The sequence below is a fragment of the Lissotriton vulgaris genome, chromosome 4_1 (genome assembly GCF_964263255.1).
Source record: "Lissotriton vulgaris chromosome 4_1, aLisVul1.2, whole genome shotgun sequence".
Lineage (NCBI taxonomy): Eukaryota > Metazoa > Chordata > Amphibia > Caudata > Salamandridae > Lissotriton > Lissotriton vulgaris.
The window spans coordinates 77,065,546-77,137,634 of record NC_141691.1 but is presented as its reverse complement, the minus strand read 5'-3'; positions in this window follow the sequence as shown (position 1 = coordinate 77,137,634).

Below are 72,089 nucleotides of genomic sequence, written 5' to 3'. Positions count from 1 at the left end.
GTCCCACAGAGGGAAGGCTCTGTGGTCAGTGCAACACGCTTGAAGCTCAGAGGGGACAGGCTCTATGGTGAGTGAAACATGTGTGAGGCTAAAAGGACAGGCTGTGTGGTGAGTGCAACACACGTGAGGCTCATAGAAGACAGGTCAGAGCTCGGTGCATATGAAAATGACCTTCGTTCCTCATAACAATATTCATAATGACTGTATGCATAGAATTTGAAATAGTTTTGGAGATACTTTTATTTTTTGAACATATAAATTATGTTAATTTTTTAAGACTGAGGCTTTGTGCCTAACAATAGTTTTAAGATTATTATTATTAGAATTTAAGAATCCTCTTTTTTCCTTTTAGAACCTCGGAATATAGACAGTGCATAAACATGACTATCGTGAGTCTTTTTTCCATATTTACTACCGAGATATACGCAATGAACGTTGCGATTATGGCAGGTTCATTACAATGATCCACTTGATTAGGCAACATCTACCAAAAAGATATAGATACATTATTAATGCATTGAATATCACCTTTGGCTCACGCCTCTTAAGGACCTATATATTTTTCATCTTTCTATGAGCCATTATTAGTCTGTTTCTTTATAATTTATTGCAGTTAACATAATATGGATTTTTCCCTATAAACCCCATTAATATTAGACAACCGGAAGATTGAATAATTATGATGTCGCTATATTATTCTATAGCACACATAGCTTCTCCGTTTTTCATATAGCGATTGGTAGGTGAGAAACATTGCCTAAAAAGTCCTCTTTTTTTTCGTCGCCTCTTTAGTGATACCATGTGTTTAAATTTTCACTAGAAAACTTTCATTAATGATACCGTTGTTTATGCCGCTTTCATTATTTGTATAATGTGCTTAGCTTTGAAAAACTATACCTTTAAATAAAATAAAAATACTATTGAAGAACTGAACTCGTCACACATGATCGCTTTTGCCTAGCCATTTAAAGCGACCGCATTGTAGTAGGAAGTTCAAAATTTGCAAACATACGTGACAAGAATTTTCAATTCTATTAAGGACAAGGAGGCGAGGATTATGCTTATTCTCATTTCTTTATTAGAAATGCCCAGCAGCCAATAACAAGTAAAAACCCACAATACCCATGAACACTTGGGAACAACCATAGAGTCTGTCATATAAAAGGCCATGTAGAACGTCACACTTCCTCTTTCTTTGGTGAGAAAAAATTGTTCAAGTAACCAGAAAAACAACATGGAAAGTCAATCACGGAAAACACCATCTCCAAACCAGGACTGCCAAGGAAAGTCCAAAATGCCAATGCCAGAGGAAGACAGGAACTACAATCCGCAGAAGAGCAGGCAGGAGAATCCAGATAGCTAGGAAGAGTCGTCACTTGGGGTCAGATCCTGAAAAGAGACACAGAGCCGTAATACACATTCTGTGTAACATGAGCATACAAGAATGGTGGGTAGAAAGACAAGGCAAATGCTTCATTTCAACAGTAAGAAACTTTTGAACATGTGTACAGTAACAATAATGCATACAACAACGGGTGGGATAATCCTCGCCTCCTTGTACTAAATAGAATTGGAAATTCTTGTCACGTATGTTTGCAAATTTTGAATTCTATTTCAGGACAGGAGGCTCCGATTATGCTTGTTTAAAGCAGATCCACCACGACAGAAGCAACATTATCAATAGGCTTAAAATAAAAGGTTTTAAAAACAGAATCAGAGGACCAATCAGCGGCCTTCATAATATCACACAAAGTGACACCCTTCGAGAAAGCTTTAGAAGTCATAGCCCCTCGAGCAGAATGTGCCCCAAACACAGATACATCAATTCCAGCTTCCGCCATTAGCCAACGTACCCACCGAGCCAAAGAAGCCGGGGTAACGGGGCGAAAAGGTTTCTGCAAAGCAATCAACAACTGACCTTGCATATCAGAACAAAAAGAAGAAGTACTTACATCGTAATCCTTGAGACATCGGACGACACATAGGTTGGGACGAACGGGGAAAGACGGATAAGAAATGAACGCAGTATTGGTCTTGGTTCGCCGAGAAAGGTGAAATGTGACTCCCTCAGGAGTAAAACTGCGCCCGGCCAGATCTAAAGCACGGACATCAGACACCCGCTTGCAGGAAACCAGACACAACAACATAGTCAGTTTGGCTGACAGCTGTTTACGGGTTAATAAAGAATTAACCGGCCATGCTTCCAGAAAGCGCAACACAACCGACACGTCCCATAAAGAAACATACTTAGGACGCGGAGGATTCGCAAGGCGGATACCCTTGAGCAACTTAGCAACTAAAGGATGTTCACCCACCGGTTTACCATCCACATGGAGGTAGCCCGCAGAGATAGCAGAACGGAAATTGTTCACCGTGCGATATGCCAAACCAGACGAGGCAAGCGAGGCCAAAAAAAAACCATCACAGAAACATCTGCCAATGTTGGATCAACTTTCCGTTGAACACACCAGTCACACCAATGCCGCCAAGAGCCCCAGTAGCGTTTGTGGGTACCAGGAGACCAGGCGTCACTGATGAATCTGGAAGCGTCTACAGAAAGGCCCGGGACCGACCAGCGTTCCCCGAAATCCGCCACGCCAGTAGCAGAAGAGTGCCTGACAGATTCAGGGTATGCAGATTCTGAAAAGGATCTAGCAGGAGATGCCACTTCTGAGGAAGAAGCAACGGCATCGCACAAGCCATCTCCAGGAGCACCGGTAACCACAGCTGAGCTCTCCACAAGGGAGCAATCAAGATCAACTCCGCTTGGTAGCGCTTCGTGTAAGCTAGAACCCTATCATGAACGGGGGAAAGGCATAACACAGAGAAGCCGGCCACGGCTGGAGAAAGGCATCTGTGGCTAGGGCTTCTGGATCCGGCCTCCAGCTGAAGAACAGAGGGAGCTGGGTGTTGAGGCGGGAAGCAAACAGATCTATCTGGCATTGTCCCCAAGACCGGAGAATGCGGCGGAACACTCGGGGAAGGAGTCTCCAATCGCTGAAGTCCCTCAGATGTCTCGAGTTCCAATCCGCAACGAGATTGTTGCGGCTGGGGAGATACTCTGCAATAACAGTGATCTTCTGTTGCAGACAAAAGTGCTAAAAATCTTTGGCAATCTCCGCCAGTAACTTCGACCGAGTGCCCCCCAGTTTGTTGATATAACGGACTGCTGATACGTTGTCCATGCGGAGGAGTATACAGCAGTTGGACCGAAGGGGAGACAGGCAAAGAATCACAAAGGGGCCCGCCAGGAGCTCCAGACAATTGATGTGGAGGGAGAGTTCCTGGGGAGACCACCGACCCCCCGTCGAGATTGGACCGCACCGTGGCCCCCAGCCCCAACGGCTGGCATCTGATTCGATCACTACCTCCGGCGAAGAGCCGAACAGGGCTCGACCATTCCAAGCCTCAATATGATCCAGCCACCATTGCATCTCCGACCTCGCCTCCTCCGAGAGAGGAATTTGATCCAAATATCGGAGGCCGTTTTGGAGATGGCGAATTTTTAGGCGCTGCAAAGCCCTGTAATGCAGAGGGGCCAGGAAGATCACCTGAAGGGAAGAAGCCAAAAGACCGACAACTTGTGCTAACGATCTCAATGACACAGTCGGTCTCGCAATAACTGAAGTAAATCCTCTCTTTATATACCGAATCTTCTGATTGGGTAATAGAAGTTGACATGTAAGAGAGTTGACCCGGAAACCCAAAAAGTCTATCACCTGAGTCGGGTGCAACACAGATTTCTGAACGTTCACCAGAAAGCCCAGGGACTGTAAGAGGTCTATGGACCACTCCAGATGAGACATCAGTTTGAGCGGACAATCCGCCAGAAGGAGGATGTCGTCCAGGTAAATGATTAAACGAACACCCCGACTGCAAAGAGACTCCACGACCAGCCTCAACAGCTTCGTGAAGCACCAAGGTGCCGACGAGAGGCTGAACGGGAGAACCTGATACTTGTACCAAGTCCCCTGCCAGTGGAAATGGAGAAAGCGGCGATGCGGACGGTAGATGGGAATGGACAAGTAAGCGTCCTTGAGATCGAGACGAACCATCCAGGCTTTCTCCTGCAAAAGATCCCGCAACAGATGGATCGTGTCTGTAGACCACTCCTCCGTTGAACTCCTTGAGATTGAGCACTAACCAGAAGCCCCCTCCCTTTTTCTCCATGAGAAAAACCGTGCTGACGAAGCCTTTTGGGTGACGCATAGTTTGAACAATCGCCCCCTTCAAGAGAAGTGACTTTAGCTCTTCGGAAATGAACTACTGATCCCTTTGGGAGAAACAAAGAGGAGAGGGAGGGTGGGACTGATGCTGGGGCTGGTAAAACTCTATCTTGTACCCTTGACACCGTCTCCAGCACCCAAGCATCGTTGGAGATCAACCGCCAATTGTCTAGGAATAAACGTATTCTGCCCCCAGAACCACACTGCAAGCAGGAATCAGGCTCACCTGAAGTTGCGGAATCCTGATATCCGCCGGAGTTTCCACCTGAACGTCCTTTCTTGTACTGTCCTTGGCCTTTCCTTGAGGGGTAGAAATTGGACTTTTGGGAGTATCCGGAATCTTGATTACCTCCCCTATGGGACTGAAACCCTCCCTGGTTGGGTTGTTGGGAACCAAGGCCGAACAAGCGTCCCCTATTTCGTCCGGCCTTGCTGAAAACTGGACGGAAAGCGCGAGCAAAGCGCTGCTCAAAATACCAATGAAGACACAGTAAAATCGCATAAGGTAAGAAAAATGCACTTAACTGGCTGCGGAGCAGCAAAGAAAGAGGAAGTGTGACGTTCTACATGGCCTTTTATATGACAGACTCTATGGTTGTTCCCAAGTGTTCATGGGTATTGTGGTTTTTTACTTGTTATTGGCTGCTGGCCATTTCTAATAAAGAAATGAGAATAAGCATAATCGGAGCCTCCTGTCCTGAAATAGAATTGATACTTCCACTACATGACGTAAGACGCTGGCGGACATCTTTTGCCCCGCGCAAGGCAAAATCGGCTAAAGAAATAACGAAGGTAAGCTCCTTATGGAAGGGATCTGTAGCCTCATCTAGACGCATTAACAAGTTGGGTTATATCCGTTCTCTATATGGATTTCTGATCCTCGGGCCTTTTCTTTACAGACTCATATATCCCGAGCTTTTATATATACCTGTCTCACGAGAACGGCATTTCCTGGTCTCATCAGTTTCATTTGCGAGTTACAGCTGCCCTTGTAAATATATAAGGTAAATCGAGGACATTTGTTTGTCATTTGTTGTCATTTGTTGTGCATATATATATATATTTTTTAATATTACAATATATGTCTCTCGTTTGTTTTCACTAGGATGAACATTATGAACCACAATTGATAGATTATATCCTCACTACTGGAGTAATATTTTGAGCCCTTAAAGGTACTCATACACACCTTATACTGGGCAGTGTGTGGTTGACACGTTTCCTTTGTTTTGCAACCGTTTTATGCTTAGTATGTTTTCTCGTAGGTCTTGACGATAAACCACTAATTAAGTGTGGTTTTCCAGTTACGAATATCGAGAGTAAATCTATTGTTGGATCATCTTTATTATAGTAAGATCTCCCTTATTATAGACTTCTAAGAGCATACCAGTTAATACAGCGTGTAATAGAATGTGCTGCTGTCTCTTAGTATATGAATTATAAGTCGCTTAATGTGGCCTGTTTTACTATGGGTTACCTAGGTAGTTTTCTCCACTGACTTACTATGGGTTACCTACATTATAAGTTGAGGGCAGCCACATTTTATTACAAGTTCAAATTAGGGAGTGTTTTAGAGCTCCAGCAATATCATGCCCCCCCTCCAGCAATATCATGTCCCCACAAAATTATGCTTCTATAAAATAGACCTTTATAACAATGCAATTCAGATTTGCAATTTACAGTCTTGAGCCCAAACATCAATTTTATTGCTTAATTACATGATTGCATGTTTTATAAGATTTGCACTTTGATTCTATCTAAGGACTGGATCCTTGTGAACAATCCACCTAAATCAGTGCATTTGGCGCATCATATATCTAGAAGTGACAACACTGAGAGAAGGATTAATATAATGTAAGTCTTTCTTTCTAAAATGATTGATCCATATCAATAGCAGGGGCTCCTTGAATACATGCTCATACTTGTGTGTACATTAATATCTTTGGGAAGAGGGCGAATTTATGCTCCCTTCCTTGTAAGACATATTCCTTTGTAGGTCTACCAGTATACTATGAATGGGGTATACTTATGAAATGATTATCTCCTCTTCTTTTGTTAGGAATTACCATCATGGAACTATTGACTTTTGGCAGGCTCTCTATTAGTATTATTAACTATAATATGAGTACTCAGATGTAAAACATCTTTCTAAATGGAAACTTGATTTAATATTAAGGGAAGCTGATAATATGTGAAAGGTTTTATGATTAATGTGATGTTGAAATATATTATGTAATGTAAATCGATTAATATTATGTTATTTGATTATGTAATTATGTATATTGATATTGCATTTTATTTATTGTTTATTTCAGGTATTTGTGTGGCTCCTGAAGAAGGCGTTGTAAACGCCGAAACGCGGGTCGAGTTTTTATGCCACTATTTGTTTAGATATAACTATAAGTGTATTTACTTGTGTCTGACTTACTGATAAGACTGAGGTTTTTAACACTGTGTTTGTTTTTTGTAATTGTGTGTTATGTTTCTTGCATAACAACAATTTTTTAATATGTTACTATTAAAATGAATATGTTTTTATAATTGGTTGCTTCGTTTGCTTTTCCTTTTTTACTTGTTTCTGTTAGCAATTGCCTAGGAAATTTTGCACACATACAGAACCCCGGTGCATGACACGTGTCCCTCACAGAGAACAGGTATGTTCTTACATAAGAAGCAGATACAGAGCATGCTCTGGGATGGGTGCAACATGTGTGAGGCTCACACATGTTGCACCCAGTCTGCACTCAGTGTAACATGTTTGAGGGCCATAGAAGGCAGGTCTGCACTCGGTGCAACACATGTGACTCACAGAGGACAGGTATGTACTTACATGAGAGGCAGCTAGAGAGCAGACTCTGAGGTGGCTGCAACACGGCAACACAAGTGAGGCACTCCGAGGGTACGCTTGCTGGCTGCACGCTTTATTGCACTCATTTATGAACCTTTTCTTTGTTTATCTTACTATCTTTGTCCTGACACCTCTGATGCCAATAAGACAAATGGGATTTATAATTATTGATGTTAGGGGATAGTGCTAGAATGGTGGTACTACATGACATTTTACAATGCTGCACTGTGATTGGTCAAATGTTGCTACTCTGGTTCGCACCATGCTACCTCTCCAGTTCCAAATAGATTTCTATGGTGAAATTGGCCTTATATACCTCTAGATTTGAGGATGAGCCAGATGTTTTTGGGTCTCTCCTAGGGATGCTGCCCGATTCTCCTTCGATTTGCTGCACATTTCCGGACTAGGGCCTGAATTAGAAGTCGGCGGATGGAATTCTGCGTCACAAATGTGATGGATATCCCGTCCGCTGCATTACGATCCGCATGGGATAGAATATGATGGTAATATGGTGGACGGGACATCATTCACGTTTGTGATGGAGTGTGACAAGTGTTCCCCTCTGCTGACTTCTAAATCAGGCCCTTGGTCTGTGTTGTAGATTTTGTGTTATCCTGCATTTGTTTATCTCTGAAAAGCCGGCAGGTCAAGTGGATTTCTATATCCTTTAACTGATTTATTAGACTGCTATATTGTTTTCTTTCTGTATTTGGCTTTAATATTTTAATAAATCTTCATGGTTTTTCTGATTTACAGATCTCAAACTCATTTAATAAGTCCATCCTGTTTATTGTATATGAAATGCTGTTTTGAATCTTGTCTTTAAGGACACTGGCTCATCTATTCTTGAGGACCCTGCATGCTGGACGCTAAGACAGCCATGACTATCATGCAGATTATCTAGGAGAGGGTGCCCACAAAGGAGAGGGACTAGAGGTCAGGCTCCTTTGTTAGTGAAACACAGGATCAACAAATAGAGGTCAGGTTCTGTAGTGAGTATAATACAAAAGACTCACATTGAGGCCAGGTGCTGAAATGAGTAGAAGAGAGGAGCGGTGAATACAGGCCAGATGCTGTCAAGAATGTAATACAGTGCAAGCATTGGCAAAGACTCGGCACCTGCTGAGGTGAAAATCACAGAAATTAGAGGTTGTGGGACGCTAAGGGGGAGCAGTACACAGTGGATATAGCAAGGGAATGCACACACTTATAGGGAGAGTGGAAAGTAAAAGAAACAATGATTCACTAAATGCAAAACTTCAATGGTGGGATGACAAAAGCCAACCACTCAGAGCACAGCAAGACCAAATGCTCCTGGGTGACACAAACACAAGTATCCCCTGGTTTTATCACAAACAGCCATTTTTAGCATCACGCCCTGGACCACGCCGCGGCCGAAACAGAAAAGGAAACACAGTGATGTGGCAGGACCCGATTCAAGCGGATCCACGAATGAACACTAGGAGCATGACAGGGGCCCTAACCGACAACCCATCAACCAGCCGGAAGGGGACCTAGTGATAATTATCACCCGTGGCAACTAACCCCCACACAAAAACAGGTTCTGAATAAAGGACTGGGCTTTGTCCCCACTAATAAACTGGATCTATTCGAACTAAATACCGAAGTACAAGAGTTCATAGGCAAAATCAAATTACAGGTCTTTTTCAAAGGGAAAGAAAAAGTCACGGAAACTGACACAGGCCTGAGACCCAAGTCGACATTTACACCACCAGACACAACTCTACCCATTGAGGTTCTGGCCTTTGATAATGCTGTGATGAGCGAACTGAAGGAAATGGACACAGTGAGTCACCAAGTCTTTCACAACACGAGCCGCCTGGAACAGGAGGCTATCCGTGAACTGGCTAGTAATCAAGACATGACCATTAAGCCCGCCGACAAAGGGGGAGCCATAGTGGTACAGACAACAGAAGCCTATAAAAAAAGAGTGCCGGAGGTTACTATCAGACCAACGCAACTACACCATCCTACCCCAAGACCTAACTGAATCTATTCGGATCACTATCGGGGGTATGGTAGAGGAAGCCCTGGCACATAACTGGCTCTCAAAAAAGGAGGCTGAATTTCTGATACAGAAAGCACCTAGAACACCCTACTTCTACTGTATTCCCAAGATACACAAGAGCCTAGAAAATCCGCCCGGCAGACCAATTGTCTCGGGTATAGGCTCCATTCTGGAACCACTCTCGAAATTTTCAGATGCTTTTCTACGCCCCTTGGTACAAGGGACTGATACTTATCTCAAGGACACCAAATCGGTACTGCAACTTTTACAAGACCTCAGTTTTGACCCAAATAGCCAACTACTGCTGAGTTTGGATGTGGAAAGCCTGTACACAAGCCTCCTTCATGATGAAACCATATCTATAATTGAGGAGGTTTTGTACAGTGCTAACTGGGAGTATCAGACCCCACGAGGTGTTGTAATGGAGTGCATTACTCTGGCACTCACAAAAAAACTTCTTCGAGTTTGATGGGACTCTCTACCTCCAGAGCCACGGCACCAGTATGGGCAGTACGTTTGCGCCGAGTCTGGCGGGACTATATGTCCACCACATGGAAAGCACGAGGATTTTACACACCACCAACCCTTACAAACAACACATCCTCACCTGGAAAAGGTACATTGATGATGTGCTTGTGATTTGGCAAGGTGACCATCAAACGGTAATACAGTTCATGGAATGGCTGAACATGCAGAATCGCTTTCTGAAATTTACTCACTCTGTTTCCAATGAGACACACTAGTATTTCTTGACCTGAATATTTTTCACGAGGATGGCAAGTTACACACTACCACACACTTTAAACCAACCGAAAGGAACTGCCTCCTCAGATTTGACAGCTTTCACCATCGACATCTACGGACAAATTTACCATACGGACAATTCCTGCGACTAAGGCGGAACTGCACCCAGATTAAGGACTACAAAGCACAAGCACATGACTTGAAAAACAAACTGCGGAAAAGACAATATCCAGACATGATTATCAACATCGCCATGAAAAGGGCCAGAAATAATAACAGGGCAGCCTTGTTAGAAAACAAAATCCCTACAGATCAGGGAGCCACCAGACCTATCTGTGTGACTACATACAGCTCCCACTCCAACGAAGTGTCCAAGTTGCTGAACAAACACTGGCGCATTCTAACGAGTGGAACTCTGAATACTGAGAAACCAATGTTCGCCCACAAACGAGGAAAAAACCTCAGAGACATGCTGGTTCACACACGCCCCCAACCACAACAACAACAACAGCTCTCACAACATGGTCTGGGGGGCCATTACCCATGTGGAAACTGTGCAAGCTGCCACCTCACACAAAAAAGCAAACAACTGATCTTCGCCAACGGAACGAAGTGGGAATAACGGAAACTGACTAATTGTAATAGCAGAAATATTATTTACATGATCACCTGCCCATGTAAACTGGAATACATAGGCATGACCACAAGACAAGTGAAGGTGCAAATTGGCGAACACAAGAGCAATATACGTTGCAAAAAGATCACCACAAAGATGGCCACCCACTTTTTGGAACATGAACACTGTGTCAACGACATAAAGTGGACAGTGTAGAACAGCTGCCGTCAGAGCAAGGACTCTTTGAAAAAGAACAAAGATGGGTGTTCCGTCTGGGGACTAGTATCCAAGGCCTGAACGACAACATCCCCTGGGGACAATTAGTATAGGGATTGTCCACTTTCTCAGAAACTTAAAACAGAGCCTATTTGACTTCATGAGTGATTAGTTGAATAAATGTGTAAACACGCTGGACAGAAACAGTGCAATGACACCCCCCTCCAGAGAACACTATCCCACCTGACCACAAGCAGACACACACTAGAGCTTGTTTCTCGAGCATAGTATTAAGCCTTCCGGATACCTTGGGGAAAGGAAATCAACTGAACTAGCCCAACAGCACAAGCACCTACAGTTAACGAGTGCACACAGTGTACTAGCATAATAGTCTAACCTGAGCTTACACGGGCTCGAGGTCATCTTTCATAAACAGGACCTCTAAGTGGCTGTAAAGGTACCGAATGCATCTAGCCATTTTCCGGCAAAGTTAGCACATTAGCAGTAAACTAAATGACTGATTTTAAGGGAATTACTTCAATTCAACTCCTTTGGGTACTGTGCAAACTTCATTTTAAAGGGGGCATGAACAACGGAATTTTTTATGAGGAGATCAGTGCGAACTCTCAATACATGCATGCGTGGGACCAGCTACACGCATGCGCGGTAGCGGAACACTTCAGCACAGAGCCGCGAGCAGAACCGACAACAAGCCCTTAGAAGGTCAGGGAGGAAACGCCAATTAAACACTTAATCAATTATCTCAGCCCCGGAAAAGGTACAAATACCACGTCCTTTGACTCACTTCGGCATAACCACCGGAGCCACGGAGGGCTCGGTCGGGAGGCATTACCTCGCTGATATCGTGAGTACATACAGCAAAGGGCAGCACTGTCTCCACGAAGCTAATGTAAGTAAAAGCAGTCCTCTGAACTTTGCTTTTCTCCCCAGGTGCCAAGTAGCAGAAGGGACCCTGACGTTTGGATTTTTGGCTCATGGGGCATCTCTACCCCTTCAAAACAATGTGTTACCTATACACAGGGTCATGTAGTGTGTCTTTTTTCCTTACAGGGGCACTAAACAAGATGACAAACATCTATGACTACAAATGGTGTTACGATATGAATAACGCTATACGCCAAATCTAGAAAGTGTGTGCTTTATGTTATGTGTCAGTGAGTCTCGTCTGTCCTATTCTTAATTCCACTATAGGCACGATTTTCACCTATAGAATGAGACTATACCGCAATTTTGGTCACCTGTAACCACTGGTCACTTTACCCGCGGTTGTTGGAAAGAAAAGCGGACCACCACAAAAGATCTTTTGTCTTCTTCTCTTAACAGGTCGACTAGCAAGCGGTGTTTTGTTAGGTACATTGTTTTACCTGCACTATAGATCTCACTTTTTAGACACACTCAAAAAAGTTAGAGAAACGTGAGTAAGGTGGGGATTTGTGTACCCCGTCCTGAAGAAGGTGTTTTACACCGAAACATGTCGACGCACAAAGGAAGGAGGTGATGCACATTGTTTTGCGTTGAAAACCTCCCACACTTAATTTTAATAGCACCAGCCCGGGGGCCCATTAAATTTTTTTTGCGACCCCCACGCGCCAGGTACTTTTTAAACTTCACTCACTAAATATTAAAAAAAACAACACACACTCACATTAAAATACCTCATCCACACCACACATAGTCATTACAAGTGCTCCCGCGTATTCGCAGGTTGTAGCACGCCGTACCCCGTAGAGGGGTACGAGGACCCCAATGATGAAGCATTACACCAAGGGGCCTGTTGGTGTGTGAGGGGACCACAAACAACAAGGGTGCTCCCCAGTTTTGGAGGACACACCCAACACCCAAGGAGTGGATTCCTTTTGTTTATTTATACAAACACAAGTATAGCAAGGAAAGCCATTGAATGAAAAGGAGACAATTGAGATAGACAACAGATCCATCCAATCGTTAGCAGAGGGCTGACTCAAAGCCCACTCTGTGTACATGATATATGCTGGAATCAATAGGTCTGCTTAGAGACAATTAAGGTTGTGAGTAGCCGAGAAGTAATATCACAGGAGACAGACAGTGAGGATAGTCTGTACAATGAATGCAAAACAGGGGCAGCACTTGAGGCCAACATCTGTAGTGAGTGCAACATAGCAGAGGTACGCAAGGACCAGTGATTGCAGTAACATAATCACAACAGCAACACAAAGAGGCAGGTCAATGACATGAGTGTAACACAGAAAAAGTATTTGTGGTCAGACCCTGAACTCACAGAAGAAGCACACCATAGGTAGGCCTTGCACCTAGAACAACAGAAGAGAAGCAGACCGCAGGTGGGCCTTGCATCTAGAACAACACTTGTGGTGCACAGATGTCAGTCTTTGTACTGCACCTGGTAGGAGTCAGTCACTGTAGAGAGTGCAACACAATACAGGCCCACAGAGGTCAGTCACTGTAGTGAATGTAATACAGTAGAGCAAACGCAAAGACCAATCGCTGTAGTGAGTGCAATACATCAGGGTTGGGCAGTAAACTTCACTCCTCCGTGGTGTTCGCTGAGTTTTTCTCACTCTGCACTCCGCTTGGAGTATGGAGCTTGGCAAAAACTCTGCATACTGTCGCGTGACAAAGTTTTTCTTGCACGCGGCTCACTAGCATTAAACAAGCGCTAGACCGCCTCCCTGTGAGGCGGTCGCAGCAGTTCGCTACCGCTCTCAGTGAGAAAGTTATTTCTTGCACTTTAAAAGTTGCTGCTCGAGTAGAAAATCTACTCGGGCGGCAGAAAGAAGCAGCATCCTCTGGCATGCCGCATGCTGCCATTATCTTACAGCATGCGGAATCTCGTGAAGTTTTTAGGTTACTTCATGATATTCTGCCCACCCCTACAACACAGTAGAGATAACGCAGAGGCCAGGCTCTGCAGCTGGACTAACATAGAGGCTCAAATCGAACAATCGGTTTCATGCAGGAAAGTCTGAAGCCCATAGAGGCCTGACACCACTGCCAGTATATCTCTGGGTAAGAGCACACTGTTGTCTCTCTACAGCACACCTTACCTCTCCTACTTCTGTAGGAGCTTGGTGGGTGAGACTGTCAGTTAGACTCCTATTTAATTATTCAAAGTAGTCCACAGTTCACCTCTCTGCTGTTGAGTTGAATCAGTGGGTTTACAGCCCATGAATAAACAGTCATTAAATTGCATGCCATGTTTAACAAATAAGGTGAAGCCTCCTGCCTTGAGCACTGTGATGGTCAGCAGGTCAGGAGTTCCAATCTTGACAAAACACATGTAGACTTCAGTGATCCTGAAGGTTAGTAAACTGAGTCCCATAAATCGGTCAGAGTAGCAGCTTTTCTTGACAGCGCATTAGGCGCTATATAAACTACCAGGTATTCTTACAAGCAGACTGCTAAGAGCGGCTGCTGTTCGTCCAGAGCATGTTGCACCAAACACCAGCACAGGTGCAGAAAGACGACTGCCACAAGCCGCCTGCCGGAAGTGGGTCTACAATCCGCGTAACATGGCACAGAGGTACAGAGGAGTGATTCTGCAGTCAGTATAACACAAAACAAGTCAGACGCAAGCCTTGCGCCTTTTCTAGACTTCTGATTGTCACAGGCCTCACCCTCATTCTTGGTCTCGCAGTCTCGGGACTCTCCATTGCTCTCCCCTTCTGTCACAGGCCTCTCACTGCTGCAGGTGCTCTCTCACTGTCAGGGCCCTCTCGCCTACAATTGGCACTTGCCTTACTCTTAATACTTACTTGCTGTCCTCTGGGATCCTCCCGTTCCAGGTCCAGTCTCCTTCCCTGTTCCTGGTCTCTCTCTCCATCTATCTCTCTCTCTCTCTCTCTCTCTCTCTCTCTCTCTCTCTCTCTTCCTGTTGCCCTGGGACGGTCACAGACTTCTTTGCTGCCCAGGGCCTCTCGCAGGCTTAACATCTATCCTTGGCCTCTCACTGCGACAGACCTCCCTCCTGCTCAGGGTCAGTAAGAGTCACAGGCCCCTCACCTGCGCTTAGCCTTTCAATGTCAAAAACCTCTCTCGTGCTCCTGACCTCTCAGGGTCAAAGGACACCCTACCTGACCACTCAGGATCACAGGACCCATTAGCTGCTCCTGACCTCTGAGGATCACAGGACCCCTTTCCTGCTCCTGATCTCTCAGGGTCACAGGACCCCCTTCTTGCTCCTGACCTCTCAGGGTCACAGGACCCCCTTCCTGTTCCTGACCTCTCAGGGTCACGGGACCCCCTTCATGCTCCTGACCTCTCAGGGTCACGGGACCCCCTTCCTGCTCCTGACCTCTCAGGATCACAGGACCCCCTTCATGCTCCTGACCTCTCAGGGTCACGGGACCCCCTTCCTGCTCCTGACCTCTCCGGGTCACAGGGCCCCTTTCCTGCTCCTGACCTCTCAGGATCACAGGACCCATTAGCTGCTCCTGACCTCTGAGGATCACAGGACCCCTTTCCTGCTCCTGATCTCTCAGGGTCACAGGACCCCCTTCTTGCTCCTGACCTCTCAGGGTCACAGGACCCCCTTCCTGTTCCTGACCTCTCAGGGTCACGGGACCCCCTTCATGCTCCTGACCTCTCAGGGTCACGGGACCCCCTTCCTGCTCCTGACCTCTCAGGATCACAGGACCCCCTTCATGCTCCTGACCTCTCAGGGTCACGGGACCCCCTTCCTGCTCCTGACCTCTCCGGGTCACGGGACCCCCTTCCTGCTCCTGACCTCTCCGGGTCACAGGACCCCCTTCCTGCTCCTGACCTCTCCGGGTCACAGGACCCCCTTCCTGCTCCAGGCCTCTGAGGGTCACAGGACCCCCTTCCTGCTCCTGACCTCCCCGGGTCACAGGACCCCCTTCCTGCTCCAGGCCTCTGAGGGTCACAGGACCCCCTTCCTGCTCCTGACCTCCCTGGGTCACAGGACCCCTTTCCTGCTCCTGACCTCTCCCGGTCACAGGACCCCCTTCCTGCTCCTGACCTCTCAGGGTCACAGGACCCCCTTCCTGCTCCTGACCTCTCAGGGTCACAGGAACCCTTTCCTGCTCCTGACCTCTCAGGGTCACAGGACACCCTTCTTGCTCCTGACCTCTGAGGATCACAGGACCCCCTTCTTGCTCCTGACCTCTCAGGGTCACAGGACCCCCTTTCTGCTCCTGACCTCTCAGGGTCACAGGAACCCTTTCCTGCTCCTGACCTCTCAGGGTCACAGGACACCCTTCTTGCTCCTGACCTCTGAGGATCACAGGACCCCCTTCTTGCTCCTGACCTCTCAGGAACACAGGACCCCCTTCCTGCTCCTGACCTCTCAGGGTCACAGGACCCCCTTCTTGCTCCTGACCTCAAGCGTAACAGGACCCCCTTCCTGCTCCTGACCTCAAGGGTCACAGGACCCCCTTCCTGCTCCTGACCTCAAGGGTCACAGGACCCCCTTCCTGCTCCTGACCTCTCAGGGTCACAGGAGCCCCTTCCTGCTCCTGACCTCTGAGGATCACAGGAGCCCCTTCTTGCTCCTGACCTCTGAGGATCACAGGACCCCCTTCTTGTCCTGACCTCTCAGGAACACAGGACCCCCTTCCTGCTCCTGACCTCTCAAGGTCACAGGACCCCCTTCCTGCTCCTGACCTCTCAGGGTCACAGGACACCCTTCTTGCCCCTGACCTCTCAGGGCTACAGGACCCCCTTCCTGCTCCCGACCTCTCAGGAACACTGGAACCCTTCCTGCTCCTGACCTCAAGGGTCACAGGACACCCTTCCTGCTCCTGACCTCTGAGGGTCACAGGACCCCCTTCCTGCTCCTGACCTCTCAGGGTCACAGGACCCCCTTCCTGCTCCTGACCTCTCAGGATCACAGGACCCCCTTCTTGCTCCTGACCTCAAGGGGCACAGGACCCCCTTCCTGCTCCTGACCTCGAGGGTCACAGGACCCCCTTCCTGCTCCTGACCTCAAGGGTCACAGGACCCCCTTCCTACTCCTGACCTCTCAGGGTCACAGGACCCCCTTCCTGCTCCTGACCTCTCAGGGTCACAGGAACCCTTTCCTGCTCCTGACCTCTCAGGGTCACAGGACACCCTTCTTGCTCCTGACCTCTGAGGATCACAGGGCCCCCTTCTTGCTCCTGACCTCTCAGGAACACAAGACCCCCTTCCTGCCCCTGACCTCTCAAGGTCACAGGACCCCCTTCCTGCTCCTGACCTCTCAGGGTCACAGGACACCCTTCTTGCTCCTGACCTCTCAGGGTCACAGGACCCCCTTCTTGCTCCTGACCTCTCAGGAACACAGGACCCCCTTCCTGCTCCTGACCTCTCAAGGTCACAGGACCCCCTTCCTGCTCCTGACTTATCAGGGTCACAGGACACCCTTCTTGCTCCTGACCCCTCAGGGTCACAGGACCCCCTTCCTGCTCCTGACCTCTCAGGAACACAGGAACCCATCCTGCTCCTGACCTCAAGGGTCACAGGACACCCTTCCTGCTCCTGACCTCTGAGGGTCACAGGACCCCCTTCCTGCTCCTGACCTCTCAGTGTCACAGGACCCCCTTCCTGCTCCTGACCTCTCAGGATCACAGGACCCCCTTCTTGCTCCTGACCTCAAGGGTCACAGGACCCCCTTCCTGCTCCTGACCTCAAGGGTCACAGGACCCCCTTCCTGCTCCTGACCTCAAGGGTCACAGGACCCCCTTCCTGCTCCTGACCTCTCAGGGTCACAGGACCCCCTTCCTGCTCCTGACCTCTCAGGGTCACAGGACCCCCTTCCTGCTCCTGACCTCTCAGGGTCACAGGACACCCTTCTTGCTCCTGACCTCTGAGGATCACAGGACCCCCTTCTTGCTCCTGACCTCTCAGGAACACAGGACCCCCTTCCTGCTCCTGACCTCTCAAGGTCACAGGACCCCCTTCCTGCTCCTGACCTCTCAGGGTCACAGGACACCCTTCTTGCTCCTGACCTCTCAGGGTCACAGGACCCCCTTCCTGCTCCTGACCTCTCAGGAACACAGGAACCCTTCCTGCTCCTGACCTCAAGGGTCACAGGACACCCTTCCTGCTCCTGACCTCTGAGGGTCACAGGACCCCCTTCCTGCTCCTGACCTCTCAGGGTCACAGGACCCCCTTCCTGCTCCTGACCTCTCAGGGTCACAGGACACCCTTCTTGCTCCTGACCTCTTAGGATCACAGGACCTCCTTCCTGCTCCTGACCTCTCAGGGTCACAGGACCCCCTTCCTGCTGCTGACCTCTCAGGGTCACAGGACCCCCTTCCTGCTCCTGACCTCTCAGGGTCACAGGACACCCTTCTTGCTCCTGACCTCTTAGGGTCACAGGACCCCCTTCCTGCTCCTGACCTCTCAGGGTCACAGGACACCCTTCTTGCTCCTGACCTCTCAGGGTCACAGGACCCCCTTCCTGCTCCTGACCTCTCAGGGTCACAGGACCCCCTTCCTGCTCCTGACCTCTCAGGGTCACAGGACACCCTTCTTGCTCCTGACCTCTCAGGGTCATAGGACACCCTTCTTCCTCCTGACCTCTGAGGGTCACAGGACCCCCTTCCTGACCTCTCAGGATCACAGGACCCCCTTCCTGCTCCTGATGTCTCAGGATCACAGGACCCCCTTCCTGCTCCTGACCTCAAGGGTCACAGGACCCCCTACCTGCTCCTGACCTCTGAGGGTCACAGGACCCCCTACCTGCTCCTGACCTCTCAGGGTCACAGGACACCCTTCTTGCTCCTGACCTCTCAGGGTCACCCTTCCTGCTCCTGACCTCTGAGGGTCACAGGACCCCCTTCTTGCTCCTGACCTCTCAGGGTCACAGGACCCCCTTCTTGCTCCTGACCTCTCAGGGTCACAGGACCCCCTTCTTGCTCCTGACCTCTCAGGGTCACAGGACCCCCTTCTTGCTCCTGACCTCTCAGGGTCACAGGACACCCTTCTTGCTCCTGACCTCTTAGGGTCATAGGACGCCCTTCCTGCTCCTGAGCTCTCAGGGTCACAGGACCCCCTTCTTGCTCCTGACCTCTGAGGTTCACAGGACCCCCTTCCTGACCTCTCAGGATCACAGGACACCCTTCCTGCTCCTGGCCTCTCAGGGTCACAGAACACCCTTCTTGCTCCTGACCTCTTAGGGTCATAGGACGCCCTTCCTGCTCCTGACCTCTCAGGGTCACAGGAAACCCTTCTTGCTCCAGACCTCCCAGGGTCACAGGACCCCCTTCTTGCTCCAGACCTCTCTGGGTCACAGGAACCCCTTCTTGCTCCTGACATCTCAGGGTCACAGGACCCCCTTCCTGCTCCTGACGTCTCAGGATCACAGGACCCCCTTCCTGCTCCTGACCTCAAGGGCCACAGGACCCCCTACCTGCTCCTGACCTCTGAGGGTCACAGGACCCCCTACCTGCTCCTGACCTCTCAGGGTCACAGGACACCCTTCTTGCTCCTGACCTCTCAGGGTCACCCTTCCTGCTCCTGACCTCTGAGGGTCACAGGACCCCCTTCTTGCTCCTGACCTCTCAGGGTCACAGGACCCCCTTCTTGCTCCTGACCTCTCAGGGTCACAGGACCCCCTTCTTGCTCCTGACCTCTCAGGGTCACAGGACCCCCTTCCTGCTCCTGACCTCTCAGGGTCACAGGACACCCTTCTTGCTCCTGACCTCTTAGGGTCATAGGACGCCCTTCCTGCTCCTGACCTCTCAGGGTCACAGGACCCCCTTCTTGCTCCTGACCTCTGAGGTTCACAGGACCCCCTTCCTGACCTCTCAGGATCACAGGACACCCTTCCTGCTCCTGGCCTCTCAGGGTCACAGAACACCCTTCTTGCTCCTGACCTCTTAGGGTCATAGGACGCCCTTCCTGCTCCTGACCTCTCAGGGTCACAGGAAAACCTTCTTGCTCCAGACCTCTCAGGGTCACAGGACCCCCTTCTTGCTCCAGACCTCTCTGGGTCACAGGAACCCCTTCTTGCTCCTGACATCTCAGGGTCACAGGACCCCCTTCCTGCTCCTGACCTCTCAGGACCACAGGACCCCCTACCTGCTCCTGACCTCTCAGGGTCACAGGACACCCTTCTTGCTCCTGACCTCTTAGGGTCATAGGACGCCCTTCCTGCTCCTGACCTCTTAGGGTCACAGGACCCCCTACCTGCTCCTGACCTCTCAGGGTCACAGGACACACTTCTTGCTCCTGACCTCTTAGGGTCATAAGACGCCCTTCCTGCTCCTGATCTCTCAGGGTCACAGGACACCCTTCTTGCTCCTGACCTCTTAGGGTCATAGGACACCCTTCTTGCTCCAGACCTCTCTGGGTCACAGGAACCCCTTCTTGCTCCTGACCTCTCAGGGTCACAGGACCCCCTTCCTGCTCCTGACCTCTCAGGACCACAGGACCCCATTCCTGCGTCTGACCTCTCAGGGTCACAGGACCCCCTTCCTGCTCCTGACCTCTCAGGGTCACAGGACACCCTTCTTGCTCCTGACCTCTCAGGGTCATAGGACACCCTTCTTGCTCCTGACCTCTGAGGGTCACAGGAACCCCTTCCTGACCTGTCAGGATCACAGGACCCCCTTCCTGCTCCTGACCTCTCAGGGTCACAGGACCCCCTTCCTGCTCCTGACCTCTCAGGGTCACAGGACACCCTTCTTGCTCCTGACCTCTCAGGGTCATAGGACACCCTTCCTGCTCCTGACCTCTGAGGGTCACAGGACCCCCTTCCTGCTCCTGACCTCTCATGATCACAGGACCCCCTTCCTGCTCCTGACCTCAAGGGTCACAGGACACCCTTCTTGCTCCTGACCTCTCAGGGTCACAGGACCCCCTTCCTGCTCCTGACCTCTCAGGAACACAGGAACCCTTCCTGCTCCTGACCTCAAGGGTCACAGGACACCCTTCCTGCTCCTGACCTCTGAGGGTCACAGGACCCCCTTCCTGCTCCTGACCTCTCATGGTCACAGGACCCCCTTCCTGCTCCTTACCTCTCAGGATCACAGGACCCCCTTCTTGCTCCTGACCTCAAGGGTCACATTACCCCCTTCCTGCTCCTGACCTCAAGGGTCACAGGACCCCCTTCCTGCTCCTGACCTCAAGGGTCACAGGACCCCCTTCCTGCTCCTGACCTCTCAGGGTCACAGGAACCCTTTCCTGCTCCTGACCTCTCAAGGTCACAGGACACCCTACTTGCTCCTAACCTCTGAGGATCACAGGACCCCCTTCTTGCTCCTGACCTCTCAGGAACACAGGACCCACTTCCTGCCCCTGACCTCTCAAGGTCACAGGACCCCCTTCCTGCTCCTGACCTCTCAGGGTCACAGGACACCCTTCTTGCTCCTGACCTCTCAGGGTCACAGGACCCCCTTCTTGCTCCTGACCTCTCAGGAACACAGGACCCCCTTCCTGCTCCTGACCTCTCAAGGTCACAGGACCCCCTTCCTGCTCCTGACCTCTCAGGGTCACAGGACACCCTTCTTGCCCCTGACCTCTCAGGGTCACAGGACCCCCTTCCTGCTCCTGACCTCTCAGGAACACAGGAACCCATCCTGCTCCTGACCTCAAGGGTCACAGGACACCCTTCCTGCTCCTGACCTCTGAGGGTCACAGGACCCCCTTCCTGCTCCTGACCTCTCAGGGTCACAGGACCCCCTTCCTGCTCCTGACCTCTCAGGATCACAGGACCCCCGTCTTGCTCCTGACCTCAAGGGTCACAGGACCCCCTTCCTGCTCCTGACCTCAAGGGTCACAGGACCCCCTTCCTGCTCCTGACCTCAAGGGTCACAGGACCCCCTTCCTGCTCCTGACCTCTCAGGGTCACAGGACCCCCTTCCTGCTCCTGACCTCTCAGGGTCACAGGACCCCCTTCCTGCTCCTGACCTCTCAGGGTCACAGGACACCCTTCTTGCTCCTGACCTCTGAGGATCACAGGACCCCCTTCTTGCTCCTGACCTCTCAGGAACACAGGACCCCCTTCCTGCTCCTGACCTCTCAAGGTCACAGGACCCCCTTCCTGCTCCTGGCCTCTCAGGGTCACAGGACACCCTTCTTGCTCCTGACCTCTCAGGGTCACAGGACCCCCTTCCTGCTCCTGACCTCTCAGTGTCACAGGACCCCCTTCCTGCTCCTGACCTCTCAGGGTCACAGGACACCCTTCTTGCTCCTGACCTCTTAGGGTCACAGGACCCCCTTCCTACTCCTGACCTCTCAGGGTCACAGGACACCCTTCTTGCTCCTGACCTCTCAGGGTCACAGGACCCCCTTCCTGCTCCTGACCTCTCAGGGTCACAGGACCCCCTTCCTGCTCCTGACCTCTCAGGGTCACAGGACACCCTTCTTGCTCCTGACCTCTCAGGGTCATAGGACACCCTTCTTCCTCCTGACCTCTGAGGGTCACAGGACCCCCTTCCTGACCTCTCAGGATCACAGGACCCACTTCCTGCTCCTGACGTCTCAGGATCACAGGACCCCCTTCCTGCTCCTGACCTCAAGGGTCACAGGACCCCCTACCTGCTCCTGACCTCTGAGGGTCACAGGACCCCCTTCCTGCTCCTGACCTCTCAGGGTCACAGGACACCCTTCTTGCTCCTGACCTCTCAGGGTCACCCTTCCTGCTCCTGACCTCTGAGGGTCACAGGACCCCCTTCTTACTCCTGACCTCTCAGGGTCACAGGACCCCCTTCTTGCTCCTGACCTCTCAGGGTCACATGACCCCCTTCTTGCTCCTGACCTCTCAGGAACACAGGACCCCCTTCCTGCTCCTGACCTCTCAGGGTCACAGGACCCCCTTCTTGCTCCTGACCTCAAGCGTAACAGGACCCCCTTCCTGCTCCTGACCTCAAGGGTCACAGGACCCCCTTCCTGCTCCTGACCTCAAGGGTCACAGGACCCCCTTCCTGCTCCTGACCTCTCAGGGTCACAGGAGCCCCTTCCTGCTCCTGACCTCTGAGGATCACAGGAGCCCCTTCTTGCTCCTGACCTCTGAGGATCACAGGACCCCCTTCTTGTCCTGACCTCTCAGGAACACAGGACCCCCTTCCTGCTCCTGACCTCTCAAGGTCACAGGACCCCCTTCCTGCTCCTGACCTCTCAGGGTCACAGGACACCCTTCTTGCCCCTGACCTCTCAGGGCTACAGGACCCCCTTCCTGCTCCCGACCTCTCAGGAACACTGGAACCCTTCCTGCTCCTGACCTCAAGGGTCACAGGACACCCTTCCTGCTCCTGACCTCTGAGGGTCACAGGACCCCCTTCCTGCTCCTGACCTCTCAGGGTCACAGGACCCCCTTCCTGCTCCTGACCTCTCAGGATCACAGGACCCCCTTCTTGCTCCTGACCTCAAGGGTCACAGGACCCCCTTCCTGCTCCTGACCTCAAGGGTCACAGGACCCCCTTCCTGCTCCTGACCTCAAGGGTCACAGGACCCCCTTCCTACTCCTGACCTCTCAGGGTCACAGGACCCCCTTCCTGCTCCTGACCTCTCAGGGTCACAGGAACCCTTTCCTGCTCCTGACCTCTCAGGGTCACAGGACACCCTTCTTGCTCCTGACCTCTGAGGATCACAGGACCCCCTTCTTGCTCCTGACCTCTCAGGAACACAAGACCCCCTTCCTGCCCCTGACTTCTCAAGGTCACAGGACCCCCTTCCTGCTCCTGACCTCTCAGGGTCACAGGACACCCTTCTTGCTCCTGACCTCTCAGGGTCACAGGACCCCCTTCTTGCTCCTGACCTCTCAGGAACACAGGACCCCCTTCCTGCTCCTGACCTCTCAAGGTCACAGGACCCCCTTCCTGCTCCTGACTTATCAGGGTCACAGGACACCCTTCTTGCTCCTGACCCCTCAGGGTCACAGGACCCCCTTCCTGCTCCTGACCTCTCAGGAACACAGGAACCCATCCTGCTCCTGACCTCAAGGGTCACAGGACACCCTTCCTGCTCCTGACCTCTGAGGGTCACAGGACCCCCTTCCTGCTCCTGACCTCTCAGTGTCACAGGACCCCCTTCCTGCTCCTGACCTCTCAGGATCACAGGACCCCCTTCTTGCTCCTGACCTCAAGGGTCACAGGACCCCCTTCCTGCTCCTGACCTCAAGGGTCACAGGACCCCCTTCCTGCTCCTGACCTCAAGGGTCACAGGACCCCCTTCCTGCTCCTGACCTCTCAGGGTCACAGGACCCCCTTCCTGCTCCTGACCTCTCAGGGTCACAGGACCCCCTTCCTGCTCCTGACCTCTCAGGGTCACAGGACACCCTTCTTGCTCCTGACCTCTGAGGATCACAGGACCCCCTTCTTGCTCCTGACCTCTCAGGAACACAGGACCCCCTTCCTGCTCCTGACCTCTCAAGGTCACAGGACCCCCTTCCTGCTCCTGACCTCTCAGGGTCACAGGACACCCTTCTTGCTCCTGACCTCTCAGGGTCACAGGACCCCCTTCCTGCTCCTGACCTCTCAGGAACACAGGAACCCTTCCTGCTCCTGACCTCAAGGGTCACAGGACACCCTTCCTGCTCCTGACCTCTGAGGGTCACAGGACCCCCTTCCTGCTCCTGACCTCTCAGGGTCACAGGACCCCCTTCCTGCTCCTGACCTCTCAGGGTCACAGGACACCCTTCTTGCTCCTGACCTCTTAGGATCACAGGACCCCCTTCCTGCTCCTGACCTCTCAGGGTCACAGGACCCCCTTCCTGCTGCTGACCTCTCAGGGTCACAGGACCCCCTTCCTGCTCCTGACCTCTCAGGGTCACAGGACACCCTTCTTGCTCCTGACCTCTTAGGGTCACAGGACCCCCTTCCTGCTCCTGACCTCTCAGGGTCACAGGACACCCTTCTTGCTCCTGACCTCTCAGGGTCACAGGACCCCCTTCCTGCTCCTGACCTCTCAGGGTCACAGGACCCCCTTCCTGCTCCTGACCTCTCAGGGTCACAGGACACCCTTCTTGCTCCTGACCTCTCAGGGTCATAGGACACCCTTCTTCCTCCTGACCTCTGAGGGTCACAGGACCCCCTTCCTGACCTCTCAGGATCACAGGACCCCCTTCCTGCTCCTGATGTCTCAGGATCACAGGACCCCCTTCCTGCTCCTGACCTCAAGGGTCACAGGACCCCCTACCTGCTCCTGACCTCTGAGGGTCACAGGACCCCCTACCTGCTCCTGACCTCTCAGGGTCACAGGACACCCTTCTTGCTCCTGACCTCTCAGGGTCACCCTTCCTGCTCCTGACCTCTGAGGGTCACAGGACCCCCTTCTTGCTCCTGACCTCTCAGGGTCACAGGACCCCCTTCTTGCTCCTGACCTCTCAGGGTCACAGGACCCCCTTCTTGCTCCTGACCTCTCAGGGTCACAGGACCCCCTTCTTGCTCCTGACCTCTCAGGGTCACAGGACACCCTTCTTGCTCCTGACCTCTTAGGGTCATAGGACGCCCTTCCTGCTCCTGAGCTCTCAGGGTCACAGGACCCCCTTCTTGCTCCTGACCTCTGAGGTTCACAGGACCCCCTTCCTGACCTCTCAGGATCACAGGACACCCTTCCTGCTCCTGGCCTCTCAGGGTCACAGAACACCCTTCTTGCTCCTGACCTCTTAGGGTCATAGGACGCCCTTCCTGCTCCTGACCTCTCAGGGTCACAGGAAACCCTTCTTGCTCCAGACCTCCCAGGGTCACAGGACCCCCTTCTTGCTCCAGACCTCTCTGGGTCACAGGAACCCCTTCTTGCTCCTGACATCTCAGGGTCACAGGACCCCCTTCCTGCTCCTGACGTCTCAGGATCACAGGACCCCCTTCCTGCTCCTGACCTCAAGGGCCACAGGACCCCCTACCTGCTCCTGACCTCTGAGGGTCACAGGACCCCCTACCTGCTCCTGACCTCTCAGGGTCACAGGACACCCTTCTTGCTCCTGACCTCTCAGGGTCACCCTTCCTGCTCCTGACCTCTGAGGGTCACAGGACCCCCTTCTTGCTCCTGACCTCTCAGGGTCACAGGACCCCCTTCTTGCTCCTGACCTCTCAGGGTCACAGGACCCCCTTCTTGCTCCTGACCTCTCAGGGTCACAGGACCCCCTTCCTGCTCCTGACCTCTCAGGGTCACAGGACACCCTTCTTGCTCCTGACCTCTTAGGGTCATAGGACGCCCTTCCTGCTCCTGACCTCTCAGGGTCACAGGACCCCCTTCTTGCTCCTGACCTCTGAGGTTCACAGGACCCCCTTCCTGACCTCTCAGGATCACAGGACACCCTTCCTGCTCCTGGCCTCTCAGGGTCACAGAACACCCTTCTTGCTCCTGACCTCTTAGGGTCATAGGACGCCCTTCCTGCTCCTGACCTCTCAGGGTCACAGGAAAACCTTCTTGCTCCAGACCTCTCAGGGTCACAGGACCCCCTTCTTGCTCCAGACCTCTCTGGGTCACAGGAACCCCTTCTTGCTCCTGACATCTCAGGGTCACAGGACCCCCTTCCTGCTCCTGACCTCTCAGGACCACAGGACCCCCTACCTGCTCCTGACCTCTCAGGGTCACAGGACACCCTTCTTGCTCCTGACCTCTTAGGGTCATAGGACGCCCTTCCTGCTCCTGACCTCTTAGGGTCACAGGACCCCCTACCTGCTCCTGACCTCTCAGGGTCACAGGACACACTTCTTGCTCCTGACCTCTTAGGGTCATAAGACGCCCTTCCTGCTCCTGATCTCTCAGGGTCACAGGACACCCTTCTTGCTCCTGACCTCTTAGGGTCATAGGACACCCTTCTTGCTCCAGACCTCTCTGGGTCACAGGAACCCCTTCTTGCTCCTGACCTCTCAGGGTCACAGGACCCCCTTCCTGCTCCTGACCTCTCAGGACCACAGGACCCCATTCCTGCGTCTGACCTCTCAGGGTCACAGGACCCCCTTCCTGCTCCTGACCTCTCAGGGTCACAGGACACCCTTCTTGCTCCTGACCTCTCAGGGTCATAGGACACCCTTCTTGCTCCTGACCTCTGAGGGTCACAGGAACCCCTTCCTGACCTGTCAGGATCACAGGACCCCCTTCCTGCTCCTGACCTCTCAGGGTCACAGGACCCCCTTCCTGCTCCTGACCTCTCAGGGTCACAGGACACCCTTCTTGCTCCTGACCTCTCAGGGTCATAGGACACCCTTCCTGCTCCTGACCTCTGAGGGTCACAGGACCCCCTTCCTGCTCCTGACCTCTCAGGATCACAGGACCCCCTTCCTGCTCCTGACCTCAAGGGTCACAGGACACCCTTCTTGCTCCTGACCTCTCAGGGTCACAGGACCCCCTTCCTGCTCCTGACCTCTCAGGAACACAGGAACCCTTCCTGCTCCTGACCTCAAGGGTCACAGGACACCCTTCCTGCTCCTGACCTCTGAGGGTCACAGGACCCCCTTCCTGCTCCTGACCTCTCATGGTCACAGGACCCCCTTCCTGCTCCTTACCTCTCAGGATCACAGGACCCCCTTCTTGCTCCTGACCTCAAGGGTCACATTACCCCTTCCTGCTCCTGACCTCAAGGGTCACAGGACCCCCTTCCTGCTCCTGACCTCAAGGGTCACAGGACCCCCTTCCTGCTCCTGACCTCTCAGGGTCACAGGAACCCTTTCCTGCTCCTGACCTCTCAAGGTCACAGGACACCCTACTTGCTCCTAACCTCTGAGGATCACAGGACCCCCTTCTTGCTCCTGACCTCTCAGGAACACAGGACCCACTTCCTGCCCCTGACCTCTCAAGGTCACAGGACCCCCTTCCTGCTCCTGACCTCTCAGGGTCACAGGACACCCTTCTTGCTCCTGACCTCTCAGGGTCACAGGACCCCCTTCTTGCTCCTGACCTCTCAGGAACACAGGACCCCCTTCCTGCTCCTGACCTCTCAAGGTCACAGGACCCCCTTCCTGCTCCTGACCTCTCAGGGTCACAGGACACCCTTCTTGCCCCTGACCTCTCAGGGTCACAGGACCCCCTTCCTGCTCCTGACCTCTCAGGAACACAGGAACCCATCCTGCTCCTGACCTCAAGGGTCACAGGACACCCTTCCTGCTCCTGACCTCTGAGGGTCACAGGACCCCCTTCCTGCTCCTGACCTCTCAGGGTCACAGGACCCCCTTCCTGCTCCTGACCTCTCAGGATCACAGGACCCCCGTCTTGCTCCTGACCTCAAGGGTCACAGGACCCCCTTCCTGCTCCTGACCTCAAGGGTCACAGGACCCCCTTCCTGCTCCTGACCTCAAGGGTCACAGGACCCCCTTCCTGCTCCTGACCTCTCAGGGTCACAGGACCCCCTTCCTGCTCCTGACCTCTCAGGGTCACAGGACCCCCTTCCTGCTCCTGACCTCTCAGGGTCACAGGACACCCTTCTTGCTCCTGACCTCTGAGGATCACAGGACCCCCTTCTTGCTCCTGACCTCTCAGGAACACAGGACCCCCTTCCTGCTCCTGACCTCTCAAGGTCACAGGACCCCCTTCCTGCTCCTGGCCTCTCAGGGTCACAGGACACCCTTCTTGCTCCTGACCTCTCAGGGTCACAGGACCCCCTTCCTGCTCCTGACCTCTCAGTGTCACAGGACCCCCTTCCTGCTCCTGACCTCTCAGGGTCACAGGACACCCTTCTTGCTCCTGACCTCTTAGGGTCACAGGACCCCCTTCCTACTCCTGACCTCTCAGGGTCACAGGACACCCTTCTTGCTCCTGACCTCTCAGGGTCACAGGACCCCCTTCCTGCTCCTGACCTCTCAGGGTCACAGGACCCCCTTCCTGCTCCTGACCTCTCAGGGTCACAGGACACCCTTCTTGCTCCTGACCTCTCAGGGTCATAGGACACCCTTCTTCCTCCTGACCTCTGAGGGTCACAGGACCCCCTTCCTGACCTCTCAGGATCACAGGACCCACTTCCTGCTCCTGACGTCTCAGGATCACAGGACCCCCTTCCTGCTCCTGACCTCAAGGGTCACAGGACCCCCTACCTGCTCCTGACCTCTGAGGGTCACAGGACCCCCTTCCTGCTCCTGACCTCTCAGGGTCACAGGACACCCTTCTTGCTCCTGACCTCTCAGGGTCACCCTTCCTGCTCCTGACCTCTGAGGGTCACAGGACCCCCTTCTTACTCCTGACCTCTCAGGGTCACAGGACCCCCTTCTTGCTCCTGACCTCTCAGGGTCACATGACCCCCTTCTTGCTCCTGACCTCTCTGGGTCACAGGACCCCCTTCCTGCTCCTGACCTCTCAGGGTCACAGGACACCCTTCTTGCTCCTGACCTCTGAGGGTCACAGGACCCCCTTCCTGACCTCTCAGGAGCACAGGACACCCTTCCTGCTCCTGGCATCTCAGGGTCACAGAACACCCTTCTTGCTCCTGACCTCTTAGGGTCATAGGACGCCCTTCCTGCTCCTGACCTCTCAGGGTCACAGGAAACCCTTCTTGCTCCAGACCTCTCAGGGTCACAGGACCCCCTTCTTGCTCCAGACCTCTCTGGGTCACAGGAACCCCTTCTTGCTCCTGACATCTCAGGGTCACAGGACCCCCTTCCTGCTCCTGACCTCTCAGGACCACAGGACCCCCTACCTGTTCCTGACCTCTCAGGGTCACAGGACACCCTTCTTGCTCCTGACCTCTTAGGGTCATAGGACGCCCTTCCTGCTACTGACCTCTTAGGGTCACAGGACCCCCTTCCTGCTCCTGACCTCTCAGGGTCACAGGACACCCTTCTTGCTCCTGGCCTCTTAGGGTCATAGGACGCCCTTCCTGCTCCTGACCTCTCAGGGTCACAGGACCCCCTTCTTGCTCCTGACCTCTGAGGTTCACAGGACCCCCTTCCTGACCTCTCAGGATCACAGGACACCCTTCCTGCTCCTGGCCTCTCAGGGTCACAGAACACCCTTCTTGCTCCTGACCTCTTAGGGTCATAGGACGCCCTTCCTGCTCCTGACCTCTCAGGGTCACAGGAAACCCTTCTTGCTCCAGACCTCTCAGGGTCACAGGACCCCCTTCTTGCTCCAGACCTCTCTGGGTCACAGGAACCCCTTCTTGCTCCTGACATCTCAGGGTCACAGGACCCCCTTCCTGCTCCTGACCTCTCAGGACCACAGGACCCCCTACCTGCTCCTGACCTCTCAGGGTCACAGGACACCCTTCTTGCTCCTGACCTCTTAGGGTCATAGGACGCCCTTCCTGCTCCTGACCTCTTAGGGTCACAGGACCCCCTACCTGCTCCTGACCTCTCAGGGTCACAGGACACACTTCTTGCTCCTGACCTCTTAGGGTCATAGGACGCCTTTCCTGCTCCTGATCTCTCAGGGTCACAGGACACCCTTCTTGCTCCTGACCTCTTAGGGTCATAGGACACCCTTCTTGCTCCAGACCTCTCTGGGTCACAGGAACCCCTTCTTGCTCCTGACCTCTCAGGGTCACAGGACCCCCTTCCTGCTCCTGACCTCTCAGGACCACAGGACCCCATTCCTGCGTCTGACCTCTCAGGGTCACAGGACCCCCTTCCTGCTCCTGACCTCTCAGGGTCACAGGACACCCTTCTTGCTCCTGACCTCTCAGGGTCATAGGACACCCTTCTTGCTCCTGACCTCCGAGGGTCACAGGACCCCCTTCCTGACCTGTCAGGATCACAGGACCCCCTTCCTGCTCCTGACCTCTCAGGGTCACAGGACCCCCTTCCTGCTCCTGACCTCTCAGGGTCACAGGACACCCTTCTTGCTCCTGACCTCTCAGGGTCATAGGACACCCTTCCTGCTCCTGACCTCTGAGGGTCACAGGACCCCCTTCCTGCTCCTGACCTCTCAGGATCACAGGACCCCCTTCCTGCTCCTGACCTCAAGGGTCACAGGACACCCTTCTTGCTCCTGACCTCTCAGGGTCACAGGACCCCCTTCCTGCTCCTGACCTCTCAGGAACACAGGAACCCTTCCTGCTCCTGACCTCAAGGGTCACAGGACACCCTTTCTGCTCCTGACCTCTGAGGGTCACAGGACCCCCTTCCTGCTCCTGACCTCTCAGGGTCACAGGACCCCCTTCCTGCTCCTTACCTCTCAGGATCACAGGACCCCCTTCTTGCTCCTGACCTCAAGGGTCACATTACCCCCTTCCTGCTCCTGACCTCAAGGGTCACAGGACCCCCTTCCTGCTCCTGACCTCAAGGGTCACAGGACCCCCTTCCTGCTCCTGACCTCTCAGGGTCACAGGAACCCTTTCCTGCTCCTGACCTCTCAGGGTCACAGGACACCCTACTTGCTCCTAACCTCTGAGGATCACAGGACCCCCTTCTTGCTCCTGACCTCTCAGGAACACAGGACCCCCTTCCTGCCCCTGACCTCTCAAGGTCACAGGACCCCCTTCCTGCTCCTGACCTCTCAGGGTCACAGGACACCCTTCTTGCTCCTGACCTCTCAGGGTCACAGGACCCCCTCCTTGCTCCTGACCTCTCAGGAACACAGGACCCCCTTCCTGCTCCTGACCTCTCAAGGTCACAGGACCCCCTTCCTGCTCCTGACCTCTCAGGGTCACAGGACACCCTTCTTGCCCCTGACCTCTCAGGGTCACAGGACCCCCTTCCTGCTCCTGACCTCTCAGGAACACAGGAACCCATCCTGCTCCTGACCTCAAGGGTCACAGGACACCCTTCCTGCTCCTGACCTCTGAGGGTCACAGGACCCCCTTCCTGCTCCTGACCTCTCAGGGTCACAGGACCCCCTTCCTGCTCCTGACCTCTCAGGATCACAGGACCCCCTTCTTGCTCCTGACCTCAAGGGTCACAGGACCCCCTTCCTGCTCCTGACCTCAAGGGTCACAGGACCCCCTTCCTGCTCCTGACCTCAAGGGTCACAGGACCCCCTTCCTGCTCCTGACCTCTCAGGGTCACAGGACCCCCTTCCTGCTCCTGACCTCTCAGGGTCACAGGACACCCTTCTTGCTCCTGACCTCTGAGGATCACAGGACCCCCTTCTTGCTCCTGACCTCTCAGGAACACAGGACCCCCTTCCTGCTCCTGACCTCTCAAGGTCACAGGACCCCCTTCCTGCTCCTGGCCTCTCAGGGTCACAGGACACCCTTCTTGCTCCTGACCTCTCAGGGTCACAGGACCCCCTTCCTGCTCCTGACCTCTCAGGAACACAGGAACCCTTCCTGCTCCTGACCTCAAGGGTCACAGGACACCCTTCCTGCTCCTGACCTCTGAGGGTCACAGGACCCCCTTCCTGCTCCTGACCTCTCAGGGTCACATGACCCCCTTCCTGCTCCTGACCTCTCAGGGTCACAGGACACCCTTCTTGCTCCTGACCTCTCAGGATCACAGGACCCCCTCCCTGCTCCTGACCTCTCAGGGTCACAGGACCCCCTTCCTGCTCCTGACCTCTCAGTGTCACAGGACCCCCTTCCTGCTCCTGACCTCTCAGGGTCACAGAACACCCTTCTTGCTCCTGACCTCTTAGGGTCACAGGACCCCCTTCCTACTCCTGACCTCTCAGGGTCACAGGACACCCTTCTTGCTCCTGACCTCTCAGGGTCACAGGACCCCCTTCCTGCTCCTGACCTCTCAGGGTCACAGGACCCCCTTCCTGCTCCTGACCTCTCAGGGTCACAGGACACCCTTCTTGCTCCTGACCTCTCAGGGTCATAGGACACCCTTCTTCCTCCTGACCTCTGAGGGTCACAGGACCCCCTTCCTGACCTCTCAGGATCACAGGACCCCCTTCCTGCTCCTGACGTCTCAGGATCACAGGACCCCTTCCTGCTCCTGACCTCAAGGGTCACAGGACCCCCTACCTGCTCCTGACCTCTGAGGGTCACAGGACCCCCTTCCTGCTCCTGACCTCTCAGGGTCACAGGACACCCTTCTTGCTCCTGACCTCTCAGGGTCACCCTTCCTGCTCCTGACCTCTGAGGGTCACAGGACCCCCTTCTTGCTCCTGACCTCTCAGGGTCACAGGACCCCCTTCTTGCTCCTGACCTCTCAGGGTCACATGACCCCCTTCTTGCTCCTGACCTCTCAGGGTCACAGGACCCCCTTCCTGCTCCTGACCTCTCAGGGTCACAGGACACCCTTCTTGCTCCTGACCTCTGAGGGTCACAGGACCCCCTTCCTGACCTCTCAGGATCACAGGACACCCTTCCTGCTCCTGGCATCTCAGGGTCACAGAACACCCTTCTTGCTCCTGACCTCTTAGGGTCATAGGACGCCCTTCCTGCTCCTGACCTCTCAGGGTCACAGGAAACCCTTCTTGCTCCAGACCTCTCAGGGTCACAGGACCCCCTTCTTGCTCCAGACCTCTCTGGGTCACAGGAACCCCTTCTTGCTCCTGACATCTCAGGGTCACAGGACCCCCTTCCTGCTCCTGACCTCTCAGGACCACAGGACCCCCTACCTGTTCCTGACCTCTCAGGGTCACAGGACACCCTTCTTGCTCCTGACCTCTTAGGGTCATAGGACGCCCTTCCTGCTACTGACCTCTTAGGGTCACAGGACCCCCTACCTGCTCCTGACCTCTCAGGGTCACAGGACACCCTTCTTGCTCCTGACCTCTTAGGGTCATAGGACGCCCTTCCTGCTCCTGATCTCTCAGGGTCACAGGACACCCTTCGTGCTCCTGACCTCTTAGGGTCATAGGACACCCTTCTTGCTCCAGACCTCTCTGGGTCACAGGAACCCCTTCTTGCTCCTGACCTCTCAGGGTCACAGGAACCCCTTCCTGCTCCTGACCTCTCAGGACCACAGGATCCCCTTCCTGCGTCTGACCTCTCAGGGTCACAGGACCCCCTTCCTGCTCCTGACCTCTCAGGGTCACAGGACACCCTTCTTGCTCCTTGTTAGACGGACCGGGAGGGTCGGCCGAGATTACGGGGAGAGGTCTCCAGGGAGAGCCGTCTCCAACGACTGTACAGATAAGTAACTTCCCCCCCACAGACGGACACCACACAAGATTGAAGGTTAACGAGACTTTATAGGCAATTCTTAGGTTACGTTGATATGATACAAGGAGGTCTGGACTCAGGGGTCCCCTCGGTTCTGATCTCTGGTTGAGGAAAAAGGGGTAGCGGGACAGTCTTAGTTGCCAATGAGTTAAATAGCTCTCAATCCTCGAGCTCGGTGTGTTTGCTGATCGGGCCGTGGAGGAGCCAAGCCGGTCCCGAGATGGACGAAGGATGATCGACGGGCCGTGGAGAAGCCAAGCAGGTCCCGGGATGGATGACGGATGGTCGACGGGCCGTGGAGAAGCCAAGCAGGTCCCGATGCAGATGCCGGTTACAACGGTCCGCGGCCTCGCCAGCAGATCCGGACGACGATGAAGGATGAAGGTTACGACGGCTGTGGCAGCGCCAACAGGCAGGACGATGGTGCACAGGACAGAGCTACGGCAGCGCCAGTAGTCCGTCCAGGGTGAGTTCCTCTTTACGTCTCTCGACTCCAAGATACAACTGCCTTCCTGCTCTGGAGCTGCCCCAGTTATAGGGCTGGCGTGCTTTGATGTCCGGACCCTCGCACTTGGAGGTCGGGAGGTCCGGGATGAGGGAGTCCAGACACCCAGCGGGGGGGTGGAGCCAGCGCCCGGGGAGGCGATGGGCGAGCGGCACTGGCCGGGGGAGAGCCATCGACACCTCTTTCTCCCATTGACCTGCCAAGTAGCTCGCTCACCTCCTGGGTGGAGGGTGGTGCCGGAATGTCTGAGGCCGGGCTAGGCCCAGGGTTGAGGTCGATCGGGGGCCAGGCGGCCTCGTGACGAAGTGTCCAAGATGGCGGCCCAGGCTGAGCGCATGGGTCGGCAGTGGATCGGGCCCATGAGGTGATCATGTTCGAGGGCAGGTGTCCCTGAGGGGACGTAGGACGTACAATGGTGGTGTGTGGTGCTTGTATGACTGGGCTCGGGCCTGGTCGAGCCGGGGGAGAGCGGCCCGTCATGTGGCCTGTCCAACATGCGTCCCCCCCAGCTGAAGGCGGGGAGAGTTACCCATCCTCTTGGGGACTCTCTTCGTCGAGGCGGAAAAACCGGGACAGGCCATCCGCGTTGGCGTGGTCGGACCCAGGCCGGTGTTCAACCGTGAAGTCCATACCTTGCAAGGAGATGGACCAGCGTAGCAGTTTTGGGTTTTCCCCCCGCATATGCATCAACCACTGCAGGGGTCGGTGGTCAGTCTGTACCCGAAAGTGGGTGCCAAAAAGGTAGGGCCGGAGCTTCTTGAGGGCCCATACCACAGCGAAGGCTTCCCTTTCTATGGTGCTCCAGCGTTGTTCCCGGGGTAGGAGTCTCCGGCTGATGAAGGCCACCGGTTGATCAAGGCCTTCGGTGTTCACTTGGGACAGGACTGCCCCAATGCCCTGGTCGGAGGCGTCCGTCTGGACGATGAACTCCCGGCTGTAGTCTGGGGCCTGGAGCACAGGAGCGGAACACATGGCGGCCTTTAACGGTTCGAATGCCGCTTGACACTCTGGGGTCCAGTTCACTTTCTTGGGCTGATTTTTTGATGTGAGTTCGGTGAGAGGCCCCACGATGGTACCATAGTCTTTCACGAACCTTCGGTAGTAGCCCGTGAGGTCCAGGAAGGCTCGCACCTCAGTTTGAGTGATAGGGGGTTGCCAGTTCTGGATGGCGGCAATCTTCAGCTGTAGAGGGGCCACTAGGCCGCTTCCCACCTGGTGTCCGAGGTAGGTCACCGACCCTTGTCCAATTTGACATTTGCTGGCCTTGATCGTGAGGCCAGCTCGCTGAAGGGCTTGTAGTACTGCTTGGAGGTGGTGGAGGTGCTCGGTCCAATGGTGGCTGTACACAGCGATGTCGTCCAGGTAGGCGGCGCTGAACTCTTCGAGCCCCGCCAGGACCTGGTTGACGAGCCGTTGGAAAGTCGCTGGGGCATCTTTCATGCCGAAGGGCATGACCTTAAAATGATAGTGGCCATCGGGGGTGGAGAAGGCAGAACGTTCTTGTGCTCGGGATGTGAGGCCGATCTGCCAATAACCTGCCGTCAGGTCGAAGATGCTGAGGTAGCGGGCAGCGCCCATTCGGTCGACCAGTTCATCTGCCCGGGGGATGGGGTGTGCGTCCGTTCTGGTGACGTCATTCAGGCCCCGGTAGTCGACACAGAACCGGAGTTCTGGTGTGGTTCCGGGGGCGGCCGCTTTGGGGACCAGTACGACCGGGCTGGCCCATGGACTGTCTGAGGGCTCGATGACCCCGAGCGTGAGCATCTTAGCTACTTCCGCCTGGATGCAGGCCCGTACCCGATCAGGTACGCGGTAGGCCCGGTGGCGGATAGGAGGGTTGTCTCCGGTGTCCACATCGTGCACACACCAGGAAGTGACACCTGGGGTGAGGGAGAACAGACTGGCAAATCGTGATAGGAGGGCTTGGCACTCGTGGCGTTGTTCTCTGGTGAGGGTCTCCGAGAGTCGGACCCCATCCACGGAGCCGTCTTGCTCCTGGGTCCGCAAGAGGTCAGGGAGAGGTTCGGAGTCGTCTTCAACCCCATTGTCTGTGGCCATCAAGAGACTGAGTTCTGTTCGCGCAAAGTGGGGTTTCAGTCTGTTGGTGTGGAGGACTCGGAGCGGATTCCGGGCGGACTCCATATCGATCAGATAGGTGGCAGGACCCTTGCGCTCGATTACCTTGAAGGGTCCCGTCCATTTGTCTTGGAGAGCGCACGGTTCTGTGGGGGACATTACCCAGACCTGTTGCCCCGGCTCGAATTCAATAGATGAGGCGTTCTGGTCATACCATTTCTTCATGTCCTCTTGACTTGTCTCTAGGTTGGCTTTTGCTAGGTCTCTGAACCTTCGGGACTGGTTGCGGAGGGTGAGGAGGTACCGGAAGATATCGGGCGGACTCTTGGCCGGAGGCATTTCCCAGCCTTCTTTGATCAGGCTGAGTGGCCCCCGTACTGGGTGCCCATAGAGCAGCTCGAATGGGCTGAAGCCTAGGGACTTCTGTGGGACCTCCCGGTAGGCGAAGAGGAGGCACGGCAGCAGCACATCCCACTGGCGACGGAGGGGCTCTTCCAATCCCCCGATCATCCCTTTTAGCGTGCGATTGAACCGCTCAACAAGTCCGTTTCCTTGGGGGTGATAGGGGGTCGTGAAGCGGTAGGTGACCCCACACTGTTGCCAGAGGGACTTCATATATTTGGAAATAAAGTTTGTGCCTCTGTCACTGACGACTTCTCGGGGGAACCCCACACGGGAGAAGATCCCCATCAGGGCCCGGCCGACCACTGGGGCTGTCACGGTCCGGAGAGGAATAGCCTCAGGGTAGCGGGTGGCGTGGTCCACTAGTACCAGGATGAAGCGATGGCCTTGTCTTGTACGCGGGTCTAGGGGTCCCACAATGTCTATTCCGACCCTCTCAAATGGGGTCGTGACTACTGGAAAGGGTTGCAGGGGGGCCTTTAATTTGCGGCCGCTCTTCCCACTGGCTTGGCACGTGGGGCAAGATCGGCAATGCTGGTGCACATCGTTTCTCATTTTTGGCCAGAAGAAGTGGGTCACTAGGCGGCTGTAGGTTTTATCTTGTCCCAGGTGCCCTGCCAGGGGGACATCGTGGGCCAGATTTAGCAGGAAGTCTCTAAAGCGGAGGGGCACCACTAGTACTCGGTTGGCCCCTAGCTCGGCGATTCGTTGCTCGCTGTACAATAGGTTATTGTCCCAGTAGACCCAATGAGTTCCGGAGGTATCCCCTGCGCTTTGGGCGAGCGCTTGTTGTCGGAGTCCCTCAAGGGAGGGACAAGTCTCCTGCTCCTGACGAAATTGTTCTTGTGTGGGTCCCCCTTCTTGAGCCCACTGGTCAAGATTAGCAAGGTCGGAAGGTTGGGCAAGTTCGAGGGGGATACCATGGTCGGGGGTCTCGGCGGGGGCGACCGGGGGCGGTGGCGCCGGCCATTCTGGTTCTTCGGGGTGAGGGTTGGCACGGGCGGCCATGGACCGGGTGGTGACGCACGCCCAGTCTGGGACGCCCAACATCCCCAAGTGTTCTTTTCGCTCCACGGCTGCCCACGGGGAGCTTTCCAGGTCATTTCCGAGGAGGCAGTCCACGGGGGCGTCGTCTCGGACCGTTACCTTCAGCATGCCGGAGACCCCTCCCCACTCAAAGGGGACGCAGGCCATCCGACACAGACTCTCTGAGTTGTCGGCGGATCGTACAGGGCAGAGAATGTTCGGTAGATATTGTTCTGGGGTCACCAGATGACATCGGACGGCTGTCACACTGGCCCCGGTGTCTCGAAGGGCTTCGGCCCGTTGTCCATTGATGCTCACCCATTGGCTGTACTTCTGGGTGTTAGCGGGTAGGGGGACCCGCGGGACCATGTCTCTTCCCCCTAAGCACGCGAGAGTCATGGCTGCTGGCTCCCACTCTTGATACTCTTGCTCGTCTGTTTCTTGTTCCTCGGAGATCTGTTCTTCCCCTAGTGCCGCGGCGGCCACCTGGCGGGGTCTTGGATTCTGATACTGCGGGCAGCTTGGGTCGTTTGCATAGTGGCCGACTCGTTGGCATCGGTGACATGTAACATTGGCTCTGTATCCCGGTCGCGCCGGGGTGCTGCCCCGGTTGGCCGGGGGGGTGGTGCTGGTAGTGGGGGCGGCCGGAGTGTTGTCTCTTCCTCGTCCTTGGCCCCCTCCTCCTCCTCTGGGTCGGGGGTGACCATTGTTGTTCCTGTTCTGCTCGTAGGACCCATTCCGGCCCACTCTGGTGATCTCCCACCGGTCAGCTTCGGCTGCGAGCTGCCGGGGATCGGTTAACTTGCTGTCGAGGAGGTGTTGGCGTAGTTCAATGAAGCAATTGTTGGACAGATGCTCCCATACCATCAGATTGAACAGCTGCTCGTAGGTCGTGACGTTGTTCCCTCTGATCCAGCCTTCGAAGGCTCTGCTAAAGTACGTTACATAGTCCACCCAAGTTGTACCTGGAATGCGTGTGCAGTCTCGGAACCGCTGACGGTACATCTCGGGCGTGAGGCCATAGCGGGTGAGGAGGGCCGCTTTCATATGGTCGTAGGAGGTCATCTGGTGGTCTGGGAGCTGTAACAGAGTATCGCGGCCCTCATTAAGGAATTTGCCCCATAGGCCGGCTCCCCAGTCGGCTCTATCGATCCGGTGCGCAGTCATCGCGATTTCATAGGCCTTAAACCATTGCTGGATGTCGTCTTCTCGAAAATATTCTCGGACCACATCCTTGGGGATGTGCACTTTTTTCTCCGTGGTCCCTGGGGTGGACGGTCGGTCAGGCACCCCTAACTCTTTATTCTGTTTGCGCAGGTTGATCTCGGCTAGGTTCCGCTCGTGCTCGTACGTTAGTCTTTTTTCCTCGAGCTCCCTTTGCCTCTGTTTCTCCTCTCTTTCTTCTCGGAGGCGAAGGTGCTCTAAGTTTATTTTTTGCTCGGCCAATTTGAGTTCTATGTCCATCTTGAGTCGGGCCATTTCGAGTTCGTGTAGTCGGGCTTTTTCTCTTTCTTGGATCTCGTCTTGCGAGAGACTGGTTCTTTGCCCCTCAGGGCCCGTGCTGGTATTTTTCGCGGTGCTTTGCTCAGGGGCTTCGACATCCCCGGTCTCTGCCCAAGATTCTAGGGCATGCTTGAAATCGTCCTTGGTACTTAGTCCGGTGGTAGCGATACCTAGTTCGATGCAGAACTGCTTTAGTTCACGATGGCTGTATTCCTCGAGTTTTTCCATTTGGAACTTCTCAGTTGATCCGCTCTCTTTAGTTGACATTGTTGTTCGTTGTGGGGTGAGCTACTCTCTGTACGTTATGCGGTGATTCGGATCGCGCCGCTGGCCACCAATGTTAGACGGACCGGGAGGGTCGGCCGAGATTACGGGGAGAGGTCTCCAGGGAGAGCCGTCTCCAACGACTGTACAGATAAGTAACTTCCCCCCCACAGACGGACACCACACAAGATTGAAGGTTAACGAGACTTTATAGGCAATTCTTAGGTTACGTTGATATGATACAAGGAGGTCTGGACTCAGGGGTCCCCTCGGTTCTGATCTCTGGTTGAGGAAAAAGGGGTAGCGGGACAGTCTTAGTTGCCAATGAGTTAAATAGCTCTCAATCCTCGAGCTCGGTGTGTTTGCTGATCGGGCCGTGGAGGAGCCAAGCCGGTCCCGAGATGGACGAAGGATGATCGACGGGCCGTGGAGAAGCCAAGCAGGTCCCGGGATGGATGACGGATGGTCGACGGGCCGTGGAGAAGCCAAGCAGGTCCCGATGCAGATGCCGGTTACAACGGTCCGCGGCCTCGCCAGCAGATCCGGACGACGATGAAGGATGAAGGTTACGACGGCTGTGGCAGCGCCAACAGGCAGGACGATGGTGCACAGGACAGAGCTACGGCAGCGCCAGTAGTCCGTCCAGGGTGAGTTCCTCTTTACGTCTCTCGACTCCAAGATACAACTGCCTTCCTGCTCTGGAGCTGCCCCAGTTATAGGGCTGGCGTGCTTTGATGTCCGGACCCTCGCACTTGGAGGTCGGGAGGTCCGGGATGAGGGAGTCCAGACACCCAGCGGGGGGGTGGAGCCAGCGCCCGGGGAGGCGATGGGCGAGCGGCACTGGCCGGGGGAGAGCCATCGACACCTCTTTCTCCCATTGACCTGCCAAGTAGCTCGCTCACCTCCTGGGTGGAGGGTGGTGCCGGAATGTCTGAGGCCGGGCTAGGCCCAGGGTTGAGGTCGATCGGGGGCCAGGCGGCCTCGTGACGAAGTGTCCAAGATGGCGGCCCAGGCTGAGCGCATGGGTCGGCAGTGGATCGGGCCCATGAGGTGATCATGTTCGAGGGCAGGTGTCCCTGAGGGGACGTAGGACGTACAATGGTGGTGTGTGGTGCTTGTATGACTGGGCTCGGGCCTGGTCGAGCCGGGGGAGAGCGGCCCGTCATGTGGCCTGTCCAACACTCCTGACCTCTCAGGGTCATAGGACACCCTTCTTGCTCCTGACCTCTGAGGGTCACAGGACCCCCTTCCTGACCTGTCAGGATCACAAGACCCCCTTACTGCTCCTGACCTCTCAGGGTCACAGGACCCCCTTCCTGCTCCTGACCTCTCAGGGTCACAGGACACCCTTCTTGCTCCTGAACTCTCAGTGTCATAGGACACCCTTCCTGCTCCTGACCTCTGAGGGTCACAGGACCCCCTTCCTGCTCCTGACCTCTCAGGATCACAGGACCCCCTTCCTGCTCCTGACCTCAAGGGTCACTGGACCCCCTACCTGCTCCTGACCTCTGAGGGTCACAGGACCCCCTTCCTGCTCCTGACCTCTCAGGGTCACAGGACACCCTTCTTGCTCCTGACCTCTCAGGGTCACCCTTCCTGCTCCTGACCTCTGAGGGTCACAGGACCCCCTTCTTGCTCCTGACCTCTCAGGGTCACAGGACCCCCTTCTTGCTCCTGACCTCTCAGGGTCACAGGACCCCCTTCTTGCTCCTGACCTCTCAGGGTCACAGGACCCCCTTCCTGCTCTTGACCTCTCAGGGTCACAGGACACCCTTCTTGCTCCTGACCTCTGAGGGTCACAGGACCCCCTTCCTGACCTCTCAGGATCACAGGACACCCTTCCTGCTCCTGACCTCTCAGGGTCACAGGACACCCTTCTTGCTCCTGACCTCTTAGGGTCATAGGACGCCCTTCCTGCTCCTGACCTCTCAGGGTCACAGGAAACCATTCTTGCTCCAGACCTCTCAGGGTCACAGGACCCCCTTCTTGCTCCAGACCTCTCTGGGTCACAGGAACCCCTTCTTGCTCCTGACCTCTCAGGGTCACAGGACCCCCTTCCTGCTCCTGACCTCTCAGGACCACAGGACCCCCTACCTGCTCCTGACCTCTCAGGGTCACAGGACACCCTTCTTGCTCCTGACCTCTTAGGGTCATAGGACGCCCTTCCTGCTCCTGGCCTCTTAGGGTCACAGGACCCCCTACCTGCTCCTGACCTCTCAGGGTCACAGGACACCCTTCTTGCTCCTGACCTCTTAGGGTCATAGGACGCCCTTCCTGCTCCTGACCTCTCAGGGTCACAGGATACCCTTCTTGCTCCTGACCTCTTAGGGTCATAGGACGCCCTTCTTGCTCCTGACCTCTTAGGGTCACAGGACCCCCTACCTGCTCCTGACCTCTCAGGGTCACAGGACACCCTTCTTGCTCCTGACCTCTTAGGGTCATAGGACGCCCTTCCTGCTCCTGACCTCTCAGGGTCACAGGACACCCTTCTTGCTCCTGACCTCTTAGGGTCATAGGACACCCTTCTTGCTCCAGACCTCTCTGGGTCACAGGACACCCTTCTTGCTCCTGACCTCTTAGGGTCATAGGACGCCCTTCCTGCTCCTGACCTCTCAGGGTCACAGGAACCCCTTCTTGCTCCAGACCTCTCTGGATCACAGGACCCCCTTCTTGCTCCAGACCTCTCTGGGTCACAGGAACCCCTTATTTCTCCTGACCTCTCAGGGTCACAGGACCCCCTTCCTGCTCCTGACCTCTCAGGACCACAGGACCCCCTACCTGCTCCTGACCTCTCAGGAACACAAGAACCCCTTCCTGCTCCTGACCTCTCAGGGTCACAGGACACCCTTCCTGCTCCTGACCTCTCAGGGTCACAGGACACCCTTCCTGCTCCTGACCTCTCAGGGTCACAGGACCCCCTTCCTGCTCCTGACCTCTCAGGGTCACAGGACCCCCTTCCTGCTCCTGACCTCTCAGGGTCACAGGACCCCCTTCCTGCTCCTGACCTCTCAGGACCACAGGACCCCCTACCTGCTCCTGACCTCTCAGGAACACAAGAACCCCTTCCTGCTCCTGACCTCTCAGGGTCACAGGACACCCTTCCTGCTCCTGACCTCTCAGGGTCACAGGACACCCTTCCTGCTCCTGACCTCTCAGGGTCACAGGACCCCCTTCCTGCTCCTGACCTCTCAGGGTCACAGGACCCCCTTCCTGCTCCTGACCTCTCAGGGTAACAGGACCCCCTTCCTGCTCCTGACCTCTCAGGGTCAGTGTTAGACGGACCGGGAGGGTCGGCCGAGGATAAGGGGAGAGGTTTCCGGGGAGAGCCGTCTCCAGCGATCGTACAGACAAGTAACTTCCCCCCCACAGACGTACACCACACAAGGATAAGGTTCAACGATGTTTTATAAGCAATTCTTTAAGTACGGTAAAATGGTACAAGGAGGTCTGGACTCAGGGGTCCCCTCGGTTCTGGTCTCTGGATTTGGGAAAAGGGTAGCGGGACAGTCTTGTTACCAATCAGGTAGATGAAATAGCTCACAATCCTCGAGCTCGGCGTTCTAGATGATCGGGCCGCGGCGGAGCCAGCAGGTCCCGATGAAGGTGGTGATTACAAACGGTCCGCGGCCACGCCAGCAGGTCCCGACGACGATGAAGATTTCAGAAGGTTGCGGCAGCGCCAGCAGGCAGGACGATAGTTCGTAAGGCAGGGCTACGGCAGCGCCAGTAGTCCGTCAAGGATGAGTTCTTCGCTGCGTCTCTCGACTCCAGGATACAACTCCTTCCTGCTCTGGAGCTGCCCCAGTTATAGGTCTGGCGCCCTTTGATGTTCGGACCCTCGCACTTGGAGGTCGGGAGGTCCGGGATGAGGGAGTCCAGACACCCAGCGGGGGGGTGGAGCCAGCGCCCGGGGAGGCTGGGGGCGATCGGCACCTGGCGGGGGAGAGCCATCGACACCTTTTTCTCCCATTGACCTGCCAAGTAGTCCGCTCACCTCCTGGGTGGATGGTGGTGCCGGGATGTCGGGGCCTGGCCAGGCCCAGGGTTAGGGTCGATCGGAGGCCAGGCGGTCTCGTGGTGCTGTGTCCAAGATGGCGCCCAGGCCGGGTGAGAGGGCCGGTAGGGAATCGGGCCCATGAGGTGGAGGTGTTCAGGGGCAGGGGTCCCATAGGAGACGGGAAACGGGTGGTTGTTGCGTGTAACATCTGAGGAGCCGGGCTCGGGCCTGGTCGTGCGGGGAGGGAGCAAGCCCTTCGTGTGGCCTGTCCAACATGCGTCCCCCCCAGCTGAAGGCGGGGAGAGTCACCCATCCTCTTGGGGACTCTCCTCGTCGAGGCGGAAAAAGCGTGACAGGCCATCTGCGTTGGCGTGGTCTTGCCCGGGTCGATGTTCCACAGTGAAGTCCATCCCCTGCAGGGAGATGGACCAACGTAGTAGCTTCGGGTTTTCCCCCCGCATTTGCATTAGCCACTGCAGGGGCCGATGATCGGTCTGTACCCGGAAGTGGGTGCCGAAGAGATATGGCCGGAGCTTTTTGAGGGCCCACACCACGGCGAAGGCCTCCCTCTCGATGGTGCTCCAGCGTTGTTCTCGGGCCAGGAGTCGTCTGCTGATGAAAGCCACTGGTTGGTCAAGTCCTTCGGGATTCAACTGGGAAAGGACTGCCCCAATGCCATGGTCGGAGGCATCCGTTTGGACGATGAATTCCCGACTGTAGTCGGGGGCCTGGAGCACAGGGGCGGAGCACATGGCGGCCTTCAGCTTCTCGAAGGCCGCTTGACAGTCTGGGGTCCAGTTGACCTTCTTTGGTTGGTTTTTGGATGTGAGTTCCGTGAGGGGCCCCACAATGCTGCCATAGTCCCTCACGAACCGCCGGTAGTAGCCTGTGAGTCCCAAAAAGGCGCGGACCTCGGTCTGGGTGATGGGGGGCTGCCAAGACTGGATGGCAGCGATCTTGAGTTGCAGAGGGGCCACCAGACCGCTTCCCACCTGGTGCCCGAGATAGGTCACGGACCCCTGGCCAATTTGGCATTTGCTGGCCTTGATCGTGAGGCCAGCTCGTTGGAGGGCCTGTAGCACTTCTCGGAGGTGGTGGAGGTGGTCGGACCAGTAGTGGCTGTACACAGCGATATCGTCCAGGTAGGCGGCGCTGAATTCTTCAAGCCCCGCCAGGACCTGGTTAACTAGCCGTTGAAATGTTGCTGGGGCATTCTTCATGCCGAATGGCATGACCTTGAAGTGATAGTGGCCATCAGGGGTGGAGAATGCAGATCGTTCTTGGGCTCGGGGTGTGAGACCGATCTGCCAGTAGCCCGCTGTCAGGTCGAAGATGCTGAGGTAGCGGGCAGCTCCCATGCGGTCGATTAGTTCATCTGCCCGGGGGATGGGGTGCGCGTCTGTTCTGGTGACCGCATTCAAGCCCCGGTAGTCGACGCAGAACCGGAGTTCCGGCGTGGTGCCGGGGGCGGCTGCTTTGGGGACCAGTACCACTGGGCTGGCCCAGGGGCTGTCGGAGGGCTCGATGACCCCGAGCGTGAGCATCCTGGCCACCTCCTCTTGGATGCAGGCCCGTACCCGATCTGGTACGCGGTAGGCCCGATGGCGGACAGGGGGACTGTCTCCCGTGTCCACGTCGTGTACGCACCAGGGGGTGACCCCTGGGGTGAGGGAGAACAGGGTGGCGAACTGCAGCAGGAGGTCTCGGCAGCCTTGGCGTTGCTCCGAGGTGAGGGCCTCCGAGAGTCGGACCCCGTCCACGGAGCCGTCCTTCTCCCGGGTCCGCAGGAGGTCAGGGAGGGGTTCGGAGTCCTCCTCGGCTCCATTGTCCGTTGCCATAAGGAGGCTGAGTTCTGAGCGCACAAAATGGGGTTTCAGTCTATTAGCGTGGAGGACCCGGAGAGGGTTCCGTGAAGATTCCATATCGATGAGATAGGTGACAGGGCTCTTGCGCTCGATTACTTTGAAGGGCCCCGTCCACTTGTCTTGCAGGGCGCATGGTTCGGTGGGAGACATTACCCATACTTGTTGGCCGGGTTCAAATTCGATGGAGGAGGCATTTTGATCGTACCACCTTTTCATGTCCTCCTGACTGGCCTCCAAGTTTGCTTTTGCCATCTCTCTGAATCGTCTGGTCTGGTTGCGGAGGGTTAGGAGGTACTTGAAAACATCCGGAGGGTTCTTTAGAGGGGGCATTTCCCAGCCTTCTTTGACTAGGCTGAGCGGCCCACGTACCGGGTGTCCATACAAGAGTTCAAACGGGCTGAAGCCGAGGGACTTCTGGGGGACTTCTCGGTAGGCAAAGAGAAGGCACGGTAGTAGCACATCCCACTGGCGACGGAGGGGCTCTTCCAACCCCCCAATCATCCCTTTGAGCGTGCGGTTGAACCGCTCAACGAGTCCGTTTCCTTGAGGGTGATAGGGGGTCGTGAACCGGTAGGTGACCCCACACTGTTGCCAGAGGGACTTCATGTATTTTGAAATAAAGTTTGTGCCCCGGTCGCTGACGACTTCTCGGGGGAAGCCCACGCGGGAGAAGATCCCCATCAGGGCCCGGCCGACTACCGGGGCTGTCACAGTTCGTAGGGGAACAGCCTCGGGGTAGCGGGTGGCGTGGTCCACCAGTACTAGGATGAACCGATGTCCCTGTGCTGTACGGGGGTCCAGGGGTCCCACAATGTCTATCCCCACCCTCTCGAACGGGGTGGTGACCACTGGAAAAGGTTGCAGGGGTGCTTTCAGCTTGCGGCCGCTCTTCCCGCTGGCCTGGCACGTGGGGCAAGATCGGCAGTGCTGGAGTACATCGTTCCTCATCTTGGGCCAAAAAAAGTGGGTCACCAGGCGACTGTAGGTTTTATCCTGACCCAGGTGGCCAGCCAGGGGGACATCGTGGGCCAGGTTTAGCAAGAAGTCTCTAAAGCGGAGGGGCACCACTAGTACTCGACTGGCCCCTAACTCCGCGAGTCTCTGTTCGCTGTACAACAGGTCATTGTCCCAATAGACCCAATGGGTTCCGGAGGTATCCCCTGCGCTCTGAGCGAGGGCTTGTTGGCGGAGTCCCTCGAGGGAGGGACAGGTCCTCTGCTCTTGGCGAAACTGTTCTTGGGTGGGCCCCCCCTCCTGACGCCACTGATCCAGGCCGGGAAGGTCCTGAGGCTGAACGAGCTCCTCGGGAGTTTGTTCTGGGGGGACGGCACGGTCGGTGTCTTCTACTGGAGCGACCGGGGGAGGAGGTGCCGGCCATTCAGGTTCTTCGGGTCTGGGGGTGGCACGGGCAGCCATGGACCGGGTGGTTACGCACGCCCAGTCCGGGATGCCCAGCATCCCCAGATGCTCTCTCCTCTCTACGGCGGCCCATGGGGAACTTTCAAGATCATTTCCCAGGAGACAGTCTACGGGGGCGTCATCTCGGACCGTCACTTTCAACATGCCGGATACTCCTCCCCACTCGAAGGGGACGCAAGCCATCCGACATAGACTCTCCGAATTGTCGGCTGATCGGACAGGGCAGAGAATGTTCGGCAGGATCTGTTCTGGGGTCACCAGGTGACAGCGGACGGCTGTTACACTGGCCCCGGTGTCACGTAGGGCTTCGGCCCGGCGTCCATTAATGTTCACCCATTGACTGTACTTCCGGGTGTTGGCGGGTAGGGGGACCCGCGGGACCATGTCTCTTCCCCCTAGGCATGCTAGAACCATGGCGGCTGGTTCCCATTCTTGGTGTTCTTGCTCACATTCCTCATGCTCTTCGGAGATTTGTTCTTCCCCCAGGGCGGCGGCAGCCATCTGGCGGGGTCTCGGAGTCTGGCTCTGTGGACAATTTGGATCGTTTGCGTAGTGGCCGACTCGCTGGCATCGGTGACATGTGACATTGGCTCTGTATCCCGGCCGCGCCGGGGTGTTGCCCCGGTTGGCCGGGGGTGGGGTGCTGGTCGCGGGAGCGGCCGGGGCGTTGTCTCTTCCTCGTCCTTGGCCCCCTCCTCCTCCTCGGGGACGGTGCTGACCGTGGTGGTTCCGGTTCTGTTCATGGGACCCATTTCGGCCCACTCGGGTGATTTCCCACCGGTCAGCCTCGGCGGCGAGCTGCCGTGGATCAGTCAATTTACTGTCGAGGAGGTGCTGCCTGAGCTCGACGAAGCAGTTGTTTGATAGATGCTCCCATACCATGAGATTGAAAAGTTGCTCGTAAGTCGTTACGTTGCTTCCCTTGATCCAACCCTCGAAGGCCCGGCTGAAATAGTTCACGTATTCCACCCAAGTTGTACCCGGGATCCGGGTGCAGTCTCGAAACCTCTGGCGGTACATTTCGGGTGTGAGCCCATAGCGGGTGAGGAGGGCAGCTTTCATGTGGTCATAGGAGGTCATCAGATGGTCTGGAAGCTGTAGCAGGGCATCGCGGCCCTCATTGAGGAACCTCCCCCATAGACCGGCTCCCCAGTCGCTTCGATCGATCCGGTGGGAGGTCATAGCGATCTCGTAGGCCTTGAACCATTGCTGTATGTCGTCCTCTCGGAAATATTCTCGAACGACATCCTTGGGGATGTGTACCTTTTTTTCTGTTGCCCCCGGGGTGCGCGGTTGCTCGGGCACCCCTAATTCTTGGTTCTGCTTGCGTAAGTCTATCTCAGCTAGTTTGCGCTCGTGTTCATACGCCAGTCTCTTCTCTTCGAGCTCTCTTTGTCTCTGCTTCTCTTCCCGTTCTTCTCGGAGTCGCAGATGTTCCAGATTCAGTTTTTGTTCTGCTAATTTGAGTTCGCCATCCATTTTGAGCCGGGCCATTTCTAGTTCATGTAGTCGGGTTCTTTCTCGTTCTTGGATCTCATCTTGCGAGAGACCCGTTCTTCGCTCCTCGGGAGCCGTGGTGTCTTTTTCTGCTGCTGCGACATTTTGGACCGGGGGTCTGACGGCCCCGGTTTCTGCCCAAGACTCAATGGCGTGCTTGAAATCGTCTTTAGTACTCAGACCGGTGGTAGCGATACCTAGTTCAATGCAGAATTGTTTCAACTCACGATGGCTGTATTCTTCCAATTTCTCCATCTGGAATTTCTCGGTGGATCCGCTTTCTTTGGTTGTCATTGTGATTTCGTCGTGGGGTGAGCTACTCTCTGTACGATTATGCGTTGATTCGGATCGCGCCGCTGGCCACCAATGTTAGACGGACCGGGAGGGTCGGCCGAGGATAAGGGGAGAGGTCTCCGGGGAGAGCCGTCTCCAGCGATCGTACAGACAAGTAACTTCCCCCCCACAGACGTACACCACACAAGGATAAGGTTCAACGATTTTTTATAAGCAATTCTTTAAGTACGGTAAAATGGTACAAGGAGGTCTGGACTCAGGGGTCCCCTCGGTTCTGGTCTCTGGATTTGGGAAAAGGGTAGCGGGACAGTCTTGTTACCAATCAGGTAGATGAAATAGCTCACAATCCTCGAGCTCGGCGTTCTAGATGATCGGGCCGCGGCGGAGCCAGCAGGTCCCGATGAAGGTGGTGATTACAAACGGTCCGCGGCCACGCCAGCAGGTCCCGACGACGATGAAGGTTTCAGAAGGTTGCGGCAGCGCCAGCAGGCAGGACGATAGTTCGTAAGGCAGGGCTACGGCAGCGCCAGTAGTCCGTCAAGGATGACTTCTTCGCTGCGTCTCTCGACTCCAGGATACAACTCCTTCCTGCTCTGGAGCTGCCCCAGTTATAGGTCTGGCGCCCTTTGATGTCCGGACCCTCGCACTTGGAGGTCGGGAGGTCCGGGATGAGGGAGTCCAGACACCCAGCGAGGGGGGTGGAGCCAGCGCCCGGGGAGGCTGGGGGCGATCGGCACCTGGCGGGGGAGAGCCATTGACACCTCTTTCTCCCATTGACCTGCCAAGTAGTCCGCTCACCTCCTGGGTGGATGGTGGTGCCGGGATGTCGGGATTGGCCAGGCCCAGGGTTAGGGTCGATCGGAGGCCAAGCGGTCTCGTGGTGCTGTGTCCAAGATGGCGCCCAGGCCGGGTGAGAGGGCCGGTAGGGAATCGGGCCCATGAAGTGGAGGTGTTCAGGGGCAGGGGTCCCATAGGAGACGGGAAACGGGTGGTTGTTGCGTGTAACATCTGAGGAGCCGGGCTCGGGCCTGGTCGTGCGGGGAGGGAGCAAGCCCTTCGTGTGGCCTGTCCAACAGTCAGAGGACCCCCTTCCTGCTCCTGACCTCTCAGGGTCACAGGACCCCTTTCCTGCTTCTGACCTCTCAGGAACACAGGACACCCTTCCTGCTCCTGACCTCTCAGGGTCACAGGCCACCCTTCCTGCTCCTGACCTCTCAGGGTCACAGGACCCCCTTCCTGCTCCTGACCTCTCAGGGTCACAGGACCCCATTCCTGCTCCTGACCTCTGAGGGTCACAGGACCCCCTTCCTGCTCCTGACCTCTCAGGGTCACAGGACCCCTTCTTGCTCCTGACCTCTCAGGGTCATAGGACGCCCTTCCTGCTCCTGACCTCTCAGGGTCACAGGACCCCCTTCCTGCTCCTGACCTCTCAGGGTCACAGGACCCCCTTCTTTATCCTGACCTCTCTGGACCACAGGACCCCCTTCCTGCTCCTGACCTCTCGAGGCCATAGGACACCCTTCCTGCTCCTGACCTCTTCGGGTCACAGGACCCCCTACCTGCTCCAGACCTCTAAGGGTCACAGGACCCCCTTTCCTGCTCCTGACCTCTTCGGGTCACAGGACCCCCTTCCTGCTCCTGACCTCTCAGGATCACAGGACCCCCTTCTTGCTCCTGACCTCTCCGGGTCACAGGACACCCTTCCTGCTCCTGACCTCTGAGGGTCACAGGACCCCCTTCCTGCTCCTGACCTCTCTAGGTCACAGGACACGCTCCCCGCTCCTGACCTCTCAGGGTCACAGGACCCCCTTCCTGCTCCTGACCTCTCCGGGTCACAGGACACCCTTCTTGCTCCTGACCTCTCCGGGTCACAGGACACCCTTCCTGCTCCTGACCTCTGAGGGTCACAGGACCCCCATCCTGCTCCTGACCTCTCCGGGTCACAGGACCCCCTTCTTGCTCCTGACCTCTCCGGGTCACAGGACCCCCTTCCTGCTCCTGACCTCTCAGGATCACAGGACCCCCTTCTTGCTCCTGACCTCTCTGGGTCAAAGGACACGCTCCCCGCTCCTGACCTCTGAGGGTCACAGTACCCCCTTCCTGCTCCTGACCTCTCCGGGTCACAGGACCCCCTTCTTGCTCCTCACCTCTCTGGGTCAAAGGACACGCTCCCCGCTCCTGACCTCTCCGGGTCACAGAAACCTTTCTTGCTCCTGACCTCTCAGGGTCACAGGACCCCCTTCCTGCTCCTCACCTCTCCGGATCACAGGACCCCTTTCCAGCTCCTAACCTCTCAGGGTCACAGGACTTCTTTCCTGCTCCTGACCTCTCAGGGTCACAGGACCCCCTTCCTGCTCCTGACCTCTCTGGATCACAGGACCCCCTTCCTGCTCCTGACCTCTGAGGGTCACAGGACCCCCTTCCTGCTCCTGACCTCTCAGGGTCACAGGACCCCCTTCCTGCTCCTGACCTCTCCGGGTCACAGGACCCCCTTCTTGCTCCTGACCTCTCCGGGTCACTGGACACCCTTCCTGCTCCTGACCTCTCAGGGTCACAGGACCCCCTTCCTGCTCCTGACCTCTCCGGGTCACAGAACCCCTTTCCTGCTCCTGACCTCTCCGGGTCACAGGACCCCTTTCCTGCTCCTGACCTCTCCGGGTCACAGGACCCCCTTTCCTGCTCCTGACCTCTGAGGGTCACAGGACACCCTTCCAGCTCCTGACCTCTCAGGGTCACAGGACACCCTTTCTGCTCCTGACCTCTCAGGGTCACAGGACCCCTTTCCTGCTCCTGACCTCTCCGGGTCACAGGACCCCTTTCCTGCTCCTGACCTCTCAGGAACACAGGAGCCCCTTTCTGCTCCTGACCTCTCAGGGTCACAGGACCCCCTTCTTGCTCCTGACCTCTCCGGGTCACAGGACCCCTTTCCTGCTCCTGACCTCTCTAGGTCACAGGACACGCTCCCCGCTCCTGACCTCTCAGGGTCACAGGACCCCCTTCTTGCTCCTGACCTCTCTGGGTCACAGGACCCCCTTCTTGCTCCTGACCTCTCTGGGTCAAAGGACCCCCTTCTTGCTCCTGACCTCTCTAGGTCACAGGACACGCTCCCCGCTCCTGACCTCTCAGGGTCACAGGACACCCTTCATGCTCCTGACCTCTGAGGGTCACAGGACCCCCTTCCTGCTCCTGACCTCTCAGGAACACAGGACACCCTTCCTGCTCCAGGCCTCTAAGGGTCACAGGACCCCCTTCTTGCTCCTGACCTCTCAGGGTCACAAGACCCCCTACCTGTTCCTGACCTCTGAGGGTCACAGGACCCCCTTCCTGCTCCTGACCTCTCAGGGTCACAGGACCCCCTTCCTGCTCCTGACCTCTCCGGGTCTTAGGACCCCTTCCTGGTCCTGACCTCTCCGGGTCACAGGACCCCTTTCCTGCTCCTGACCTCTCATGATCACAGGAACCCCTTTCCTGCTCCTGACCTCTCAGGGTCACAGGACACCCTTCTTCCTCCTGACCTCTGAGGGTCACAGGACCCCCTTCCTGACCTCTCAGGATCACAGGACCCCCTTCCTGCTCCTGACGTCTCAGGATCACAGGACCCCCTTCCTGCTCCTGACCTCAAGGGTCACAGGACCCCCTACCTGCTCCTGACCTCTGAGGGTCACAGGACCCCCTTCCTGCTCCTGACCTCTCAGGGTCACAGGACACCCTTCTTGCTCCTGACCTCTCAGGGTCACACTTCCTGCTCCTGACCTCTGAGGGTAACAGGACCCCCTTCTTGCTCCTGACCTCTCAGGGTCACAGGACCCCCTTCTTGCTCCTGACCTCTCAGGGTCACAGGACCCCCTTCCTGCTCCTGACCTCTCAGGGTCACAGGACACCCTTCTTGCTCCTGACCTCTTAGGATCACAGGACCCCCTTCCTGCTCCTGACCTCTCAGGGTCACAGGACCCCCTTCCTGCTGCTGACCTCTCAGGGTCACAGGACCCCCTTCCTGCTCCTGACCTCTCAGGGTCACAGGACACCCTTCTTGCTCCTGACCTCTTAGGGTCACAGGACCCCCTTCCTGCTCCTGACCTCTCAGGGTCACAGGACACCCTTCTTGCTCCTGACCTCTCAGGGTCACAGGACCCCCTTCCTGCTCCTGACCTCTCAGGACCACAGGACCCCCTACCTGTTCCTGACCTCTCAGGGTCACCGGACACCCTTCTTGCTCCTGACCACTTAGGGTCATAGGACGCCCTTCCTGCTCCTGACCTCTTAGGGTCACAGGACCCCCTACCTGCTCCTGACCTCTCAGGGTCACAGGACACCCTTCTTGCTCCTGACCTCTTAGGGTCATAGGACGCCCTTCCTGCTCCTGATCTCTCAGGGTCACAGGACACCCTTCTTGATCCTGACCTCTTAGGGTCATAGGACACCCTTCTTGCTCCAGACCTCTCTGGGTCACAGGAACCCCTTCTTGCTCCTGACCTCTCAGAGTCACAGGACCCCCTTCCTGCTCCTGACCTCTCAGGACCACAGGATCCCCTTCCTGCGTCTGACCTCTCAGGGTCACAGGACCCCCTTCCTGCTCCTGACCTCTCAGGGTCACAGGACACCCTTCTTGCTCCTGACCTCTCAGGGTCATAGGACACCCTTCTTGCTCCTGACCTCTGAGGGTCACAGGACCCCCTTCCTGACCTGTCAGGATCACAGGACCCCCTTACTGCTCCTGACCTCTCAGGGTCACAGGACGCCCTTCCTGCTCCTGACCTCTCAGGGTCACAGGACACCCTTCTTGCTCCTGACCTCTCAGGGTCATAGGACACCCTTCCTGCTCCTGACCTCTGAGGGTCACAGGACCCCCTTCCTGCTCCTGACCTCTCAGGGTCACAGGACCCCCTTCCTGCACCTGACCTCAAGGGTCACTGGATCCCCTACCTGCTCCTGACCTCTGAGGGTCACAGGACCCCCTTCCTGCTCCTGACCTCTCAGGGTCACAGGACACCCTTCTTGCTCCTGACCTCTCAGGGTCACCCTTCCTGCTCCTGACCTCTGAGGGTCACAGGACCCCCTTCTTGCTCCTGACCTCTCAGGGTCACAGGACCCCCTTCTTGCTCCTGACCTCTCAGGGTCACAGGACCCCCTTCTTGCTCCTGACCTCTCAGGGTCACAGGACCCCCTTCCTGCTCTTGACCTCTCAGGGTCACAGGACACCCTTCTTGCTCCTGACCTCTGAGGGTCACAGGACCCCCTTCCTGACCTCTCAGGATCACAGGACATCCTTCCTGCTCCTGACCTCTCAGGGTCATAGGACACCCTTCTTGCTCCTGACCTCTTAGGGTCATAGGACGCCCTTCCTGCTCCTGACCTCTCAGGGTCACAGGAAACCCTTCTTGCTCCAGACCTCTCAGGGTCACAGGACCCCCTTCTTGCTCCAGACCTCTCTGGGTCACAGGAACCCCTTCTTGCTCCTGACCTCTCAGGGTCACAGGACCCCCTTCCTGCTCCTGACCTCTCAGGACCACAGGACCCCCTACCTGCTCCTGACCTCTCAGGGTCACAGGACACCCTTCTTGCTCCTGACCTCTTAGGGTCATATGACGCCCTTCCTGCTCCTGACCTCTTAGGGTCACAGGACCCCCTACCTGCTCCTGACCTCTCAGGGTCACAGGACACCCTTCTTGCTCCTGACCTCTTAGGGTCATAGGACGCCCTTCCTGCTCCTGACCTCTCAGGGTCACAGGACACCCTTCTTGCTCCTGACCTCTTAGGGTCATAGGACGCCCTTCTTGCTCCTGACCTCTTAGGGTCACAGGACCCCCTACCTGCTCCTGACCTCTCAGGGTCACAGGACACCCTTCTTGCTCCTGACCTCTTAGGGTCATAGGACGCCCTTCCTGCTCCTGACCTCTCAGGGTCACAGGACACCCTTCTTGCTCCTGACCTCTTAGGGTCATAGGACACCCTTCTTGCTCCAGACCTCTCTGGGTCACAGGACACCCTTCTTGCTCCTGACCTCTTAGGGTCATAGGACACCCTTCCTGCTCCTGACCTCTCAGGGTCACAGGAACCCCTTCTTGCTCCAGACCTCTCTGGATCACAGGACCCCCTTCTTGCTCCAGACCTCTCTGGGTCACAGGAACCCCTTCTTTCTCCTGACCTCTCAGGGTCACAGGACCCCCTTCCTGCTCCTGACCTCTCAGGACCACAGGACCCCCTACCTGCTCCTGACCTCTCAGGAACACAAGAACCCCTTCCTGCTCCTGACCTCTCAGGGTCACAGGACACCCTTCCTGCTCCTGACCTCTCAGGGTCACAGGACACCCTTCCTGCTCCTGACCTCTCAGGGTCACAGGACCCCCTTCCTGCTCCTGACCTCTCAGGGTCACAGGACCCCGTTCCTGCTCCTGACCTCTCAGGGTCACAGGACCCCCTTCCTGCTCCTGACCTCTCAGGACCACAGGACCCCCTACCTGCTCCTGACCTCTCAGGAACACAAGAACCGCTTCCTGCTCCTGACCTCTCAGGGTCACAGGACACCCTTCCTGCTCCTGACCTCTCAGGGTCACAGGACACCCTTCCTGCTCCTGACCTCTCAGGGTCACAGGACCCCCTTCCTGCTCCTGACCTCTCAGGGTCACAGGACCCCCTTCCTGCTCCTGACCTCTCAGGGTCAGAGGACCCCCTTCCTGCTCCTGACCTCTCAGGGTCACAGGACCCCTTTCCTGCTTCTGACCTCTCAGGAACACAGGACACCCTTCCTGCTCCTGACCTCTCAGGGTCACAGGCCACCCTTCCTGCTCCTGACCTCTCAGGGTCACAGGACCCCCTTCCTGCTCCTGACCTCTCAGGGTCACAGGACCCCCTTCCTGCTCCTGACCTCTGAGGGTCACAGGACCCCCTTCCTGCTCCTGACCTCTCAGGGTCACATGACCCCTTCTTGCTCCTGACCTCTCAGGGTCATAGGACGCCCTTCCTGCTCCTGACCTCTCAGGGTCACAGGACCCCCTTCCTGCTCCTGACCTCTCAGGGTCACAGGACCCCCTACCTGCTCCTGACCTCTCAGGATCACTGGACCCCCTTCCTGCTCCTGACCTCTCAGGATCACAGGACCCCCTTCCTGCTCCTGACCTCTTAGGGTCACAGGACCCCCTTCTTGCTCCTGACCTCTCAGGGTCACAGGACCCCCTTCTTGCTCCAGGCCTCTAAGGGTCACAGGACCCCGTTCCTGATCCTGATCTTTCAGGGTCATGGACCCCCTTCCTGCTCCTGACCTCCCAGGGTCACAGGACCCCCTTCCTGCTCCTGACCTCTCAGGGTCACAGGACCCCCTTCTTGCTCCTGAACTCTCAGGGTCATAGGACACCCTTCATGCTCCTGACCTCTTAGGGTCACAGGACCCCCTTCCTGCTCCTGACCTCTCAGGGTCACAGGACCCCCTTCTTTATCCTGACCTCTCTGGACCACAGGACCCCCTTCCTGCTCCTGACCTCTCAAGGTCATAGGACACCCTTCCTGCTCCTGACCTCTTCGGGTCACAGGACCCCCTACCTGCTCCAGACCTCTAAGGGTCACAGGACCCCCTTTCCTGCTCCTGACCTCTTCGGGTCACAGGACCCCCTTCCTGCTCCTGACCTCTCAGGATCACAGGACCCCCTTCTTGCTCCTGACCTCTCCGGGTCACAGGACACCCTTCCTGCTCCTGACCTCTGAGGGTCACAGGACCCCCTTCCTGCTCCTGACCTCCCTAGGTCACAGGACACGCTCCCCGCTCCTGACCTCTCAGGGTCACAGGACCCCCTTCCTGCTCCTGACCTCTCCGGGTCACAGGACACCCTTCTTGCTCCTGACCTCTCCGGGTCACAGGACACCCTTCCTGCTCCTGACCTCTGAGGGTCACAGGACCCCCATCCTGCTCCGGACCTCTCCGGGTCACAGGACCCCCTTCTTGCTCCTGACCTCTCCGGGTCACAGGACCCCCTTCCTGCTCCTGACCTCTCAGGATCACAGGACCCCCTTCTTGCTCCTGACCTCTCTGGGTCAAAGGACACGCTCCCCGCTCCTGACCTCTGAGGGTCACAGTACCCCCTTCCTGCTCCTGACCTCTCCGGGTCACAGGACCCCCTTCTTGCTCCTCACCTCTCTGGGTCAAAGGACACGCTCCCCGCTCCTGACCTCTCCGGGTCACAGAAACCTTTCTTGCTCCTGACCTCTCAGGGTCACAGGACCCCCTTCCTGCTCCTCACCTCTCCGGATCACAGGACCCCTTTCCAGCTCCTGACCTCTCAGGGTCACAGGACTTCTTTCCTGCTCCTGACCTCTCAGGGTCACAGGACCCCCTTCCTGCTCCTGACCTCTCTGGATCACAGGACCCCCTTCCTGCTCCTGACCTCTGAGGGTCACAGGACCCCCTTCCTGCTCCTGACCTCTCAGGGTCACAGGACCCCCTTCCTGCTCCTGACCTCTCCGGGTCACAGGACCCCATTCTTGCTCCTGACCTCTCCGGGTCACAGGACACCCTTCCTGCTCCTGACCTCTCAGGGTCACAGGACCCCCTTCCTGCTCCTGACCTCTCCGGGTCACAGGACCCCTTTCCTGCTCCTGACCTCTCCGGGTCACAGGACCCCTTTCCTGCTCCTGACCTCTCCGGGTCACAGGACCCCCTTTCCTGCTCCTGACCTCTGAGGGTCACAGGACACCCTTCCTGCTCCTGACCTCTCAGGGTCACAGGACACCCTTCCTGCTCCTGACCTCTCAGGGTCACAGGACCCCTTTCCTGCTCCTGACCTCTCCGGGTCACAGGACCCCTTTCCTGCTCCTGACCTCTCAGGAACACAGGAGCCCCTTTCTGCTCCTGACCTCTCAGGGTCACAGGACCCCCTTCTTGCTCCTGACCTCTCCGGGTCACAGGACCCCTTTCCTGCTCCTGACCTCTCTAGGTCACAGGACACGCTCCCCGCTCCTGACCTCTCAGGGTCACAGGACCCCCTTCTTGCTCCTGACCTCTCTGGGTCACAGGACCCCCTTCTTGCTCCTGACCTCTCTGGGTCAAAGGACCCCCTTCTTGCTCCTGACCTCTCTAGGTCACAGGACACGCTCCCCGCTCCTGACCTCTCAGGGTCACAGGACACCCTTCATGCTCCTGACCTCTGAGGGCCACAGGACCCCCTTCCTGCTCCTGACCTCTCAGGAACACAGGACACCCTTCCTGCTCCAGGCCTCTAAGGGTCACAGGACCCCCTTCTTGCTCCTGACCTCTCAGGGTCTCAAGACCCCCTACCTGTTCCTGACCTCTGAGGGTCACAGGACCCCCTTCCTGCTCCTGACCTCTCAGGGTCACAGGACCCCCTTCCTGCTCCTGACCTCTCCGGGTCTTAGGACCCCTTCCTGCTCCTGACCTCTCCGGGTCACAGGACCCCTTTCCTGCTCCTGACCTCTCATGATCACAGGAACCCCTTTCCTGCTCCTGACCTCTCAGGGTCACAGGACACCCTTCTTGCTCCTGACCTCTCCGGGTCACAGGACACCCTTCTTGCTCCTGACCTCTCAGGGTCATAGGACGCCCTTCCTGCTCCTGACCTCTCAGGGTCACAGGACCCCCTTCCTGCTCCTGGCCTCTCTGGGTCATAGTACCCCTTTCCTGCTCCTGACCTCTGAGGAACACAGGACACCCTTCCTGCTCCTGACCTCTCAGGGTCACAGGACCCCCTTCCTGCTCCTGACCGCTCAGGATCACAGGACACGCTCCCCGCTCCTGACCTCTGAGGGTCACAGCACACTCTTCCTGCTCTTGACCTCTCAGGGTCACAGGACCCCCTTCCTGCTCCTGGCCTCTCAGGGTCAGAGGACACCCTTCCCGCTCTTGACCTCTCAGGGTCACAGGACACCCTTCCCGCTCTTGACCTCTCAGGATCACAGGACGCCCTTCCCGCTCTTGACCTCTCAGGGTCACAGGACCCCCTTCTTGCTCCTGACCTCTCCGGGTCACATGACCCCTTTCCTGCTCCTGACCTCTGAGGGTCACAGGACACCTTCTTGCTCCTGACCTCTCAGGGTCACAGGACACCCTTCCTGCTCCTGACCTCTCAGGAACACAGGACACCCGTCCTGCTCCTGACCTCTCAGGGTCACAGGACCCCCTTCTTGCTCCTGACCTCTCCGGGTCACAGGACCCCCTTCATGCTCCTGACCTCTCAGGGTCACAGGAACCCCTTCCTGCTCCTGACCTCTCTGGGTCACAGGACCCCTTTCCTGCTCCTGACCTCTCAGGGTCACAGGACACGCTCCCCGCTCCTGACCTCTCAGGGTCACAGGACGCCCTTCCTGCTCCTGACCTCTCAGGGTCACAGGACCCCCTTCTTGCTCCTGACCTCTCCGGGTCACAGGACCCCCTTCTTGCTCCTTACCTCTCCGGGTCACAGGACCCCCTTCATGCTCCTGACCTCTCAGGGTCACAGGAACCCCTTCTTGCTCCTGACCTCTCTGGGTCAAAGGACACGCTCCCCGCTCCTGAGCTCTCAGGGTCACAGGATAACCCTTCCTGCTCCTGACCTCTCAGGATCACAGGACCCCCTTCCTGCTCCAGGCCTCAAGGGTCACAGGACCCCCTTCCTGCTCCTGACCTCAAGGGTCACAGGACCTCTTTCCTGCTCCTGACCTCTCAGGGTCACAGGACCCCCTTCCTGCTCCTGACCTCTCAGGATCACAGGACCCCCTTCCTGCTCCTGACCTCTCAGGATCACAGGACCCCCTTCCTGCTCCTGACCTCTCTGGGTCACAGGACCCCTTTCCTGCTCCTGACCTCTCAGGGTCATAGGACCCCCTTCCTGCTCCTGACCTCTCAGGATCACAGGACACCCTTCCTGCTCCTGACCTCTGAGGGTCACAGGACACCCTTCCTGCTCCTGACCTCTCTGGGTCACAGGACCCCTTTCCTGCTCCTGACCTCTCAGGGTCATAGGACCTCCTTCCAGCTCCTGATCTTTCAGGGTCATGGACCTCTCTCCTGCTCCTGACCTCTCAGGGTCATGGTACAGAAAGGGAGTGGTCCCAGGGGAAACCAACTATGACATAAACATCAGCATTACCTGTTATATCAATTACAATGTGCCGGATTCACAGAACTAATTTAAGACAAAATCCTAAACTTACTACCATTTTGGTATTCACAGAAGGCACTTTCTCATTTTGGTATTCACAGAAGACACTTACTCATTTCGGTATTCACAGAAGTTAGGAGTCCTAACTTTAGGACTCTTAAATGCCTTCTGTGAATACCGAAAGTCTTAAGATTAGGATTTTTCTCAATTTAGAAGTAGTAAAGTTGAGAAAAATCCTAATTCTAAGACTTTCGGTATTCACAAAGGCATTTAGGAGTTCTAAAGTTAGGAGTCGTAACTTTGCTACTAATAAAATGAGAAAAATCCTAATTTTACGACTTTCGGTATTCACAAAAGGCATTTAGGAGTTCTAAATTGAGGAGTCCTAACTTTTCTACTACTAAACTGAGAAAAATCCTACTTTTAAGGCTTTAGGAATTCACAGAAGGCATTTAGGAGTCCTAAAGTTAAGACTCCTAACTTCTGTGAATACCGAAATGAGAAAGTGCCTTCTGTGAATACCAAAATGGTAGTAAGTTTAGGATTTTGTCTTAAGTTGGTTCTGTGAATCTGGCCCAATGAATGTTTATTCACATTTGAACAAATTTAGTCATGTTGAACATGTGTATGCATGTTCAAAATACAGCACATTTGTCACTAGAATTGTGCATTGGTGCTGCCCCAAAAGGGGGAAGGAAGGAGTAGTGCAGCAATGTCTGAAAGTGAGGGTAAGTGAGAGCGGGAGGGCAGTGACCAATATATACATCCAAAACATAAATTAGCTATCCAGCCTAAACAAAGGCTAAACTACTTACGCAACCAAAATGTTATGAAAGGGGCAGTGAATCTATCACTGTTGTCTACATTTGGTAAAAAAAGTAGAGCTGTCGATGTTTCGACCCAGGGGTAGCGTAAGAAAACAACTGTTGGGCAGTCAGTGATTGGGCGTGATTTCAGCCTTGAGATACATGGAGCATCTTGATTTAATAATGCCCTGTTGGACAGGCCACATGAAGGACCCGCTCCCCCTCTGCCCGACCAGGCCCGAGCCCGGTCCCTCAAGTATTACCCCCCACCACTTCACGTTTTCCGTCCCCTCCGGGACCCCTGCCTCGGAACATCTCGACCCCTTGGGCCCGATCCACTACTGGGCCGCGCGCCCGACCTGGGCGCCATCTTGGACACTGCACCACGAGGCCGCGTGGCCTCCGACCGACCCTAACCCTGGGCCTGGCCAGGCCCCAGACATCCCGGCACCAACATCCACCCAGGAGGTGAGTGGACTACTTGGCAGGTCAATGGGAGAAAGAGGTGTCGATGGCTCTCCCCCACCAGGTACCGCTCGCCCCCAGCCTCCCCGGGCGCTGGCTCCACCCCCCTGCTGGGTGTCTGGACTCCCTCATCCTGGACCCACCGATCTCCAAGTGCGAGGGTCCGGACATCAAAGGGCATCAGCCCTATAACTGAGGCAGCTCCAGAGCAGGAAGGCAGTTGTATCTTGGAGTCGAGAGACGCAGAGAAGAACTCATCCTTGACGGACTACTGGCGCTGCCGTAGCCCTACCTTGCGAACTACCGTACTGCCTGCTGGCGCTGCCGCAACCTCCGTAAACCTTCATCGTCGTCGGGACCTGCTGGCGTGGCTGCGGACCGTTTGTACCTCCATCTTCCGTAAACCTTCATCGTCGTCGGGACCTGCTGGCGTGGCTGCGGACCGTTTGTACCTCCATCTTCATCGGGACCTGCTGGCTCCGCCGCGGACCGTCGCCACCTTCAACCATCTCGGGACCTGCTGGCTCCGCCGCGGCCCGGTCATCTAGAACGCCGAGCTCGAGGATTGAGAGCTATCCATCCACCCATTTGGTAACAAGACTGTCCCGCTACCCCTTTTCCCCACCAGAGACTCGAACCGAGGGGACCCCTGAGTCCAGACCTCCTTGTACCATTTGACCGTACTCAAAGAATTGCTGATAAAGTACCATTTAACCTTATCCTTGTGTGGTGTCCGTCTGTGGGGGGGAAGTTACTTGTCTGTACGATCGCTGGAGACGGCTCTCCCTGGAGACCTCTCCCCTTATACTCGGCCGACCCTCCCGGTCCGTCTAACATTGGTGGCCAGCGGCGCGATCCGAATCACCGCATAATCGTACAGAGAGTAGCTCACCCCACGACGAAATCACGATGACTACCAAAGAAAGCGGATCCACCGAGAAATTTCAGATGGAGAAAGTGGAAGAATACAGCCATCGTGAATTAAAACAATTCTGCATCGAACTAGGTATCGCTACCACCGGTCTAAGTACCAAAGATGATTTCAAACAGGCCCTGGAGTCCTGGGCAGAAACCGGGGCCGTCAGACCCCCGGACCAAAATATCGCAGCAGTAGAAAAAGACACCGCGGCTCCCGAGGAGCGAAGAACGGGTCTCTCGCAAAACGAGATCCAGGAAAGAGAAAGAACAAGACTACACGAACTAGAAATGGCCCGGCTCAAAATGGATGGTGAACTCAAGTTGGCCGAACAGAAACTGAACTTAGAACATCTGAGGCTCCGAGAAGAAAGAGAGGAAAAACAGAGACAAAGAGAGCTCGAGGAAAAAAGACTGGCATATGAACATGAGCGCAAATTAGCTGAGATAGACTTACGCAAGCAGAACAAGGAATCAGGGGCGACCGAGCAACCCCGCACCCCGGGAGCAACAGATAAGAAGGTACACATCCCCAAGGATGTCGTCCGAGAATACTTCCGAGAGGACGACATCCAACAATGGTTCAAGGCCTACGAAATAGCTATGACCTCCCACCGGATCGATCGAAGCGACTGGGGAGCCGGTCTATGGGGGAGATTCCTCAACGAGGGCCGCGATGCCCTGCTACAGCTCCCGGACCATCTGATGACCTCCTATGACCACATGAAAGCGGCCCTCCTCACCCGCTATGGGCTCACACCCGAGATGTACCGCCAGAGGTTCAGAGACTGCACCCGCATCCCGGGTACAACTTGGGTGGAGTACGTTAACTATTTCAGCAGAGCCTTCGAGGGTTGGATCAAAGGAAGCAATGTCACAACTTACGAACAACTCTTCAATCTAATGGTGTGGGAGCATCTGTCAAACAATTGCTTCATCGAGCTCCGGCAGCACCTCCTCGATAGCAAATTGACTGATCCACGGCAACTCGCAGCCGAAGCTGACCGGTGGGAAATCACCAGAGTGGGCCGAAATGGGTCCTATGAACAGAACCGAAACCACCACGGTCAGCACCGTCCCCGAGGAGGAGGAGGGGGGGGCCAAGGAAGAGGAAGAGACAGCACTCCGGCCGCCCCCGCTGCCAGCACCACTCCCCCGGCCAACCGGGGCAGCACCCCGGCACGACCGGGATATAGGGCCAATGTCACGTGTCACCGATGCCAGCGAGTCGGCCACTACGCAAACGACCCAAATTGCCCACAGAACCAGAGCCCGAGACCCCGCCAGGTGGCTGCCGCTGCCCTGGGGGAAGAACAGATCTCCGAGGAACAAGAAGAATATGAGCAAGAACATCAAGAATGGGAGCCAGCCGCCATGGCTCTAGCCTGCTTAGGGGGGAAAGACATGGTCCCGCGGGTCCCCCTACCCGCTAACACCCGGAAGTACAGCCAATGGGTGAGCATCAATGGACGCCGGGCCGAAGCCCTCCGTGACACCGGGGCCAGTGTAACAGCCGTCCGCTGTCACCTGGTGACCCCAGAACAGTTCCTACCAAATATTCTCTGCCCTGTCCGTTCAGCCGATAACTCGGAAAGTCTGTGTCGGATGGCCTGCGTCCCTTTCGAATGGGGAGGAGTCTCCGGCATGTTGAAGGTGACGGTCCGAGATGATGCCCCCGTAGACTGCCTCCTGGGGAATGACCTTGAAAGCTCCCCGTGGGCAGCCGTAGAACGAAGAGAACACCTGGGGATGTTAGGCATCCCGGACTGGGCGTGCGTCACCACCCGGTCCATGGCCGCCCGGACCAGTCCCCGACCCGAGGAACCTGAATGGCCGGCGCCTCCTCCCCCGGTCGCTCCAGTCGAAGACGCCGACCGTGCCGTCCCCCCAGAACCAGCTCAACCTCCGGACCTCTCTGGCCTCGACCAGTGGCATCAAGAGGGGGGGCCCACACAGGAGCAGTTTCGCCAAGAGCAGAAGACCTGTCCCTCCCTCGAGGGACTCCGCCAACAAGCCCTCGCCCAGAGCGCAGAGGATACCTCCGGAACACATTGGGTCTATTGGGACAATGAGCTGCTATACAGTGAACAAAGGATCGCGGAGTTGGGGGCCAGTCGAGTGCTAGTGGTGCCCCTCCGTTTTAGAGACTTCTTGCTAAATCTGGCCCACGATGTCCCCCTGGCTGGACACCTGGGCCAGGATAAAACTTACAGCCGCCTAGTGACCCACTTCTTCTGGCCTAAAATGAGGAATGATGTACTCCAGCATTGCCGATCTTGCCCCACGTGCCAAGCCAGTGGAAATAGCGGCCGCAAACTAAAAGCCCCCCTGCAACCATTTCCAGTGGTTACCACCCCGTTCGAGAGGGTCGGGATAGACATTGTGGGGCCCCTGGACCCCCGTACAGCACAAGGACATCGGTTCATCCTGGTACTGGTGGACCACGCCACCCGCTACCCCGAGGCTGTTCCCCTGCGAACTGTGACAGCCCCGGTAGTCGGCCGGGCCCTGATGGGGATCTTCTCCCGTGTGGGCTTCCCCCGAGAAGTCGTCAGCGACAGAGGCACGAACTTTATTTCAAAATATATGAAGTCCCTCTGGCAACAGTGTGGGGTCACCTACCGATTCACGACCCCCTATCACCCTCAAGGAAACGGACTCGTTGAGCGGTTCAACCGCACGCTCAAAGGGATGATTGGGGGGTTGGAAGAGCCCCTCTGTCGCCAGTGGGATGTGCTATTGCCGTGCCTCCTCTTCGCATATCGAGAGGTCCCCCAGAAGTCCCTCGGCTTCAGCCCGTTTGAACTGTTGTATGGACACCCCGTACGGGGACCGCTCAGCCTGGTCAAGGAAGGCTGGGAAATGCCCCCTCTAAAGAACCCTCCAGATGTCTTCAAATACCTCCTAACCCTCCGCAACCAGACCCGACGGTTCAGAGAGCTGGCAAAAGCAAACTTGGAGGCCAGTCAAGAGGACATGAAAAAGTGGTATGACCAAAATGCCTCCTCCATCGAATTTGAACCCGGCCAACAAGTATGGGTGATGTCCCCCACCGAACCATGCGCCCTGCAAGACAAGTGGACGGGGCCCTTCAAAGTAGTCGAGCGCAAGGGCCCTGTCACCTATCTCATCGACCTGGAAACCTCACGGAACCCCCTCCGGGTCCTCCACGCTAATAGACTGAAACCCCATTTCGTGCGTTCAGAACTCAGCCTCCTAATGGCCACAGACAATGGAGCCGAAGAAGACTCCGAACCCCTCCCTGACCTCCTACGTACTCGGGAGAAAGACGGCTCCGTGGACGGGGTCCGACTCTCGGAGGCCCTCACCCTGGAACAACGCCAAGAATGCCGAGACCTTCTGTTGCAGTTCGCCAGCCTGTTCTCCCTCACCCCAGGTGTCACCTCCTGGTGTGTGCACGACGTGGACATGGGGGACAGCCCCCCTATCCGCCACCGGGCCTACCGCGTACCAGATCGGGTACGGGCCTGCATCCAGGAAGAAGTAACCAAGATGCTCACGCTCGGGGTCATTGAGCCCTCAGACAGCCCCTGGGCCAGCCCAATAGTACTGGTCCCCAAAGCAGCCACCCCCGGCACCACACCGGAACTCCGGTTCTGCGTCGACTACCGGGGCTTGAATGCAGTCACCAGAACAGACGCACATCCCATCCCCCGGGCAGATGAACTAATCGACCGCATGGGAGCTGCCCGCTACCTCAGCATTTTCGACCTGACGGCGGGCTACTGGCAGATCGGCCTCACACCCCGGGCCCAAGAACGATCTGCGTTTTCCACTCCTGACGGCCATTATCATTTCAAGGTCATGCCCTTCGGCATGAAGAATGCCCCAGCAACATTTCAGCGACTCGTTAATCAGGTCTTGGCCGGACTCGAAGGATTCAGTGCCGCCTACCTAGACGACATCGCTGTATACAGCCACCACTGGTCCGACCACCTCCACCACCTCCGAGAGGTGCTAGAGGCCCTTCAGCGAGCTGGCCTCACGATCAAGGCCAGCAAATGCCAGATTGGTCAGGGGTCCGTGACCTACCTCGGACACCAGGTGGGAAGCGGCCTGGTGGCCCCTCTGCAGCTCAAGATCGCCGCCATCCAGTCCTGGCAGCCCCCCCATCACCCAGACCGAGGTACGCGCCTTTCTGGGACTCACGGGCTATTACCGACGGTTCGTGAAGGACTATGGTAGCATAGTGGGGCCCCTCACAGAACTAACGTCCAAAAATCAACCAAAGAAGGTCAACTGGACCCCAGATTGTCAAACAGCCTTCGAACAACTGAAGGCCGCCATGTGCTCCGCCCCTGTGCTTCAGGCCCCCGACTACAGCCGGGAATTCGTCGTCCAGACGGATGCCTCTGACCACGGCATTGGGGCGGTCCTGTCTCAATTGAACCCCGAAGGCCTTGATCAACCAGTGGCCTTCATCAGCAGGCGACTCCTGCCTCGAGAACAACGCTGGAGCACCATCGAGAGGGAGGCCTTCGCCGTGGTATGGGCCCTCAAAAAGCTCCGGCCCTATCTCTTTGGCACACACTTTCGGGTCCAGACCGATCATCGACCCCTGCAGTGGCTGATGCAGATGCGGGGGGAGAACCCAAAACTACTACGTTGGTCCATCTCCCTACAGGGGATGGACTTCACTGTGGAACATCGACCTGGGCAAGACCACGCCAACGCGGATGGCCTGTCACGCTTTTTCCGCCTCGACGAGAAGAGTCCCCAAGAGGATGGGTGACTCTCCCCGCCTTCAGCTGGGGGGGACGCATGTTGGACAGGCCACATGAAGGACCCGCTCCCCCTCTGCCCGACCAGGTCCGAGCCCGGTCCCTCAAGTATTACCCCCCACCACTTCACGTTTTCCGTCCCCTCCGGGACCCCTGCCTCGGAACATCTCGACCCCTTGGGCCCGATCCACTACTGGGCCGCGCGCCCGACCTGGGCGCCATCTTGGACACTGCACCACGAGGCCGCGTGGCCTCCGACCGACCCTAACCCTGGGCCTGGCCAGGCCCCAGACATCCCGGCACCAACATCCACCCAGGAGGTGAGTGGACTACTTGGCAGGTCAATGGGAGAAAGAGGTGTCGATGGCTCTCCCCCACCAGGTACCGCTCGCCCCCAGCCTCCCCGGGCGCTGGCTCCACCCCCCTGCTGGGTGTCTGGACTCCCTCATCCTGGACCCACCGATCTCCAAGTGCGAGGGTCCGGACATCAAAGGGCATCAGCCCTATAACTGAGGCAGCTCCAGAGCAGGAAGGCAGTTGTATCTTAGAGTCGAGAGACGCAGAGAAGAACTCATCCTTGACGGACTACTGGCGCTGCCGTAGCCCTACCTTGCGAACTACCGTACTGCCTGCTGGCGCTGCCGCAACCTCCGTAAACCTTCATCGTCGTCGGGACCTGCTGGCGTGGCCGCGGACCGTTTGTACCTCCATCTTCATCGGGACCTGCTGGCTCCGCCGCGGACCGTCGCCACCTTCAACCATCTCGGGACCTGCTGGCTCCGCCGCGGCCCGGTCATCTAGAACGCCGAGCTCGAGGATTGAGAGCTATCCATCCACCCATTTGGTAACAAGACTGTCCCGCTACCCCTTTTCCCCACCAGAGACTCGAACCGAGGGGACCCCTGAGTCCAGACCTCCTTGTACCATTTGACCGTACTCAAAGAATTGCTGATAAAGTATCGTTTAACCTTATCCTTGTGTGGTGTCCGTCTGTGGGGGGGAAGTTACTTGTCTGTACGATCGCTGGAGACGGCTCTCCCTGGAGACCTCTCCCCTTATACTCGGCCGACCCTCCCGGTCCGTCTAACATGCCCTTTCGACAATACTAAAGAAATTAACTAATCTTTTAACACAGTACAAGCATCCATCTCTCCCTGTGAGGTTCCGTGATTCTGAACCCGTTCAATAAAGGTTGTCGTATCAAGAAGATTTTGGTATCAGCGGATCGCAAATGACGAGTGTGGTATGGACGAGTGTTTTCGTCATAATCGATTGATGGATACACTATGTATTCAGGGATTTCGTTCGAACCTCTGGGTTCCATTTTGTGTAGGGCAGCCATTTTGTGGCTGCCCTCACATAGGCCGATGACTGCGGCCGAACGGGTCCTTGGGACACGTACACCTTCAGTTGACTTCTGTGTGACCTGATCGAACTGACTCCATTGCCCGAGGCTGACCTCTTTGAGCCAGTTCCTTGTTAAGCAGCTAGTCAGATAGAGATCAAAGAGCAGGACATTGCTGAGTTTATGGTACACGCACACACCCTTCTATTTTGCTTCTCATCTGTTTCAGTTCCTTCTTTTATGGCCTATTTATGGTTTGGGTTGAGGTCCTTTTATTATGGGTTTGTCCGGCCTGTCCGAGCAAGAATGTTGGATTTTGCCTTGTCATTTCTGGTGGGCTGGACAACTGAAAGTGGGCTTGTCGTTATGATATACTTTTGAAATGTTACTATGTGATTGGATAGTTTGTAAATAATTGATGCTAGTCAGGAATGTGATTTTTGGCATAAAAGACGATGTCTCGCAATACGAAATTGCGCAGTCTCTGACGAACCACCCGTGTTGTGCTTCGTAGACCTCTGTTCCTGGTTGCAGCCAATAAACTTGGTCTTTGGCGTCACCTAGAAGTGTCCTGTGTCTCTGTTTGCCAAGACAGGAGAACTCGAAGACTTCGGGCGCTTCCCCTGGCGCCGCTGGGTTCTAAAACCCTGTTCTTCAGTTGGCGCCCAATGTGGGGCGACTTCAGCGGTACCGGTCCAAGCCTGAAGATCGTGACGAGCTTCGTGTGAAAATTCTGGAGGAAGGCCTGCCACTTCATCGACCCCTGTATGTCGTTGTGGTCCGAAATTCTTTGCTGCGAGGTTCCCCGCTTTCCGACGGCTACGAAGGACTGCTGCCCTGACTGTCGCCCTGTCTTGGAGCCATTAGATGATTTGTAAAGCGAGACAATAGACCGGTCTTCTGGCGACGTCATCAATATTTCAGTTAAGTATGAGTGGAGCGTTTCCCAGTCCTTAGTTTTGTTTTGGGTATCCCCTTGGGATCTTTGATTTGGGACTTGCAAGCTCCAAAGCCGAGGTACTCGTGTATTTGCGAGGCTATCGTATTCGATATTCCCTTGAGGTTTGAAGCTAGACTAGTGAGCGAAGATGCCTGGTCTTAGCAGACTTGGAAAGATGCTTTGTTGTGGTTGTGATAGGGATTCCCGATTGGAGAACTCGTGTCCGGTGCCTCCGATTGAAACTCCGACCTATGAGCTCTATTTAAAACATGCTGTGGGCCCTATCACGTATAATGAAGTATGGATTAGATAAACTAGGTGAACGGTGTCCTAAAGTGGCCCCAATATGGTAGCTATGACACAGAGATTTTAGATAATTTGGAAGTCAAACTGTTCAAGAAGAAAGCCCGGACGGCGATGTTTGACTCTTTCCGCCTTTGGCGAAAGGAAGCCAAACAGAAAGTAATTAAGTTAGCGAAGAGAAATAAAAGAGAAAGAGGTATTTCAGTAATGCAAGCTGCTATACAGTTTAGAGATAACGAAGAAGAACAAGAGAGTGAACAGTTGTTCAGGCAACGTAAAATGGCGATTGATAAGTGTTATCAAGCGTTGCCACCTCAACAGCAAGGTGCAACGAAGGACCTTGAGAAAGATCTTTTGATGGCACATTTGTTGAGTTCGCCACCCCCTTATGTGCAGAGTGCTACAGCACCTCCGCAACCTTTAGTTGCGCAACCCCCGGTTGCTTTGCCACCTGTTGTTCTACAACAGCCAGCTCCTCTTCAGTTGGCTCCTATTCCTTTGGCGCAGCCTTCTTAAGGGCTGCCGACTTTGCTACCTGCTTCGTCTCCAATTCCTACGACTTTGTCTCCTGTATTGTCTACGTCTTCTGATACTCCTTTTGATACTGCTCCTATGCATACTTTATCTCATCCTCTGTTTCCTCCTGTTCTTTCATCAACTTCTCCTTCTGTTCGACAGAGAATGACTGATACTGTTACTGGTCTCTTTTCTCCTCTCTTTGGGTCATTGGGTATGACCCCTGTTTTGGCTCGTACACAGTTGCGTAGTCAACTGCCTGGTCCCGATGAGCGGGAGATATTGGATCACTTAGCACGTAAATGGGTTACTTATACTTTAAGATATGATTTGGAGTCTGTTATGGATATCTTCCGTCAATGGGAAGCACCGAAGCAGAGATACGTTTTCGAGAAGATGTGTACTTTCCTTCGTGAAGAATGGGAAGATGGCGATTTGGGACAGACTCCGCCTGAGTTGTTCCGTGTACAGTCTGAGTTTGCAAAAGGGAACTATAGTGGGTGTTGACGTTGAGCGAGCAGTTGCGACACTGTTGTCGTTTAGGAGTGAGTCTCCTTCTCGGCCGTTGTTTGAGCCTGATTCTTCTGTTAGGAGAAAAGTGCGACAATATCCAATGAGAGAGGTTCCTCCGGTGTGGAAAGATGCAGTTCAGGGCGATGCTGTTGCGGGCATTCAAGCTGTACCAGCTCATTTTCAGCGTGTTTGGGTACATGTTCCATGGAAGCGAGTTGGAGTCTTGGCCCTTAAGCAGTCTTTGCCTGATCCACGTAAAAATCCTGCAGGGTACTATAAGGAATTATTACAGACTGCAGATTCATGTATTATGAATTTAGCCGACATAGACATGTTGTTTGGGAATGTAGTTCCACAGCCTATATGGGGATTGATTCGTCATACGGATCATGCACAGGAGTTAGGTGATACATGGGCTAATATTGGTGCTGCAGATGACAGAAAGGGAGTGGTCCCAGTGGAAACAAACTATGACATAAACATCAGCATTACCTGTTATATCAATTACAATGTGCCTGATTCACAGAACTAATTTAAGAAAAAATCCTAAACTTACTACCATTTTGGTATTCACAAAAGGCACTTACTCATTTTGGTATTCACAGAAGACACTTACTCATTTCGGTATTCACAGAAGTTAGGAGTCCTAACTTTAGGACTCTTAAATGCCTTCTGTGAATACCAAAATGAGTAAGTGCCTTCTGTGAATACCAAAATGGTAGTAAGTTTAGGATTTTGTCTTAAGTTAGTTCTGTGAATCGGACCCAATGAATGTTTATTCACATTTGAACAAATTTAGTCATGTTGAACATGCATATGCATGTTCAAAATACAGCACATTTGTCACTAGAATTGTGCATTGGTGCCGCCCCAAAAGGGGGAGGGAAGGAGTAGTGCAGCAATGTCTGAAAGTGAGGGTAAATGTAAAATGTAAATGTAAATGTGGGATACTTGTATAGCGCACAGTTACTCTACCCGAGTGTCCCGGCGCTGTAGACCGCTGGGGAACCCGTCCTGGTTTTCCCTGTGAGATGGTCCCTTTTCTGGGTATCTCCAGGGTGAAACCAGGCATCCCTGGCGTCTGTGGGGGGCCGTTGTAGAGATGAGGCAAGCTAATGCCCAGAGTTGCCGAGTGTGCTCCCCGGTCGGAGTGGGCACCGATGCGAGAATTATCAGTCCGCTGATCCTGGTCCAAGACCCTGCCGCGTCGGGAATCGAACCCTGGTCCCGGGCCGTTCTCTGCACTCGGGTCTGCCGCCTCTAACCAGTGAGCCACACCTCCCTGGTAAGGGTAAGTGAGAGCGGGAGGGCAGTGACCAATATATACATCCAAAACATAAATGACCTATCCAGCCTAAACCAAGGCTAAACTACTTACACAATCAAAATGTTACGAAAGGGGCAGTGAATCTATCACTGTTGTCTACATTTGGTAAAAAAAGTAGAGCTGTCGATGTTTCGACCCAGGGGTAGCGTAAGAAAACAACTGTTGGGCAGTCAGTGATTGGGCTTGATTTCAGCCTTGAGATACATGGAGCATCTTGATTTAATAATGCCCTTTCGACAATACTAAAGAAATTAACTAATCTTTTAACACAGTACAAGCATCCATCTCTCCTTGTGAGGTTCCGTGATTCTGAACCCGTTCAATAAAGGTCGTCGTATCAAGACGATTTTGGTATCAGCGGACCGCAAATGACGAGTGCGGTATGGATGAGTGTTTTCGTCATAATGGTGGATACACTTTGTATTCAGGGATTTCGTTCGAACCTCCGGGTTCCATTTTGTGTACGGCAGCCATTTTGTGGTTGCCCTCACAAAGGCCAATGACCGCGGCCGAACGAGTCCTTGGGACACATACACCTTTAGTTGACTTCTGTGTGACCTGAGCGAACTGACTCCCTTGCCCGAGGCTGACCTCGTTGAGCCAGTTCCTTGTTAGGCAGCTGGTCAGATAGAGATCAAAGAGCAGGACATTGCTGAGTTTATGGTACACACACACACCCTTCTATCTTGCTTCTCATCTGTTCTGTTCCTTCTTTTATGGCCGA